Source organism: Pinus tabuliformis, chromosome J (assembly GCF_031772625.1).
Source record: "Pinus tabuliformis cultivar Carrire ecotype Pingquan chromosome J, CPIR1, whole genome shotgun sequence".
In the NCBI taxonomy this organism is placed as follows: Eukaryota; Viridiplantae; Streptophyta; class Pinopsida; order Pinales; family Pinaceae; genus Pinus; species Pinus tabuliformis.
The window spans coordinates 1,083,240,206-1,083,312,294 of NC_142295.1; the positions used below are offsets into that span (position 1 = coordinate 1,083,240,206).

The window sequence follows — 72,089 nt, forward strand, 5'->3', positions numbered from 1 at the left end:
CTAGATTTTGACTTCTGTGAAAATTGTGTATATGTGAAGCAGAATCGGGTGATTTTCCCCTCTAGTGCTAAGAGGGCGAAATAAATATTAAAGCTTGTGCACAGTGATGTTTTTGGACCTGTGTCAATTCCATCACTGGGTAAGTCTGTGTAATATGTATCATTTATAGATGACTTCTCAAGGAATACATGGATATATTTCCTCAAGAAGAAATCTGAAGTCTTTGACAGGTTTAAAGAATTTAAGGCTCTGGTGGAAAACCAGAGAGAGAAGAAGATAAAGGTGTTGAGGACAGATAACAATGGAGAGTTTTGCAAGAAGGAATTTGAAAGAAAGAATGAAGTTGCAGAAAGTATGAACATGACATTGATGGAAAAGGAAAGAAGCATGCTCAGTGGTGTTTGGTTAGGACAGGAATTCTCGGCAGAGGCGGTGGAGACTGCATGTTACCTGGTCAACAGATCACCTTCATTAGCATTGGAGGATAAGAGTCCACAAGAGGTATGGACTAGTAAGAAGCCTTCTCTTTCAAATCTGAGGGTATTTGGATGTGATGCATATGTACATGTTCCAAAGGAGAAAAGAACAAATTTGGATAGTAAATATGAAAGGTGCATTTTTATTGGATATAAGGATGGTTTAAAATGTTATAAGATTTGGAACCTAGAAACAAGGAAGGTCGTGTACAATCGAGATGTGGTGTTTAGAGAGTTGAAAGATGTTATTAAACATGAAGTCCTACCAAAGGAACCTAAGAAGATAGAGTTTGAGCTAAGGAGGAAGAATCATACTCTACAACAAAAGAGGAATCAGAAGATGAAGAGCCACAAACTCCAGCTGTGAGAAGATTAGTTCGAGAAAGAAGGCAACCATAAAGGTATAGTCCATCTGCTTTTTGTTCAAAATTTTCTTTATCTATTACTGATGATGATCCCAGAACTGTCGGGGAAGTAATAGATTCAGAGGATGGTAAACTATGGAAAGAGGTTATGGTTGATGAAATGGCATCTTTGCATGAAAATGAGGCTTGGGATCTGGTGGAGTTGTTGGCTGGAAGGAAACCCATTAGCAACAAATGGGTGTTTAAGAAGAAGATGAATGCAGAAGGCAAGGTGGAGAAATACAAAGCTCGGTTGGTAGAAAAAGTTTATTCCCAGGTGCCAGGAATTGATTTTGGTGATATTTTTTCTCTTGTTTCCAAGGTAGCTTCTACTAGATTACTTTTATCTATTGTATTTTCTTTTGATTTTGAGGTAGAACAGATGGATGTAAAGACATCATTTCTTCACGTGGATCTAGAAGAAGAGATCTACATGAAGCTACCGATGAGCCTCGATATTGCAACAAGAATGTTGCAACTCCCAAGGCTACAAACTTTAATTGTCAACCTAGGGTTCGTACAAACTTAAGAGGTATCGACACTATATGTGCAGCATACAATGTGTCATTCCTTTGTTTTCATGATGTAATGGAGTGAATGTAATAAAATCAAATCCTAAACTAATTGCAGAAAATGAAATGCTCTAAATGGAAACCTTAACCTATTGCAAGAAAGAAAATATATGGAAAGTAACATATTATAATCTCATAAAGTAAATCTCATGAATTAAATGTCAATCATTACATTTCAAAGAGTTTAGGTCCATTAACAGAGTTCATTGGATGTGGAAATCATCATTGTATTATCTATTTCATAAATTTGTCGATTAGCCCAAATCGTTGAAATGTTTTGCATGGGTAGAGAGGCAAGTCCTAAGTAGTCTTTAGTATTCCCTAATCATTTATTTAGAGCCTAGGGGTCTTGATTCAACCCTAAGGGACAATAACCAAGCTTCTTGAGCGAATCTGAGCAAGTATATACAAGTTGGAAGGCTACTACAGGAGATCTTGTAGTTACTACAGGAAACTGCAAAGTTACTACATGAAACTATAATTCACCGAATGACCAAGAAAATCAAATTCAAAGTGGATGGGACACATTTATTTATTGAATACGATGTATTAGGTCTTCATTCCAAGTGGAATCACTCAAAAATACCTTTGTTAACCAATGCTAAAAAATAACAGAAAATTACTAGTCTAAAATCTATAAATTCGAGAACTAGTGAGCTCGTAAATCTACTAAATGCCTAACCTAATCAAGTGAAAATGCAATGGGGTGATCTTTGTTATTAACTAGAATATTTTTTTTGATATAATTCAAGTGGAGTCAACTCGATTGAAGCTCATTAGCATGCTAAAAAAATAGCAGAAATTTACTGTTATTTGCCACAAGGAACTTCCAGAAATCTAAATTTGGGAATAAGAAAACTAATCCAAGTAAATCAATGATTAATATGGCCTTCCAAAGCTATTTAAATGATGAAATGATGCTTGTGATCCTGCAAAATAACTTACTTGAACCATTTAACCCAATCCTACAGCAAGAAATCATTAATACTAAATGCAGAAATAGAAAAAAGATAAGAACAAGAGATGCATGTGAATAAGAAGTGAAATGAAGAAAAGTAAATGGTACAAAAGGGCTTTGAGGCTCCTGGGATAGCTAAGTCCAAGGAAACTCGGAGTAATATTGAGGCGACCACAACTTAGAAGCTGAACATGGCACCAATATTCATTATTTCCATCAATACAATTACATCCCTGTAAGAAATGACAGTGGAGCTGCAAAAATACAAGTTCCATTAACAAGAAGACTAAGAAAAATCCACCCTTAGAGGAAAATTTGACTTGGTACTTATACAAAATGATTACGAATAATTCCCCATGAAAGGAGGAAGCTATCCCCTACCAAATCCCTTGATTAGTGGATCTTATTCCCAATACTAGGAATTTGCATTAAATGGCAGGGAACACATTCCTAGATTTTCTCAATCATTGGAGCTTTGGAATATGTGCCATAATTCCATAATATATTATTGATTTATTATTTAATATTGATCCTCCTATAGTAGGAAGCAGGTCCCTAGATTATCTCCTCCTCCAAATCTCCATAATTTGCCCAATATTCTCATAATATTCCACAAAAATAAATAATTAGGCACAAATATACAATTATCCATAAACCTTCCTAATGAACATATTAAAGTTAGAAATACATTATATAATTCAAAAAAAGAGCTTTAATGTGCTGAAGGATGGTCAAATGGGCCTTAATTTATGTCTAATTTGGAGGCCCATCAACGACCTGAAGGGTTTGCGGTGAAGGCTAAGAAAGAATTGGTATGCAAGTTAGAAAAGTATATGTATGGGTTAAAATAGTCACCAAGGATGTGGTATCGGAAATTTGATACATTTATACGGGGAATTGGCTTCACCAGAAGCAAATCAGATCACTGTGTGTATTTTAAATTAATTGGTGACCATGTTATTTATCTCGTCTTGTATGTGGATGATATATTGCTGGTTGGAAATGACAAAGAAATTATCCAATATTTGAAGACCCAATGTCCTCTAAATTCGACATGAAAGATCATGGTGCTGCAAACTATATTTTGGGCATGGAAATTAAACGATATCAGGCAAAAAGGAAGCCCTGGTTAAACCAGAGGAAGTATGTCGAGACAATACTGTAGAGGTTTAATATGTAGGATAGTAAACTGGTAAAGGTTCCTATTCTTGTAGGTGTAAATTTATCTGTTGAACAGTGTCGCAAGACACAAGAAGAGGAAGAGGACATGTCACGTGTTCCACATGCAAGTGCAGTATGTAGCCTGATGTCTGCAATGGTATGTACTAGACCAGACATTGCGCATATAATGGGAGTATTGAGTAGGTTTATTTCAAAACTAGGGAAGGAGCATTAGACAATAATGAAGCGGTTTTCAGGTATTTGCGTGGCACTAGTGATTATGGTTGTGCTACTAAGGAAGACCAAGATTGGACAAATTTTTGCACATTTGTGGCTTTTTTGATGCAAACTAGGCTAGATATTTGGATCAAAGAAGATCTACAAGTGGGTATGCATTTAACCTATTTGGAGGTGCAGTCAGTTGGATGAGTAAGAGACAGTCTGTAGTGGCACTTTCAACTATAGAGGCAAAATACATGAAAATCACTCATGCAAGCAAGGAAGCAATTTGGTTGCAGAGATTGTGTTCAAGTATGGGGTTAGTACAACGAGATATAAGGATAGACTGTGATAGCCAAAGTGCAATTTTCTTGCAAAGAATCTTGCTTATCATTCAAAGACAAAGCACATTGATGCTCAATATCACTTTGTGAGGGATATGGTTGAGGATAAAAAGGTGTTGCTGGTAAAGGTGGACACCTTGAATAATACTGTAGATCCATTGACACAGTCTGTGAGCACTGAGAAGTTCTCTTGGTATATAGAAACAATGGGCGTTGCAGGGATGGACCAATGAAAAAGCTCTCTTGTGGCCCCCTGTGGGAATAAAACAAGTGGGAAAATGTTGGGTGTGTGTTATATTCTTTCATGACTACCTATGGTTTTCTGTATGGATTTCGCACATGGTTTTGGGCATGATGGTTTTCTATCCATGGTATTTTGTAGATCCGATCAAGGGAACTGCACTTACGTTCTAATCCAGGGTTAATGGATTGGGGTTTATAGATGCTTCAACATGTATATATATGTATTGTAACGTTGAAAGGAATATAATGAAAAATCAATCTGGTAGTCCCGGTTTTGGGATCCATGGGAAAATATCTGTGTATATCTGTTTTATGTTTTATGCTCTCACCATTGTTTATTTTCTGTTTTTAAAATCCGTATACAGGTAATATATGTACAGGGTTAAAACCTACAATAATTTCAAGCAAAAATGTGATTGTTTACCACTTAAAATGCATTTTTGAATGCATAAATGGATTCAACACCTTGAAAAACCTCTAGTGCACTTAAATTCTACATATTAAACTACTTAGTCATTTCTAAGTAGTTTAAAATTTCTTCTCGATTTTGGTTAAAAAAATAAAAAAAACATGTTGTGAAAAAAAGTCATTTTGTGTGTGTGTATATATATATATATATATATATAGATAGATATTATATTCATTAATTAGTAGAAAGAGTTTAAAAAAAAATCATAATAAAAATTTTAAAATTTTAAACTATGTTATCTAACTATTCAAAGTTTTGGAGTTCTTTTGTTGAAATCAACCAAATAATTATTAGTTAGAATGTTATTTTTTGTTATTTAAATTGTGTTTTAAATGCATAAATAGATTCATTAATTTGTGATTCTAACAAATCTAACCAAATTTTGAAGTAAATTTGACCAAAAAATATACTAAAAAAAATCTTTAAAACATAAAAATAAGACTATAACATTTCAAATTATATATATATATATAAGAGATACAATATTTAAATTTAAATGAATTTTTTTTATTGTTTGAAAATTATATTAATTTTTATTTTTAAATAATGAAATATTTTTATTTTTAAATATATATTTTTAAAATCGATTAAAAGTATGTCATATCAATAAAAGGTTTAAGATTTTTATAAAATATAAATTTGAAAAATATAGATGAATATTTTATTTTATTTTAAATAATATAAATGTTGTCTAAATATGTTATGTTTTGGAGTTTTCTATTGGAATTCAGCGAAAGTTTTTTTGGTCAAATTTTGTTTTTTGTTATTTCAAATAGGTTTTTGACTAGATATATATGGATTCAATACTCTAAAAAATTCATAGAGGACTCAGATTGTGGAGAATTTACAACTCAAACTTATGATTATGAGAATTCCCTACTGAATAATGAACAAATTAAATGAAAACATATGCCAAAAAACTTTCAAAATAAACTATGACAACAATATATCATATAAATAATATAAAATAATATATTATATTTGTTCTAATTTATTATATAATTAATATAGATAAATATATGAAAACTTGTATCATTAATATGATACATTATCATGCATTTATACATTTATTAGATAAACATGATCTAAATTTTAAAACTCTGCAAAGATGATTGTAGACAAAATCTTAAAACATTCACAAATGATCAAATTAGACTGCTAAAATATAATTTTTCAATATAATTTAAATATTCTATTTCTAAAAGCAGAATATATATTAATATATGATTTTATATCAATAATATGATTTATAAGAAATTAGAGTTTTTAATTAGAATTGGCCTAAAAAAGTTTTGGTTAAAATTATGATTTTTGTTTTATTGTAAATTTATTTGAAATGTATTTTTCATTGTAGGTATCGTAGAGATTATAAATTTCAATAAATTCATATAAGATTTTGATAAAATTTTATTCTGTATTCAAGCTTCTTTGATCCACAATGAATTAAGGAATTTTTTTTTGGTAGAAATCACATAAGAGAAATTTTTGGTTGAGGCGTTTCGAACCAACAAGTGTGGTTCATCATCATAATGAACCACACTTGTTGGTTCAAAACGTATTGGTAAAAAATTTCTCTTAGGTGATTTCTACCCAAAGACTTTGCTTAAAATTTTATTTAATAATTTAATAAATTTTTAAAGAAAATGTTTTTTGAAAAATTAGAAAAAAATATATATATACTTAAAAAAACTCATAATCCCTATTATTTATTATGTCATCCATTATCTCGAAAAAACCCCTATAGCATTTTTTTACATCAATTATCTTAAAAATCTAGACATTTTCTTTTTATGAAATTACATAATTAATATCATGCATTATTTTTTAATCAAATTATATAATTAATATCATGCATTATTTTAAAAATCCAAGTATAACATAGGCATTTTACAGTTAAATATTTTATCTAACCCCATCCTAATCTAAGTCATTGCACATATGATAAAACTAGACTCAATAATTTATTGTTTAACCGAATCGTTGCAATTCCCATTCAAGAATTCCAATCAATTGAAGCAATATGAACTTTTACAGATCAATATGAATATGGACAAAATCTTAAAACACTCAAGGATCAAATTTGACCAGACCCAGTTAAAGATGTAAATTTTCATTATAATTTAAATATTATATATTTTAAAAATAAAGTGTATATTAATATATAAATTTATGTTATTAATATGATTTATAAGAAATTAGAGTTTTTGTTAAAATCGGTCTAAATAATTTTTGGTTAAAATTATGATCTTTGTTTTAGTATAAATTTATTTGAAATTCATTTTTAATTTGAAACTATGATTTAAGCATTTTAAAAGTTTACAAATTCCAACAAATTTATATAAATTATAGTAAAATTATATTTCGACAATTTGACAAAATTTTACATATTCCAACAAAGTTTAAAAGTTTACAAATTCCAGCAAATTTATATAAATTATGGTAAAATTGTATTCCGACAATTTGGCAAAAGTTTACATATTCCAACAAATCCATATAAAGTTTTGGTAAAATTTTATTCCAACAATTCTCTAAAATTTTAGAGAAAATATATTTTTTGAAAAAATTAATAAAAAGTCTTCTAAAAGTTTACAAATTCCAACAAATCCATGCCACCACAATGTCCCTATGTGAATGCATAAATTTCCGACAATTTCGTAAAAATTTACATATTCCAACAAATCCATATTAGGTTTTGGTAAAATTTTATTCCAACCATTCTGTAAAATTTTAGAAAAAATATATTTTTTGAAAAAATATATTAATGCCACCACAATGTCCCTAAATGCATAAAATTTGGACAATTTGGTAAAAGTTTACATATTCCAACAAATCCATATAAGGTTTTGGTAAAATTTTATTCCAACAATTCTGTAAAATTTTAGAGAAAATATATTTGTTGAAAAAATTAATAAAAAGTCTTCTAAAAGTTTACAAATTCCAACAAGTTTACAAATTCCAAAAAATTTAGATAAAGTTATGGTAAAATTGTATTCTGACAATTTGGTACAAGTTTACACATTCCATCAAATCCATATAAAGTTTTGGTAAAATTTTATTCCAACAATTTTGTAAAATTTTAGAGAAAATATATTTTCTGAAAAAATTAATTGAAAGTCTTTTTTTTTTTTAACTTGAAAAAAACTCATGGGCGTTTTTTTTAACATCCATTATCTTAAAAAACTAAGTGTTTTCTTTTTTAACCAAATTATATAATTAATGTCATCCATTATTTTAAAAATCCAAGTATAATCTATGCATTTTATAGTTAAATATTTGACCCAATCTAAGTCATTGCACAAATGATCAAACTCAACTCAATAATTTATTGTTGACCAAATCATTGCCATTCCCATCTGAATACTCGAAAAAATTGAAGCAATATGAAGGTTTATGGTGCGACTGAATTTTTACTGAGGGACACTCACTACATGTTACCCCTTAAGCTTCTGCATAGCCCATTTGTTCCTTTGCATCGTTGCAAATCAGATAAATGGATTTTATTTTATTTTAAACAATATAAATGTTGTTTAAACATGTTATGTTTTGGACTTTTCCATTGGAATCTTGAGAATTTTTTTTTTGCCAATTTTTTTTTTGTTATTTAAAATAAGTTTTTCACTGGATATATATGGATTCAATACTCTAAAAAATCCATAGCACTGAGATTGTGGAGAGTTTTAACTAAAACTTATGATTCTAAGAAATCCCTATGGAATAATGAAAAAATATGCCAAAAAACTTTCCAAATAAACTACGACAATAATATATTATATATTTTTTAATTTATTATATAATTATTTTTTATTTTTTTATTTTTAATTATTTTTTTCCAGAGGATAGGAGGCGGAGCGATCAGCTAGGGTTACTGATTTTTGCAAGTGTTGACCACCATGGAAGGGCGCAAAGGAGGGAGCTCCACTCCCTCCTATAAGCAGGTTGTGGCCAACACAAGCAAGAAACCATTAGAAAATGTTAGAGGTCCTTCAGAATAAGGGAAAAGGAGCATTGAAGGGGAGCAGGATTGCACAAAATCAAGGGAGAATAATAGCACAAACAAAAATGAGGAAGAAGACAAGGAACAGGGAACAAAAAAAAAAAGCACCAAAGGGACCATGCAAATCCAAAGCTATGATCACACCTAGAGTGGTTTTAAATTGTCCTGCTCTGCAAGCGCACAGGGACCACATGTGGACATATACAATCATTTGTAAATTCATGGGGTTATGGCCCACTGAAAAAGCTTTACAGACATGGATCAAATACCACTGGAAACGAAAAGGAAGCATAGACCTACATCTTGGGTCTAAGGGATTCTTCACTGTGGTCTTTACAAATATTGAAGATAAAGATAGAGTGTTTAAAGGAGGGCCATATTTTTATGCAGCAGCAGACCTCTATATGCGGCCATGGATTATGAATTTTGTCTCAGAGCGTGAGACGTTCACTTCGGTCCTGGTCTGGGTAAGGCTCTACTTTCTACCTCTTGATTATTGGTAAACGGAATCGTTATCTGTTATAGGAAATAAATTAGGGTGTTTTGTTAAAGCTTCGGAGGCCACCAGAAGGGGAAAATACACATCCTTTGCAAGAATATATGTGGAGATGGATCTCTCTGGAGCTTTACTGGATGAGGTAATCTTGGAAGTTTTTGATGAAGAATGGGTGCAAACATTAGATTATGAACATATTCCTTTTAGATGCCGCAGATGCCATGAGCACGGGCACCTTTTCAGAGATTACCCTTTCAGTAAAATAGAGACCAAGAGTAAAGCTAATACCATGAAAGATAATGAAAGCTTTCACAAAGTGGTACACAAAGGAAAAGGGGGCAAAAGGGGGCCTAAGCCACTTCAAACAGAAGGGCAAAAGGTAAATCATAACAGGTTCAAAGTACTTGAATAAGAAGAAGAGTTAGCAAAATTAGATCAGACAATGGAAGGGAGTCCAAAGGAGCAAGAAAAAGAAGAAGAACATGAACACACTCAGGGTAGTAATAAATAGAAAGAGGCCATGATGAGCGATGTAGAACTCGAAATGGATCAGGAAATGACACAAAGTGAGATGGAAATGGAGGACTAGGAACTACAGGAGATTCTTGACAAAGAACACCTAGATCTGGAAGGGTTCTTGAAACAGGGAACAATGGGAGGGGTAGATTTATTACCTTAAGAGGAATTCAATAGAGTCCAGCAACTGTTCATATGGAAAACTCAGGCTAAAGGACTGGAGAGGCAAAGAAGCAATGAAAGGCAGGCTGAAGAAGGTGTGAAAATTTTGAAAGCCACACCAGGTTTAGTGCCTAGAAAACTAGGAAAGAAAAGAGGCAGGAAAAAGCAAAACGAGCTATTGATGGAATGTGGAAAGCTAATGATTGATTCAGGTAAGATGAAAGACCTAACCAGCTACTCCTTTACAAATCTTTAATGATGAAGTTCACATCATGGAACATAAGAGGTCTAGGTAGCAAAAGAAAACAAATATTACTTTGTAATAGAATGAAACAGGCAACTCCGGACACCATTTTTATCCAGGAAACTAAATGTTCCATTCAAAAAATAAAAGAAATTCATATCAAATGGCTCAATTGATTTGAGTTTCTAGAAGTCAAAGCAGAGAATATAGCAAGAGGTATACTCACTCTATGGAACCCCCAAAATATTGACATCATAGATGCTGAGGCAACGAGGAATTATTTATCAGTGGTTATTCAGCCTGTGGGAGATAGGGAGAGCTATCTGGTCACGAATGTTTATAGGCCCCAAAGAATGGATGATAAACTCAGGTTTATAGATTCTCTTGTGGATCTCATAGATAGACGTATAGGTATACCATGGATCATGGGGGGGACTCCAACATGATCAAATCACTTTCGGAGAAAAAAGGAGGAACCATAATTCTCAGCAAAGACTCTTTATCATTTCAAACTTTTATCGATAATCTAAAGCTCGTTGACACTGATACTAGCAATGGTTTCTTCACTTGGAACAATAAAAGAGGAGGAGAGTCTCAAGTAGCCTCAAAGCTAGATAGATTCTTAATCTCAGAGGACCTTATGCTCATTGATAAGGAAATGATAGCGAGAGTTCTCCCCTTTGGAGGATCAGATCACTGGCCGGTTCAACTGGAGGTGCAGGGTATTGGTACTCCCAGGAATAGACCTTTTAGATTTGAGAATATATGGCTTTCACACCTAGATTTCAATAGAAACATTGCAAATTGGTGGTCAGAAGATTCACATATTCAGGGTACAAGAATGTTCCTTCTATACAAAAGACTAAAGCATATCAAGCTCAGGCTTAAAGAATGGAACAAGAATGAATTTGGTAATATTTTTGAAGAAAAAAAATCTGTTGAAGATAAAATGCAAGAACTCAACCAAGCCCTTATCACGGATGGTTATGATAAAGTCAAAAGTGAACAAGTCACCAAACATCAGCAAGAGTGGGAAAATTTATGTAAGCAAGAGGAAATATTATGGAAACAAAAATCTAGAGTTCAATGGCTTAAAGAAGGAGAGCAAAACACTAAATTTTGTTGAAAAGTGTGCAACAAGAAATGCTTGTTGAGAATGCAACAAGATGATGGAGCTTAGTGGAAAGGAGTCGCCTTCACTAAGTGGGCCCGCAGGCAAATTATGGCGCAAGGTCTATTTTTGGATCACAGCAGGAGTGACCATAGTAGGAGTGACCACAGCAGGAGTGATCAGAGTCTATATTTAGACTGCTAGTCAAAAATAGAAAAGTCAAATATTATTGTCTCATAATAATGTTTAGACTATAAACTTTATCTTATCCTCTTGGAGCACTTCAGTTTGAGCTACAGATGTGGCACATGCAGTTGAAAAAAGGAAATATGTTTTCTTATGTGTTAGTTGAGCTATTGCATGCGGGACATCGGTTAGAACTCATGTGGTTGAGTTCTGTGGAGTTGGATGAGCAGTTAATGGAGTTGTGTGAATTAGTTATTAATTAATTCACTAATTATTAACTCATAATGCAACCGAAGAATACATCAGTTAACTCAGTACATGTACAGTTCAGTGGAGACAGGTGTTAGAGGTTGAGATTGGTATCAGTTGTGCATGAGATTGTGCACATGCATGGGATTGAGTTATGCCAATGATCTGGGCATAGTGTGGGCCAATACCAAGTGAAATATAGCTTGTGCTCACGTGATTTACAGTGTGGGTGACTTTCACAAGGTAAAAACGAGTTTGGATCAACCATTCTCATTCATTCTCAGCGGGTATTGTGCAGTGGAGGCAAGCAAGCAGCGGAGGAGATTTGGAGATCAGATCTGAATTGTATTGTGTGTAACAGGTGGAGATAGTACTGAGTACTTGTGAGGAGTATTGTGCTATGTTTGTTACATGTTCTCAATCAATATAATATACAGATAGTTGGGGTTTTTAGCGATATGCTTTCCCCGGGAAAATATTGTGTTGATATGTGTGATTGATGCTTCTATGTGCGCATGTTATTGTTTTTGCTTCTACAAATTGATGATCAACGTAGAGGAGGTTATGTATTATGCATGTATTCCGAAATAGTGTATAATCAGGATAATCTCTGTTGAGTATGTGTTTAATATTCAAAATTTCTACATGGTATCAGAGCTGTTGATCATCAGATCTACTATTCAGGAAGTGTTTACATTTTATTTCTTCAGCCAGAGTCTGTAATCGGGGTAGGTAGCTTCTGGGTTCATTCTTCTTTTGGAAGGTGATATATCCGGTGAATTCCCATACATTCGATCTCTGTACGAGAAATACTTTGTTCTCACAAATTTTAGATCAGAAGCGGTTGAGTTTTGAGCTGGTAGAATGGCGCTCAAGGATAAACTCAGAAACATTAAGTGTGAGAATGGAGACAGTATGCCCGAGTATCCCACGAAGTTCACCCAATTTCGGGATGAGCTGGGAAGTGTGGGGGTAACTATTGAGGATGAGGATATGGTGAGTCTAGCACTCCTTGGCCTTCCTAAGAGTTGGCATAGCTACCAGGACTCGGTGAATGGAAGGGAGAAATTGTCAGGATGGGAGAGACTTTGGTCAGATCTTGTGCAAGAGGAGATTAGACGGTGCACCAGAGATAGTTCTTCATCTATGCATGATGAGGATAATTGTGCCTTAGCGAGTAAGGCGAAGAAGGGGAAGGGGAAGGTTTCTCTTTCCGAATCCAGTTCTTCCAATGATGGGAAGAAGGTTGACAAGTCGAAGGTGTGATGCTTTCGTTGTCATGAGTTGGGCCATTATGCTACTAATTGCCCAAAGAAGAAGTCCAAGAAGGGATCCAGGGAAGGATCTGAAGGTGAGGCACTTGCTTCACAGTTTGAGTTGGATTTCACACTCTTCGCATGCATGGTTTCATCCATGGTGGGAAGTGGCTGGTTTCTTGACAGTGGAGCCTCTTTCCACATGACTGGTGACAAAAGTTTGTTCAGTAATTTGGAGGGGAAAGATCTCCAGATACTCATAGCGATGGGTAATGATGAGAAGTATAGTGTCTCAGGTGTAGGCACGGTTATTTTTCAGAGGGAGCATGGAGCTCGCCTTACCTTGACCGATGTCAAGTATGTACCAGGACTGAAGAGAAACTTGGTGTCGATCACGATGCTGGAAGACAGAGGTTGTGATGTAGTCTTCAGTAAGGGAAAGGTTTTCCTTAGACACATCATCACTAGACAGGTGAAGTAGATTGGTTCATGGGTCAAGAACCTGTATGCTCTTGAGGTTAAAGATGCATGAAAATCCTTGAGCAGTGAGGCAACTGATGGAGACTTGGTGGTTGAGAGGGAGCGTATATTACCTCTCAACATGCAGAGCCAAAAGAAGTCTCAGATGATTATGGAGGAGCCACGATTGGTGCAACAACTTTAGGAGGTTGTGGAGCAGCCAAAACAAGGGAAGCTGAGAGGAGATCGAGCAGAGACATCTACTCATGCAGAGACCTCCAGTAGGGGGAAACTTCGAGCCAGGTGGGCAGAGGGATCGCATGCAGCCATACCTCTAGGTAGGAGGTGGGGTGATGTGGATTAATCATCCCAAGGAGGAGGGGCAGGATCCTTGAGGTACCCAACCTCTTGGACGAGACCTTGCTATGGGAGCCCCGATGTGGAGTAGCAGGGACTGACTGATTGGGTAGAGACAGATGCAGATGGAGCGGCAAAGAGAGCGACAGTGTAGGGAATCCCAGGACAGGGCATATCATGTAGGTTGCAGCAATGCGAGAGGCACAAGTGTTTTGCACAGTGCTAGGTGGCACAGAGAGGTGTGTAATGGTGTGAGATGCATGGAGACGTTGCAGTAGCGCAGATGTTAGAGAGGGAGCACTTGTCAGCAGCAGGTAGAGCTTCAGCATCAGAGTATGTTCCTAGCCCAACAAAGTGGTCAGTTGGGAGTGTTTTTGTTCCAAGTGTTGTTGGAGCAAAGTGGACTGGGCAGATGTGTTGCATGCAGAACATTCCAGAGTTTCAAGATCGGGTTTGAGAGGAAGCCTTTCTTGTTGAGAGGGAGTGTTGAGAGGTGTGCAACAAGAAATGCTTGTTGAGAATGCAACAAGATGATGGAGCTTAGTGGAAAGGAGTCGCCTTCACTAAGTGGGCCCGCAGGAAAATTATGGCACAAGGTCTATTTTTGGATCACAGTAGGAGTGACCACAGCAGGATTGATCACAGTAGGAGTGATCAGAGTCTATTTTTAGACTGCTAGTCAAAAATAGAAAAGTCAAATATTATTGTCTCATAATAATATTTAGACTATAAAATTTATCTTATCCTCTTGGAGAAATTCAATTTGAGCTACAGATGTGGCACATGCAGCTGACAGAAGGAAATTCATTTTCTTATGTGTTAGTTGAGCTATTGCATGCAGGACATCAGTTAGAACTCATGTGGTTGAGTTCTATGGAGCTGGATGAGCAATTAATGGAGTTGTGTTCAGTTTGACTTAGTTGAACTATTTGTATTTAGTCTAACTGATCAATAGACTAAGTGATGAGTTGTGTGAATTAGTTATTAATTAATTCACTAATTATTAACTCAAAATGCAACTTAATAATACATCAGTTAACTCAGTGCATGTACAGTTCAGTGGAGACAGGTGTTAGAGGTTGAGATTGGTATCAGTTGTGCATGAGATTGTGCACATGCATGGGATTGAGTTATGCCAATGATCTCTGCGTAGTGTGGGCCAATACCAAGTGAAATATAGCTTGTTCTCACGTGATTTACAGTGTGGGTGACTTTCACAAGGTAAAAACGAGTTTGGATCAGCCATTCTCATTCATTCTCAGCAGGTATTGTGCAGTGGAGGCAAGCAAGTAGCGAAGGAGATTTGGAGATCAGATCTGAACTGTTGTATTGTGTGTAACGAGTGGAGATAGTATTGAGTACTTGTGAGGAGTATTGTGCTATGTTTATTACATGTTCTCAATCAATATAATATACAGATAGTTGCGGTTTTTAGCGAGATGCTTTCCCCGGGAAAATACTGTGTTGATATGTGTGATTGATGCTTCTATGTGCGCATGTTATTGTTTCTGCTTCTGCAAATTGATGATCAACGTAGAGGAGGTTATGTATTATGCATGTATTCCACAATAGTGTATAATGGGGATAATATCTGTTGAATATGTGTTTATTATTCAAAATTTCTACAAATTTTTCCATAGATCCACCATGGCAAACAGAGCTCACAATAGAATCTCTTTGATCAAGGATGAGGGAGGGAATCTTTTTAATACCCATGAAGATATAGAAGTTGTGTTAGTCCAGCATTTTCAAGGTATAGCAGAGGAAACCATTTTCGATAGAGAGCACTCCATCAGGGACTTAACAAGACATATACCTAGGCTGGTGTCTAGAGAGGATAATTTCAACCTTAATAAGCCAGTGATTGAAGAGGAGGTTAGTGAAGTCCTCAAAGAAATGCAGAATGGAAAAGCGTCTGACCTTGATGGTTTCAATGTGGATTTCTTTAAAGCTTGTTGGAATATTGTTAAACATGACATTATGAATGTAGTGGAAGATTCCAGAATGAATAGAACTATTTTGAAGGTGCTAAATACCTCCTTTATAGCCCTGATACCTAAACAGGACAATGCTCAAACTCCAGATAGGTTTAGACCCATAGCTTTGTGCAATGTGGTCTACAAGATTATATCCAAGGTTGTGGCCAACAAACTCAAACCTCTTCTTCCTACACTAGTCTCTGTAGAACAATCTGGTTATGTGGAAGGTAGACAAATTCTAGATAACATCCTTCGAGCGCATGGGGTGGTGCACTCATTGACTAGCAATAGGCAGGCTGGAATGATAATGCAACTAGACCTTGCCAAAGCTTATGATAAGTTGAATTGGACATATATCAGGAAAGTTCTTATTGCATTTGGGTTTGACCATAATTGGGTCCGGTGGGTCATGGCCCTGGAAACCTCTTCCAACTTTTCAATTTTGGTTAATGGCTCTCCCTCTGAGACATTTACGCCTTCAAGAGGTCTTAGGCAGGGAGACCCACTCTCACCCTTTCTTTTCATCCTCATGATAGAAGGACTTGGTCGGTCTATCAAGCATGAAAAAGAAGTTAATAAGATTAAGGGTCTCCAACTTTCTGAGAATGGACAGGCCTTGACTCATCAACAATTTGTTGATGATACCATGCTGCAGGGAATCCCCACAGTCAAGGAAGCTCTTGTGTATAAACAAATCCTGAATGATTTTACCATGGCTACAGGTATGGATGTTAACCTCACCAAATCCAAGATTTTTTTCTTTAATACCAATATTGCTATTTAGAGGAACATTTCTAGAATTCTAGGCTTTCAAAGGGATGTCCTCCCTTCAAAATATTTGGGAATTCCTCTAACTACTAGACCTCTACTCAAAATCATTTGGGAGCTGGTGATTAATAAGTTGCAAGATAAAATTAGGAAATGGACAATCAGATCTTTAAACTTGGCTGGAAGGTTGGTGCTCACAAAGGCGGTTCTTCAATCAATCCCAGTCTTCATGCTATCAGCTCTCCCAGCACCAAAAGGAGTCGTGCAACATTTCAAAACTATCCAAAGAGATTTCCTTTGGGGCAAGGGGGAAGAAAGAAAGAAATGGGCCTTAGTAGCCTCAGAGAAAATCTGCAAACCTAAAAGCTATGGGGGTCTTGGATTGGATGATCTGGAGATTCTAAGCAAGGTTCTAGGGGAAAAATTATGGTGGCGTTGGGTAAAAGACCCAAAGGCTCAGTGGGCTATGATTTGGAAAGAAAAATATGCCAGTTCCTAGCAAATTTATGATTATATAAGGATGTCTGAAAATATAAAGGGCTCACACATCTGGAATAAGGCCTGGGAGAACAGGGGCTTAGTACAAAAAAAAAGCTTTTGGGAAATCAGAGATGGAGATTTAGCTCTATTTTGGGAGGATAAATGGCAACAAGAATCTATACTGTTAACAGAGGACCTAATGGACCTCAAGAAAGATACAGATAACAAAGGGTTATCCAAGGTAAAATATTTTTGGGACCAAACGGACGGTATAGGAAAATGGAGAACTTGGGGGAACTTGAATTACAGAGATGATACCCCCTTGAAAGCTAAAGCAGAGGCACTCATGAAAAAGTTAGAGCAAAGGAAGATTTTAGTGTCTGGGGGGCATGACCAACTGAGATGGGGATACAATAATGAAGGTAACTTTAATCTTAAGGAGGAAAAACACATACTCCTTGATCTGGATTCCCATGTTCTAGATAGGACTTGGCAGAAACTTTAGAGGCATCAAGGTTGAAAGAAGATTAAACTCTTCATGTGGCTAGTTCAGCATAAGAAAATTTTGACCTGGGTCAACATTCAAAAGAGGGGTGTTCTGGGGCCTTCTAGATGCCAGCTCTGTGAATCCCAAGAGGAAATAATGGAGCACCTTCTCAACGATTTCTTTTTCACCTCCAGGTTGTGGGATACTTTTGCCACCATTTTCCAATAGACTGACAGGGAAAAAGGGAGTATTATCAATACCCTAAACAACTGGAGAAGAAACTTTTCAGATTATGAAGTTCTTGATTCAACTTGGGCTCTTATGCCAAGCTTCATTATATGGAATGTTTGGAAAGAAAGGAACAATAGAATCTTCAAAAATGAAAAGAAGCCATCCTATCGTCGTTATGAGTAGATCCTAAAACAGCTTAAGGAGACTATTGGCACTATAGTGCGAAATCCCCCTAAGAACCCACCTTTAGAAGCTGATTTGAGGATTCTCAGTCAGCTGGGGCTGCAAGGACTTATACATCAAGGCCTAGACAGGAGGCTAATAGCTATGGATTCTGAGCAGGATTTTCGGCATCCTCCCCCTAAAGGTTTTTTTAAATACAATATTGATGGGGTTTCAAAAGGCAACCCGAGCACTACTGGTTATGGAGGGGTGTTAAGGGATGTAAATGGATGTATTCTTTTCATCTTCCATTGCCATTTAGGAAAAGCCACTAACAATATGGTGTAATTAATGGCTATGGAGCAATGCTTAGAATCCCTGAAGCAGGATAACCGCCAAAATGTGATAGTGGAAGATAATTTTGAGTTAATCATTAACTCGGTCAAGAGAATCAGTTGGGGGATGACACTGGAAAAAATTTCAAAAAACTGGAGGTTGATCCAAGTCTTTCAACGGATTCAGCTTCACCTCCAAAGCCTTAGAACAGTAAGTTTTAACCATGTGCGCAGAACTGCCAATAAATTAGCAGATATTCTGGCCAATCAAGGAGTGATCTGTGCAGAAAAGAGGGTTGCGATGGGTTGGCAAGAGTTGCCTCAGAACATATTAAAGGCGAATTGTCATGACCAGGCGGATGAAGATAGTATGGTATTTCGGAACAAAGCCATGGAGGCAAGGCCTAGATGAATTAGTTTCTTTATGATTAGCTGTTTTATTCACGGTTAGGTGTTTAGTGGGAAGCAGGCCATTTGCGGCCTTTGCAACATTCAGAAGCACATTCACAGAGGCTCCAGGGGGAAGCAGTTTGGAAGCCTATGTTTTTTGGATGGACGACTGGATGGCGGAAGCAACATCTTTCTATGGATCAGGTTCAGGTATAGAGGGGACATTGCGAGAGGCCGGATTCCGGAATATATCAACAGTCGCAAAACCGCTGGTTTTCCGTCTTGGCACGCTATACCGCATTTGGGGTGGTTGGTCGGTGATCACACGCCTTGCAAGTAGGAAGCGTTTTTCCGATTTGGGAGCGATTCCATTCAACGGGAAACACGTGGCCAAGGGGTAAGATCGAATACCGCCCTCATCGCACGCTATTGTTCAGTGATGTAGACCCACGCGATATGATCCTCATCCGTTGGATCAAGAAAGGCGGATCTACAGTCAAGAACGATCGTGTGAGTTGATGGGTCCATAAGGGTAACCACCGCGCTTCTATGCATTGCGATATCCTCCACTGCCGTTGGACCGGGTGTGGGGATCTGACGGTCGAGATTAAAGATGCAAGTCCGAACGAAGGCGGGAATCAGGGGTGCATGTTATTCTTGGCGAGAAACATGGGTGCAATTCATTCTTGGTGGGAATTGTTGATTATAATACGTTCTATAGGTCCGAGGGTTAGTGAGCCTTTCAGACACGTAATCCTTATAGATTGGTACTTTTTTTCCTCTTTGGGTCCGATTCCTTTTTCTCGACAGCCAGCTTTCGGAGGGTTGACCGTTCGGTCTTAGCTTTATATTTCTTTTAAGGGTTTAGAGATGTTGTGTGTAGGGGTCGGGGCTTTGGCCTTTGGCTCGTTGGCAATCTGAGTTTGGTTTTTTCCTTTGTCTATAGTTCCTGGTGGACTGATGTATTTTATGTAATTTATACTCGATTTAATGAAATAGAAGGCCCGACTCTTCTTCAACAAAAAAATAATAATTTATTATATAATTAATATAGATAAATATGTAAAAACTTGTATTATTAATTTTATCTGTTATCATGCATTTATGTATTTATTAGATAAACTGGCCTAAATTTTAAAACTATGCAAAGATGAATATGGATAAAATCTTAAAACATTCACAAATTATCAAATTTGTCTTCGCTAAAATATAATATTTCAATATAATTTAAATATTATATCTCTAAAAATAAAATATATATATATTAAAATATAAATTTTATATCATCATATGATTTATAAGAAATTAGGGCCATATGATCTGGGCTAGAGGCTGGAGCAGGCGAAAATGGCGGAACCCTAACCCTAGCAACGATTCTGGCTCGTTTTTCTCCATGGCGATGATCGGACTATGTGCAGGAATCACGGACCATTGACTGGCAGCTACACGACAACCTTTTCACGGGTTTCTTCGCACCTGGGTTACTTTGCGGTCCCCTTCTATCTGTCATCCCAGCGCACAGGTTTACCATACTTTCCGTCGGGCGGTCCCCTGGTCGGTTATTTGGTGCATCTCTGTTTTTGACAGGCAGTATGGGTGATGAGGACCTTGTGGACTACGAGGCAGACCCCATGCCTCACTAGGACATCTGGGCATATAATAAACTGCCTTCCATGAAACCCTGGAGTATTGAGCTAGCTTCTGAGACAACTGCCTCTTCCTTGCACCCGCATCTGTCGCACTCAGGGAAGAAGAAACACTCGGACTTTAATCTGGCCGACCTTCCGGCCCTCGAATGCCTGCCCCTTTCACCAGCAACACTCCATCTCTTGGGTTCCTGTTTGCAGACCTCGCCTTCATTTGACTCACCTCTACAGAACCCTACTCAACCCTCCCTACCGACACCCCCTCCACCTCCACCGTCCTCACACCCTCCACCCGTCTCATTAATGCCGTAGAACCCCCTGGATACATTGCGTCCCCCCCGTTCATTGCTCCCGGGCACAAGCAGTATTGGCCGTCGCTCCCCCATCCGCTCGGGCTGCTTTAACACTCCGTTGCTTCCAGTTCGTTCTGCGGGATCCGCACAGCACAGCTCATCTGATCCGTGCCGCAAACTTCTAGAGGATCTCCCATTTGGAAAGCGCTCAGAGAAACTGAAAAAAGGCAAGTGCTTTCGCGCTATAGATTCAGATATCAACATCACATTTGGCAAAGACGTTCAGATGGCGGATGCTTTGGAAACTGCCTGTAAAGTCCTGGTCGGTAGGGTAAGGGGACGTACCTACTCGGTGGAAAGACTAAAGCTATGGACGGAGGAGATATGGGGCACTCTTCTAAAAGAACTCCCTGAGATCAGGGTCCTCGTGAGGGGCTGGTTCGCATTGCACTTCCACAGGCTTGAATATACTCAATGGATACTCTCCCAATACTGGCATATTGAGCTGGCACCAGTCCTGCTAAAGCGCTGGGATCCTCTTTTCGACCCGGAGCGCGAACAATTGGGGGTTGGTCCTATCTGGGTTCGTCTTCCTGGTTTGCCCATGCAATTTTGGACCCCGCAAGTCTTCAAGAAAATTGGTGACGCTCTGGGCACTTACCTGGAGCATGACAAATCCTATGAGAAAACTGGAATCATGACCATGGCTCGCATCCTCGTTCATCTTGACACCAGGCCGGGACTGGAGGAGAAAATCACACTGCATCGCCGACATTTCTCGCGCAAGCAGCTGCTGGACTATGAAGGTGTACCATTTCGATGTCGAAGATGCCATAAAATTGGCCATCTTTACAAGGAATGCCCTCTGATTTCGGGGGTGACATCCGAGGATACCAAAGGCCCCAGACAGCAGCCTACAGTGGATCAAAATATAGGAGTAAATATTCCTATGGAAGGGGATCCGACTCAAAATGAGACTCCAACAAAGGTGGCCACTGAAGGAGCCAAGAAGAACACCAGAAGAAAGGCTACATCCACTCCTGCCCCGCCGCGCACCCGATCCAAGACAGCGGAGACTGTTTCATCTCATTCGGGGAAAGAAATACAACTCCTGACCGGCTCTCGAAAGAAGCGACGGATCGCCCTCTAGGAGATTGGCTGATCGAGGAACACAGTCCAGATGGGATGCACAGATTCTTCCATAGACCATATATTGATGGCCTCCCTCAGGGTGGCAATGCCCCCATCTAATTTTTTGCTCTTCTATGATATTTATTGTATATAGCAGTTACAGCTCAGATGTTTTTTCTTTTTTGTACCTGTATAGCGGATATACATACAGATCTGGTTTTTGTATAGAGACAATGCACTTTCTCTGCGGGATACTGAACCACCGTATGTCTGTGGGTACTTATATGTAATTTTGCTTTTTGAACAGTGGTGAAAGCACACTACAGCATATGCCAATGGCATCAACAGCATGTAATTTCTTTTAATAGAAATTATGAATTTTCTTCTTCGGAAAAAAAAAAATGATTTATAAGAAATTAGAGTTTTTAATTAGTATTGCCCAAATAAGTTTTGGTTAAAATTAGGATTTCTATTTTATTGCAAATTTATTTGAAATGTTTTTTTTTTTTTTTTTAGGTATGGTTTTAACATTTTGAAAAACATTACGTAGAGTTTATAAATTTCAATAAATTTATATAAGATTTTGATGAAATTTTATTTGTATTCAAGTTTCTGTGATCCATAATGAATTAAGCAAAGTTTTTTGGTAGAAATCACATAAGAAAAATTTTTGGCTGAGGCATTTCGAACCAACAAGTGTGGTTCATCATCAGGAACCAGATAATGAATCACACTTGTTGGTTCGAAACACAACACATAGGCCAAAAATTTCTCTTATGTGATTTCTACCAAAAAAAACTTTGCTTAAAGCTTTATTCAATAATATATATATATATATATATATATATATATATATATACAAAAAAAATCATAACCCTTTTTATTTATTATATCATCCATTATCTTGAAAAAACTCCTAGAACCTTCTTTTTAGATACATTATCTTAAAAATCTAATCATTTTCCTTTTTAATCGAATTATAAAATTAATGTCTGCATTATTTTTTAATCAAATTATATAATTAATCTCATGCATTATTTTAAAAATCCAGATGTATTTTACACTGAAATATTTTACCCAATTTAAATCATTGCACAAATAATCAAACTAGAGTCAATAATTTATTGTTTGACCAAATCGTTGCAATTCTCAATAAAGAATTCTAACAAATTGAAGCAATATGAACTTTTACAGATCAATATGAACATGGACAAAATCGTAAAACACTTACAAAAGATCAAACTACAGATCAATATGAACATGGACAAAATCTTAAAACACTTACAAAAGATCAAATTTGACCAGACTCCATTTAAGATGTAAATTTTCATTATAATTTAAATATTATATATTTTAAAAATAAAATATATATTAATATATAAATTTATGTTATTAATATGATTTATAAAAAAATAAAATTTTTGGTTAAAATCCCAAAATTTTTAGTCAAAATAATGAACTCTGTTTTATTATAAATTTATTTGAAATAAGTTTTTCATTGAAAGTATGGTTTTAGTTTTCTAAAAGTCTACAAATTCTAACAAATTCATATAAAGTTATTGTAAAATTGTATTCCAACAATTTGGTAAAAGTTTATATATTTCAACGAATCTATAGTAAAATTTTATTCTAACAATTCTGTCAATTTTACAGAAAATATATTTTTTTTAAATTAATTGAAAGTCTTTTTTTAACTAAATTATATAATTAATATCTTCCATTATCTTGAGAAAAACTCATGTAAATCCAAGCCTCCATTATTTTAAAAATCCAGATATACCATATGTATTTTACAGTTAAATATTTAACCAATATGTCATTGCACAAATAATCAAACTAGACTCAATAATCTATGGTTGACCAAATCTTTTCCATTCCCATTCGAAAACTCCAATATAAATTCAAGCAATATGAAGTTTTACGGAGCGACTGAACTCTTTTACAGAAGGACACTTACTGCGCGTTACCCCCTTAAGCTTCTGCATAGCCCATTTGTTCCTTTGCATCGTTGCAAATTAGTTAAATGGATAAGCTTGAGGATGCACCAGTGGCAACTCAAGGGTTAGAGAGGCAGAGAGAAGATTTGGATAGTCTATTGCCACCTCCTGTTGATCCATTGCGCCACACGCTGGTTCTAGACATGGACGGCACCCTTTTGGCGGGGCGCAGCCAAATGGTACCCCAAGATGAAGGGTCCGAGTATTTTGAAGTGACGCTAAAGCAGGATGGTATAGAAAAAAAGACATACGTTTATACCAGGCCTGCACTCCAACCTTTTCTGACAGAAATGTCAGATCTATATGAAGTCGGTGTGTTCACATTAAGCGGTAAAAAAAGAGCAGACCGCTTTCTGGACGAGATCGATCCAGATCGTCAGCTCATCAAGTTCAGGCTGTACAGAGATTCAGCGAAAGATGGAGTTAAAGATCTATCTTGGCTGGGAAGGGATCTGCGGAAGGTAATCATCATTGACGACAACCCGAGTTCATACCAGTTGCAGAAGAGCAACGCGATCCCAATCAAACGCTTCGACGGTCTGAAGTCGGACTCGGAGCTCACACAGCTCATCCCCCTCCTCCGGAATCTCAGCAATGAGGAGGACGTTCGCCCAAAGCTTGCTGAGAAATTTCAGGTTCATGATCCGCGTGTGAGTGATGTAGGAAATGCTCAAAATTGAAACTGTTAAGAGCAATGTGCAGCCCACGCTGAAATGTGATGATGATTTCTACTTCAATTAATGTCACTAGCTTTTGCATATCCGTTTTGAGTAATGGCAAATTTTGGTTTCGTTTAGAATTATCTAGCTTTTGAGTAATGGAAAAATGAGACGAGATGTCTATATTTTTATATGTTAGATGTTTATTTCTACTTCTATGTTTCAACTGATAAATTAAAAAAAAACAACGGTGCTTTCGAGATATCATTTTTATTTAAATGTTATTGGTTTTTAAAGTCTTTTCTCCTTTACAAAGTTCAAAGTTTAGATATTAGAATTTTATCTTCAAATCTCAACATAAATAAATCCATGTTAAATCATATTATTAAAAAAAATTACACTTTCAAATAATTTGAATTTTTGGATATTATGTATGTATATGTATTTAATTATTTATTTTCTTTAATGTGATAGGAATTTTTTTCCTATATTTATATTTAAGATATTTAATTATTTTTAATATATTTGAGATTTTCATTTATTTTTTTAATATTTTTAAATTTTAAATATTTTTTAAAATGGCTTTAAAAGTATAAGTATTCAAAAAAATTTAATGATTGAAAATAGTAATGGTACACTATATACATAAATGTGTTTGTATGTTTAAATTATTTTTTAGCTTGTTGCTTCAACTTTCTCTAAATTACCGTGTGAACTGGCACCTCAACATTAAATAGGCATTTTCAAGAATGCATTAAATTCTCTTGCAATGTTAATTGGGAAAAAAGGGTGGTTGTTGGTCCATTGTTACCCAATAGACTCCATGATGCATTTTTCACTTCTTTGAGTTATTTGAGGAGTAATTTCAAGAAAACTTGAGGAGACAATGTAGGAATCTGTTGATGTGGTGTTTGATTGGTTCCATGTAAGTTTCTAACCCTTATTTTTGTCATATTTTTTTAAATTATAAAAATAAATTAAAAACTCATTTCCCCTTATTTCAATGTAAATCACCCTAGTTAACCTAGTAAACTTAGGTCAACCTAGTAAATGTTACATGTTCGTCAACATAATATATCAACCTTAGGAAACCTAGTAAACTATGGTCAACCTACTAAACCTAGAAAATGTGACATGTTCATTATCCATAAACACCATTATTAACCATGGTCAAATCTGGTAAACCATATTAACTATGATCAAACCATGATCAATCATAGTCAACCATGTCAATCTTAGTCAAACATGGTTAACCATGGGCCCATGTTAACAATGGATGAACATGGTTTGACCAATTTGACCATGATGATCATGGTTGATCATGTTGACCATAGCTTACCATAATCAACCATGTTAACCATGCACACCATTTTTGAACATGGTTTGACCATGATGGCCATGGTTAGCCATCTTGATCATGTTGACCATGGCTTAGCATAATCAACTATTGTTGACCATGTACACCATAGCTTACCATAATCAACCGTTGTCGACCATGCACACCATTGTTGTATATGGCTTACCATAATAAACTTTGTATATTTCAAAACTTCGATATTTAATACATACGTAGGTCAATTCAAATCAAGTTTGATATGCATATCTATAGATTTCCCAGCTTTAGGTAACACATCTCCAATTTCGTGTTGTGTAACATTATGCATATCAAAGTTGAATTGACATGGGTACAAAACATGTTGAAATATTTTTAAATATACATTTATACAGCTTAACATGCCAATAACATGTTTTTAAAAAGGTCAATATATGATGTCTAATATCAAGAATACTTGGAGAAATGGTAACACTTATTTACTACGAGACTAAGTAGATATGTCTGACAAGAGGCATTTTCCTAATGAACCATTTTCCAACCCATAGGAAAAAATCTCCCACCCATGAAGATACAAGTAAACCCATTAAAGATATGAAGATACAAATAAGAACTGTTGGAAAATAGTTTTCCTATTTCATATGAGTTCAATTTGAATGCAACTTATACTAAAGTATTTCATATATGTAGAATTTTAAGCAGCAGAAGACGAGGAAGAAAGGCCCATTGCGCAAAGCTTATTCATTGTATGATAGACATAGTTTAGAATCTTAGTTTACATCAAGGTGTAATATGAATTATATCTCATGAATCACAAGGCCATCCATTCTACTATTGATTTAAGATTATGCAACCTTAATGTTGAAAATAAATAGCTAATATTAAGCAATTTCTCTAATCACCTCCATCAAAGTCACCCCATGGAAATGGTGTTAAATTTAGTGGAGGAGAAATCAATCTCATAGTAGGTGTACCCTCGTCAAAGTTTGCTTCCTTGCAATATGCCATGATGCAAACACACCTCTGCCAGATATTAGGAAAATTGTTCTCAAAGATGAATGAATTTCGGCTTTTCCAAATTGCCCACATAATGTATATAGGAAGTGGTCTAAATGTTTTATATACAATAATCCAGTCTCACATCCAATTAACCACAAAAGAGAAGTTCCAATCCTCTTGTAAATGCAACATCTTAAATACACCATTCCAAATTGATTTTGAAAAGGAGCATCAAAGAAATAGATGAGTTGGGTCTTTCATTGCCTCCATATATAGTGAACAAAAACCAGATCCACTCTATCCTACATGACACATATTGTCCCATGTCAAGGTTCTATTTTTCCAAATGAGCCAAGCAAAGACTTGTATCTTTGTTGGAATATTCCACTTCCATATTTGCATAAACCATTTGTTGGAGGAAGAAAGAATAAGTGGCGAAATGTAGCAGTATGCCTCTCTTACCTTTATTTGACCCATCACAAAATTGTCGTTCCATACATATTTATCCTCGTTTTTAGGGAGAAATATGTGCACATGTGCAAGGTCTCAGAAGTAGATATTCAATCTATCTACAAGTTCCCTATATAATCCAATGTCAGAAGCCGTGAGCCAATAGAGATTGGAAAATATGTCCTGTATAAATATTTGACTAACATAGTGTATGCCCAAATTGTGGATATTTTGTAGAAGGTCTGGCGGAAAGGTGTGATCGCCTGCAAATCCACAAATTGGATCTAAGTCAATTTCAATGTTTGTGCCTTTTCCAATTTACCACTAAATTTTCTCATAATCCATGGGTGAACCTTCATAAAGCTCCTCCAAATATAGGATATGTCTCTTGGGATGTGTGCGACAACCTTTATCCACAATATCATTGATTTATTTTGGAGGTATTTAGATTTCATGATGCTATGTCGGAGACCATCTCCATTTAGATCCCACCAAAAAAATTTCAAAATTAATGCCCAACCCATGATATGCTCGAGATCAAGGATGCCCCAACCTCCTTCCTCTTTCCTTTGAGTCAGAATTGCCATGCTGACCAAATGATATTTGTGCTTATCATAGTTACTGTTAGCACTCCAGGAAGCTCTCCTAGGTTGTAGCTCAGAGATGTGTAGGTTTTAACCTTGTACAGAAATTACTTGCATACGAATTCTGAAACACAAAAAATAAACAATGCGAGATCATAACACATAAAACACATATACACATAGATTTTCCCCTGGATCCCAAAATCAGGACTACCAGCTTGATTTTTCATTATGTTCCTTTCAATGTTACAATACATATTTATACATGCCGAAGCATCCAATACCATGGACCAAAAACCATCGCATCCAAAAAATATGTGCGAAAATCATGCACAAAACCATAGGTGGGTCAGCCCAACCTAACATAGGGTCCAAAACCTAAATTTTCTGGGGTGCTGCCCCGGACCCCATAAAGTGGGGTTATGGGTGCCCTTAAAACCCCCTGTTAACTACGTGGAAAGAATATAACACAACCTAACATTCTCCCACGTGTTGTTTTCTTTCCACAGGGGGCCACAAGAGAGATTAGTCATTTTCCCAGCCCTGAAATGCCCATTGTCTCTGTACACCAAGAGAACTCCTTAGAGCTCACAAATTTTGTCAATGCATATACAATATTCTTCAAATTCCTTACTGCAAAACTCTCCACTGTTATTTTTCCTCAGCACCTTTATCTTCTTCTCTGTCTGGTTTTCCACTAGAGCCTTAAATTCTTTAAACTTGTCAAAGACTTCAAATTTCTTCTTAAGGAAATATATCCATGTATTCCTTGAGAAGTCATCTATAAATGATACATAGTACACAGACTTACCCAGTGATGGAACTTTCACAGGTCCAAACACATCACTGTGCACAAGTTCTAATATTTGTTTCGCCCTCTTACTACCAAAGGGGAAACTCACCCGATTTTGCTTCCCATATACACAATTTTCACATAAATCAAAATCCAAAGAGATATTACTCATACCTTCTACCATACCTTTGCCATGAAGTATATAAAGGCCCTTTTCTCCAATATGTCCAAGCCTTTGATACCACAGCATGGTCTTCTCTCCAGAGACCACTATAATTTCTGCTCCACTTTTAGGAACCACAGAACTATTGCACCCATCAATAACAGTGCTACCTTGCAGCTTGTACAGAGTTCCAATCCAAACTTCCCGCATCAATACCAGTGCTCTTCGAACCATCTTGCAAGTATCCTTCTCGAACACTGTTTTTACACCTGCATCATCCAACTTGCTAACAAAAATCAGATTTCTGGCTAATGTAGGAATATGTAGAACACCTGGAAGCGTTCTAACCCTTCCACCTTGCAACTTCAACTTTACTTTTCCACCAACGATTCTAGCCTTCCTGTCATCCCACAAGAAGACATCACCACCATCATATTTCTCATTGATCCGGATTTAAACAGGAACGCAACAAATTACAGAGATAACCGTATACACAAAGGTGCAGCGGAAATAATACTTCATTTCATTAATGGAAAATACTGAAATATGCTTACAACCAGAAAATGGAAATAAACCAGCTAGGGCGATGGTAGCTTATCTCTGAGAAGAGATGTGATGGCTACATGCCTCTGAACTGTGTTACAATGAGGCTCGAAGGCCTATTTATTGTTGAGAAACAATGGAAAACCATTAACATTCCAAAACCTAGCCCTAGGAGATGAAACGCCAAACTGTGGGCCCCGTTTGGGGGTAAGTTGGTACATCAACTTCCTAGGGTCGTAACTTTGGCATATGATCTTCGTTTGACGCGTACAATAGCTCATTAGAAAGATCTATCCGAGCACTATCATTGTTGGAACGGGCAACCCATGTTGCCCCCGGATTCCCCAAAAAACGTCGTTTAGGGCCTCAAAACGGCTCCGGAAGTTCAGGACCCGAAAAACTGCTAAAAATAGTAAGTTGTGCTACAATTAAGGAAACTGAAGATGCTGAGAAGGACAATGGTGGGGGTCCAGGTGGACTTGGCAGGTGGCCACCAATATCCAACTGGATCATTCCTCCCCCCTTAGGAAGCAATGGTCCCCATTGCATTGAGCTCCTCCATGAGATGAGCAAACTTCTGCTGAACTTGTTCCCTGGTGAGCCACTTGCCCTGCTGAAGGAGTTGGCCTGCTTTGACAACTCGATACAGTTGGATATTCTGTTGGCGAGTGTTCTTGATCTGTGTGTCCATGATCCGATCAGTTGCAGCTTGTTCCATGCAATCTGGATTTAATTCTGTGGGTTTGAGCTGTTCTGCAATGTCGGATGCGTCTAGCAATGGTGGAAAGTATGGCCGAAGGCGGTCCACATTGAACACTGGGTGCAGGCCAAGGAATGGGGGAATGCTGAGCTCAAATGCATTGTCTCCCATAGCCTTAGTAATGGTGTAAGGACCATATCGGAGTGGTCTCAATTTCCGATAGGCTCCAGTAAGGCGTTCCTTTTGCAAATGCAACCAGACTTTGTCGCCCACCTGAAACTTGTGTGGCACCCGATGTTGATCATGTCGCTGCTTGTACTTGGCATTTGATTTCTCAAGAATGTCATGGACCTGCTGGCGAATATGTTGGATGCGCTCAATGAAGCTAGTGGCCTTATCTGTTTCGGACTGGACATGAGCTGAATTCATGTGAGTAGCTGCAAGTGGCATGGCCACATCAATGGGGCATAGTGGCTGGAATCCCAAACCCACCTGAAAAAGGGCTATGGCCAGTGGAGCTGTGAAGAGCTCGGTTGTAGCTGTGCTGAACATAGGGGAGGCTCTCGTCCCATGTGCGTGGATGCTTTGAGTTATACATGCACAGAATGTGCACAATCATCCTATTGACAACCTCTGTCTGGCCATCAGTTTGAGGATGGAAGGCTGTGGACTTTGTGAGTTTGGTGTCCAGCATTGACCAGAGACTGGACCAAAATGTGCTGAGAAACCGACTGTCCCGATCTGAGATGATAGACTGTGGGATCCCAAAGTGCACCCACACTCGTTCAAAGAAGAGTTTAACAGTGGCTTCTGCTGTGATATTCTTCTTGCAGGCCACCATAATGGCCATCTTCGAGAACCTGTCGACGACCACAAAAACACAGTCATTTCCATGCTTAGTGGAAGGAAGGCCTAACATGTAATCCATGGAGATGGATTCCCAAGGTCGACTAGGGGTAGGCAACGGGGTATAGAGGCCGTGCTTCTTAATGGTCGGTTTGGCAATGGCACAGGCAGTACATGATCGGATGTACTTCCCAACATCCTGTCGAAGATTCGGCCAATAGAAATAATTTTGCAGTACTGCCACTGTTTTCTCGACCCCAAAATGCCCAGCAGCCCGACTGTAGTGTGCTTCCCAAATCATCTTGGCACGCTCGCTTGAAGGAACACAAAGGTGACCGAGGTGGCATAATAGAGCATCCTGGAGGTGAAAATCTGCAACCTGCCGACCCTCCAAGAGTGTCTGGTATGTGTGGCCGAATTCTGGGTCGCTTTGGTAGAGAAGTGGCCAATCAGAAGTCTCGTGCCCACAAGAGTTGAGCACGGTGGTTAGCGCGATGATCGGTGGTCGACTGAGGCAATCTGCAAAATTATTGGTGCTGCCCTTTTTATACTTGATATTCAAGTGAAACTGTTGCAGGTATGTAGACCACTTCTGATGGCGATCATTCTGCAATTTCCCTTGGGTCTGTATGAACTGCAGAGGCCGGTGGTCTGTGTGGATGATCGTTTCCTTCCCCAAAATGTAATGCTTCCATTGTCGGCAGGCCTGTACAATGGAATACATCTCTTTATCATAAGTGGGGTACTTCCGGACTGTGTCTGAAAGTGTTTCACTGTGATATGCCACTGGATGTCCATGTTGAGTAAGGACTGCCCCAATAGCATAGTCAGAGGCATCTATCTCGACCTCAAATGGTTGTTGTAAATCTGGCAACACGAGCACTGGTGCCGTGCAGAGGCGATCCTTCAACTCCCTGAATGCCTTCTGTTGAGATTCAGACCAAAAGAATTTTGCTTTTGCCCCGCCCTTGGTGACTTGACTCAAGGGCCAAGAAATATGAGAAAACCCCAACACAAACCTGCGGTAGAAGTTGGCAAGACCTAGAAAGCTGCGGAGCTCTGTTAGAGTGGTTGGAGAGGGCCAATCCCGAATGACTTAGATCTTGGCTGGATCGACATGCACCCCCTGTTCATCAATGATGTATCCCAGATACTGAACCTGGGTCATGCCAAAAGTGCATTTCTCCAAATTGGCACACCATTTTTGAACATGGTTTGACCATGATGGCCATGGTTAGCCATCTTGATCATGTTGACCATGGCTTAGCATAATCAACTATTGTTGACCATGTACACCATAGCTTACCATAATCAACCGTTGTCGACCATGTACACCATTGTTGTATATGGCTTACCATAATAAACTTTGTATATTTCAAAACTTCGATATTTAATACATACGTAGGTCAATTCAAATCAAGTTTGATATGCATATCTATAGATTTCCCAGCTTTAGGTAACACATCTCCAATTTCGTGTTGTGTAACATTATGCATATCAAAGTTGAATTGACATGGGTACAAAACATGTTGAAATATTTTGAAATATACATTTATACAGCTTAACATGCCAATAACATGTTTTTAAAAAGGTCAATATATGATGTCTAATATCAAGAATACTTGGAGAAATGGTAACACTTATTTACTACGAGACTAAGTAGATATGTCTGACAAGAGGCATTTTCTTAATGAACCATTTTCCAACCCAGAGGAAAAAATCTCCCACCCATGAAGATACAAGTAAACCCATCAAAGATATGAAGATACAAATAAGAACTCTTGGAAAATAGTTTTCCTATTTCATATGAGTTCAATTTGAATGCAACTTATACTAAAGTATTTCATATATGTAGAATTTTAAGCAGCAGAAGACGAGGAAGAAAGGCCCATTGCGCAAAGCTTATTCATTGTATGATAGACATAGTTTAGAATCTTAGTTTACATCAAGGTGTAATATGAATTATATCTCATGAATCACAAGGCCATCCATTCTACTATTGATTTAAGATTATGCAACCTTAATGTTGAAAATAAATAGCTAATATTAAGCAATTTCTCTAATCACCTCCATCAAAGTCACCCCATGGAAATGGTGTTAAATTTAGTGGAGGAGAAATCAATCTCATAGTAGGTGTACCCTCGTCAAAGTTTGCTTCCTTGCAATATGCCATGATGCAAACACACCTCTGCCAGATATTAGGAAAATTGTTCTCAAAGATGAATGAATTTCGGCTTTTCCAAATTGCCCACATAATGTATATAGGAAGTGGTCTAAATGTTTTATATACAATAATCCAGTCTCACATCCAATTAACCACAAAAGAGAAGTTCCAATCCTCTTGTAAATGCAACATCTTAAATACACCATTCCAAATTGATTTTGAAAAGGAGCATCAAAGAAATAGATGAGTTGGGTCTTTCATTGCCTCCATATATAGTGAACAAAAACCAGATCCACTCTATCCTACATGACACATATTGTCCCATGTCAAGGTTCTATTTTTCCAAATGAGCCAAGCAAAGACTTGTATCTTTGTTGGAATATTCCACTTCCATATTTGCATAAACCATTTGTTGGAGGAAGAAAGAATAAGTGGCGAAATGTAGCAGTATGCCTCTCTTACCTTTATTTGGCCCATCACAAAATTGTCGTTCCATACATATTTATCCTCGTTTTTAGGGAGAAATATGTGCACATGTGCAAGGTCTCAGAAGAAGATATTCAATCTATCTACAAGTTCCCTATATAATCCAATGTCAGAAGCCGTGAACCAATAAAGATTGGAAAATATGTCCTGTATAAATATTTGACTAACATAGTGTATGCCCAAATTGTGGATATTTTGTAGAAGGTCTGGCGGAAAGGTGTGATCGCCTGCAAATCCACAAATTGGATCTAAGTCAATTTCAATGTTTGTGCCTTTTCCAATTTACCACTAAATTTTCTCATAATCCATGGGTGAACCTTCATAAAGCTCCTCCAAATATAGGATATGTCTCTTGGGATGTGTGCGGCAACCTTTATCCACAATATCATTGATTTATTTTGGAGGTATTTAGATTTCATGATGCTATGTCGGAGACCATCTCCATTTAGATCCCACCAAAAAAATTTCAAAATTAATGCCCAACCCATGATATGCTCGAGATCAAGGATGCCCCAACCTCCTTCCTCTTTCCTTTGAGTCAGAATTGCCATGCTGACCAAATGATATTTGTGCTTATCATAGTTACTGTTAGCACTCCAGGAAGCTCTCCTAGGTTGTAGCTCAGAGATGTGTAGGTTTTAACCTTGTACAGAAATTACTTGCATACGAATTCTGAAACACAAAAAATAAACAATGCGAGATCATAACACATAAAACACATATACACATAGATTTTCCCCTGGATCCCAAAATCAGGACTACCAGCTTGATTTTTCATTATGTTCCTTTCAATGTTACAATACATATTTATACATGCCGAAGCATCCAATACCATGGACCAAAAACCATCGCATCCAAAAAACATGTGCGAAAATCATGCACAAAACCATAGGTGGGTCAGCCCAACCTAACATAGGGTCCAAAACCTAAATTTTCTGGGGTGCTGCCCCGGACCCCATAAAGTGGGGTTATGGGTGCCCTTAAAACCCCCTGTTAACTACGTGGAAAGAATATAACACAACCTAACATTCTCCCACTTGTTGTTTTCTTTCCACAGGGGGCCACAAGAGAGATTAGTCATTTTCCCAGCCCTGAAATACCCATTGTCTCTGTACACCAAGAGAACTCCTTAGAGCTCACAAATTTTGTCAATGCATATACAATATTCTTCAAATTCCTTACTGCAAAACTCTCCACTGTTATTTTTCCTCAGCACCTTTATCTTCTTCTCTGTCTGGTTTTCCACTAGAGCCTTAAATTCTTTAAACTTGTCAAAGACTTCAAATTTCTTCTTAAGGAAATATATCCATGTATTCCTTGAGAACTCATCTATAAATGATACATAGTACACAGACTTACCCAGTGATGGAACCTTCACAGGTCCAAACACATCACTGTGCACAAGTTCTAATATTTGTTTCGCCCTCTTACTACCAAAGGGGAAACTCACCCGATTTTGCTTCCCATATACACAATTTTCACATAAATCAAAATCCAAAGAGATATTACTCATACCTTCTACCATACCTTTGCCATGAAGTATATAAAGGCCCTTTTCTCCAATATGTCCAAGCCTTTGATACCACAGCATGGTCTTCTCTCCAGAGACCACTATAATTTCTGCTCCACTTTTAGGAACCACAGAACTATTGCACCCATCAATAACAGTGCTACCTTGCAGCTTGTACAGAGTTCCAATCCAAACTTCCCGCATCAATACCAGTGCTCTTCGAACCATCTTGCAAGTATCCTTCTCGAACACTGTTTTTACACCTACATCATCCAACTTGCTAACAAAAATCAGATTTCTGGCTAATGTAGGAATATGTAGAACACCTGGAAGCGTTCTAACCCTTCCACCTTGCAACTTCAACTTTACTTTTCCACCAACGATTCTAGCCTTCCTGTCATCCCACAAGAAGACATCACCACCATCATATTTCTCATTGATCCGGATTTAAACAGGAACGCAACAAATTAAAGAGATAACCATATACACAAAGGTGCAGCGGAAATAATACTTCATTTCATTAATGGAAAATACTGAAATATGCTTACAACCAGAAAATGGAAATAAACCAGCTAGGGCGATGGTAGCTTATCTCTGAGAAGAGATGTGATGGCTACATGCCTCTGAACTGTGTTACAATGAGGCTCGAAGGCCTATTTATTGTTGAGAAACAACGGAAAACCATTAACATTCCAAAACCTAGCCCTAGGAGATGAAACGCCAAACTGTGGGCCCCGTTTGGGGGTAAGTTGGTACATCAACTTCCCGGGGTCGTAACTTTGGCATATGATCTTCGTTTGACGCGTACAATAGCTCATTAGAAAGATCTATCCGAGCACTATCATTGTTGGAACGGGCAACCCATGTTGCCCCCAGATTCCCCAAAAAACGTCGTTTAGGGCCTCAAAACGGCTCCGGAAGTTCAGGACCCGAAAAACTGCTAAAAATAGTAAGTTGTGCTACAATTAAGGAAACTGAAGATGTTGAGAAGGACAATGGTGGGGGTCTAGGTGGACTTGGCAGGTGGCCACCAATATCCAACTGGATCATTCCTCCCCCCTTAGGAAGCAATGGTCCCCATTGCATTGAGCTCCTCCATGAGATGAGGAAACTTTTGCTGAACTTGTTCCCTGGTGAGCCACTTGCCCTGCTGAAGGAGTTGGCCTGCTTTGACAACTCGATACAGTTGGATATTCTGTTGGCGAGTGTTCTTGATCTGTGTGTCCATGATCCGATCAGTTGCAGCTTGTTCCATGCAATCTGGATTTAATTCTGTGGGTTTGAGCTGTTCTGCAATGTCGGATGTGTCTAGCAATGGTGGAAAGTATGGCCGAAGGCGGTCCACATTGAACACTGGGTGCAGGCCAAGGAATGGGGGAATGCTGAGCTCAAATGCATTGTCTCCCATAGCCTTAGTAATGGTGTAAGGACCATATCGGAGTGGTCTCAATTTCCGATAGGCTCTAGTAAGGCGTTCCTTTTGCAAATGCAACCAGACTTTGTCGCCCACCTGAAACTTGTGTGGCACCCGATGTTGATCATGTCGCTGCTTGTACTTAGCATTTGATTTCTCAAGAATGTCATGGACCTGCTGGCGAATATGTTGGATGTGCTCAATGAAGCTAGTGGCCTTATCTGTTTCGGACTGGACATGAGCTGAATTCATGTGAGTAGCTGCAAGTGGCATGGCCACATCAATGGGGCATAGTGGCTGGAATCCCAAACCCACCTGAAAAGGGCTATGGCCAGTGGAGCTGTGAAGAGCTCGGTTGTAGTTGTGCTGAACATAGGGGAGGCTCTCGTCCCATGTGCGTGGATGCTTTGAGTTGTACATGCACAGAATGTGCACAATCATCCTATTGACAACCTCTGTCTGGCCATCAGTTTGAGGATGGAAGGCTGTGGACTTCGTGAGTTTGGTGTCCAGCATTGACCAGAGACTGGACCAAAATGTGCTGAGAAACCGACTGTCCCGATCTGAGATGATAGACTGTGGGATCCCAAAGTGCACCCACACTCGTTCAAAGAAGAGTTTAACAGTGGCTTCTGCTGTGATATTCTTCTTGCAGGCCACCATAATGGCCATCTTCGAGAACCTGTCGACGACCACAAAAACACAGTCATTTCCATGCTTAGTGGAAGGAAGGCCTAACATGTAATCCATGGAGATGGATTCCCAAGGTCGACTAGGGGTAGGCAACGGGGTATACAGGTCGTGCTTCTTAATGGTCGGTTTGGCAATGGCACAGGCAGTACATGATCGGATGTACTTTCCAACATCCTGTCGAAGATTCGGCCAATAGAAATAATTTTGCAGTACTGCCACTGTTTTCTCGACCCCGAAATGCCCAGCAGCCCGACTATAGTGTGCTTCCCAAATCATCTTGGCACGCTCGCTTGAAGGAACACAAAGGTGACCGAGGTGGCATAATAGAGCATCCTGGAGGTGAAAATCTGCAACCTGCCGACCCTCCAAGAGTGTCTGGTATGTGTAGCCGAATTCTGGGTCGCTTTTGTAGAGAAGTGGCCAATCAGAAGTCTCGTGCCCACAAGAGTTGAGCACGGTGGTTAGCGCGATGATCGGTGGTCGACTGAGGCAATCTGCAAAATTATTGGTGCTTCCCTTTTTATACTTGATATTCAAGTGAAACTGTTGCAGGTATGTAGACCACTTCTGATGGCGATCATTCTGCAATTTCCCTTGGGTCTGTATGAACTGCAGAGGCCGGTGGTCTGTGTGGATGACCGTTTCCTTCCCCAAAATGTAATGCTTCCATTGTCGGCAGGCCTGTACAATGGAATACATCTCTTTATCATAAGTGGGGTACTTCCGGACTGTGTCTGAAAGTGTTTCACTGTGATATGCCACTGGATGTCCATGTTGAGTAAGGACTGCCCCAATAGCATAGTCAGAGGCATCTATCTCGACCTCAAATGGTTGTTGTAAATCTGGCAACACGAGCACTGTTGCCGTGCAGAGGCGATCCTTCAACTCCCTGAATGCCTTCTGTTGAGATTCAGACCAAAAGAATTTTGCTTTTGCCCCGCCCTTGGTGACTTGACTCAAGGGCCAAGAAATATGAGAAAACCCCAACACAAACCTGCGGTAGAAGTTGGCAAGACCTAGAAAGCTGCGGAGCTCTGTTAGAGTGGTTGGAGAGGGCCAATCCCGAATGACTTGGATCTTGGCTAGATCGACATGCACCCCCTGTTCATCAATGATGTATCCCAGATACTAAACCTGGGTCATGCCAAAAGTGCATTTCTCCAAATTGGCACATAGCTTATGTTGCCGCAGTGTTTGGAGAACCTGTCGAATGTGGTGGAGGTGCTCTTCCCAACTCTAGGTGAAGATCAGAATGTCATCCAAGTATACTACTACAAAGGAGTTGGTGAATGGCCGCAAGATGTCATCCATTAGCCTCATAAAGGTTGCAGGAGCATTCGTCAATCCGAAAGGCATGACCAACCATTCGAAGAGGCCCTCCTTGGATTTGAAGGCAGTCTTCCAGACATTGGAGGGTTCAATTGGTACCTGGTGATATCCCAACTTCAGGTCGATCTTGCTGAAATATTTCGCCCCCTTTAGTTGGTCTAGGAGGTCATCAATCCGTGGGATCGGGTACCTATTACGGACAGTGATCTTGTTCAGTGCCCGATAGTCAATACAGAGTCTCCACGACCCATCCTTCTTCTGTACCAACACGATCGGGCTCCCACAGGGCGATGAACTCGGACGGATGTGACCTTTCTGCAGGAGCTCCTGAATCTGCCTCTTGATTTCATCGTTCTCCAGAACGGAGCGCCGATAAATTGGTCCATTGGGTAGCGGCGCACCTGGGGTCAGATCGATGGAGTGCTTGACTTGACAGTGCAGAGGAACCCCTACCGGGGAGGTGAAGATGTCCTCGTACTCCTCCAAAATCTTGTCCATCTGTAGTTGTCGTGCAGAGGGGCCCCGTTTGGAGGCCGCGGCCACTGTCTTCTTCTTTCCTTGAGGGCGTATCATCAGGAAAACAAATTTCCTGGTTTTGGAAATGATCTTACTGCATTGTTTTGCAGTAATCAAAGAGAGGGCGGCAGGTGGTGCTACCTCTGGTATCCTGAACAACTTATTTCCCAATGTAATAATAACAGCACGGGGCCTTGATTCATACACAGCATGTCGCTTCCACAAGTATGGTTGTCCTAGTAATACATCACAAACTTCAAGGGGAGCAATGTCACACAATACTCATCCGTGAAGGGCTTGATGTTGTATGGAAGGCGACACTGCTGGCTCACGCGAAGATCTCGTCCTTGGTGAAGCCACCCAATGGTGTATGGTTGTGGATGTGCTATGGTCGGTAGACCCAACCGCTTCACGACCTCTACCGAAATGAGGTTCTTTTGACTCCCGCTATCAACAATGAACTGTATCGGGGAGCCCTTTACCCACATCTGGGAGTGGAAGAGACGCTCCTCCTCCTCTGGATCTTCGGGTTCATTTTTCTCGATCTTTGCGGTAGCAACAGTGGCGCTGGGTTCCGCATCAATGATCTGCTTCCCTTTTTCATACCCCTTATCGGGTTCTGACTCAGAGTCAGAACATTCATCTGATTTTGAAACCTTTAGCTCGGCCACCAGTGATTGCTTGGCCCAACACTCACTTGTGTTGTGAGTGGAGCTCTTATGGAACTCGCACCATTTTCCAGTGTCCTTTCTCGGCTTCGCGGCGGTGTTCTTTGCTTGCAGCTTCGGCTGGTTGTCTTGGGCTGTCCCGCCTTGGCTTTGTCCTTTGTTCTGTGGTTTAGGGGCACCTTTCCCCTGCTTTGGATTCGCAGATCCAAAGTCTCGCTTCTTTTGTTTAAACTTCTGCTCGACCTTGACGGCATACCGGTATGTTGCGCCAAGCGAGGGGATGTTTAGGAATTGTATTTCTTCCTGGATGTACTTGTGCAGGTAGCCACGGTATTTGAGTATCAAATGTTGCTCCGAATCCTTCATACCCAACTTTGTGCGAAGGGTATGGAAAAGATTGGTGAACTCCGGCACGTCTTGGTCCCTTCCCTGCCGCAGCGTGGTCCACTTTATGTATTCATCCTCATAGCTCCCGACAGGGTAGTACTGCCCCTTGATGGCGTCCCAGAACGAATCCCAGGTGGGTGCAGCTGAAAATAGTGAGCTGGTACTTTCATCCTTCTGCTCGCAGTAGGTTTCCCACCAGTCCTTGACGTGGGGGGCTGCTTTGAGGAGAGCAAAAACAATCTTTTCCCGACTCGAAAATTCATGAACAGAAAAATAACCCTCTAGCAGATTTAACCATTTGTCTACGGCATCTGCATCTATCTGACCCTCGAATATGGGGATTTCAAAATTAACTTGTACCTTAAAGGGTGTGGCGTTTCCAGAGTAGCTGCTGGAAGTCGATGCGTTGCTTCTGGGTAGCCGCTGAAGGATATGGGCAAAGCTGTCCATCATCGCGTTCCATTGTCACTCGAGGGCTTCTTCGAGCAAGATTTTGATGGGATCTCCTGCCCCCTCGTCTTTCTTCTCGTCCGCCATGGGAGGCCGTCGGGATTTGCGAGGCTGATCTTGCAAAGGTTCAACCAGTTCAAGCCCTAACTCCTTATATCCCGACCTTGTTGGGGACATGCAAAGAAAAACAGAGAAAAAGCAGACCGCTCTGATACCACTGATCCGGATTTAAACAGGAACGCAACAAATTACAGAGATAACCATATACACAAAGGTGCAGCGGAAATAATACTTCATTTCATTAATGGAAAATACTGAAATATGCTTACAACCAGAAAATGGAAATAAACCAGCTAGGGCGATGGTAGCTTATCTCTGAGAAGAGATGTGATGGCTACATGCCTCTAAACTGTGTTACAATGAGGCTCGAAGGTGTATTTATTGTTGAGAAATAATGGAAAACTCTTAACATTCCAAAACCTAGCCCTAGGAGATGAAACGCCAAACTGTGGGCCCCGTTTGGGGGTAAGTTGGTACATCAACTTCCCGGGGTCGTAACTTTGGCATATGATCTCCGTTTGACGCGTACAATAGCTCATTAGAAAGATCTATCCGAGCACTATCATTGTTGGAATGGGCAACATCGGTCCATTCCATGGACCCATGTTGCCCCCGGATTCCCCAAAAAACGTCGTTTAGGGCCTCAAAACGGCTCTGGAAGTTCAGGACCCGAAAAACTACTAAAAATAGTAAGTTGTGCTACAATTAAGGAAACTGAAGATGCTGAGAAGGACAATGGTGGGGGTCCAGGTGGACTTGGCAGGTGGCCACCAATATCCACCTGGATCACTCATACTCGCAGAAGCACTCTCTATGGGGAGTGAAGTGAAAGGATGTACCTGAGTCAATCAACCATGCCTCATGATCTACATGTGTACTTGAAGAAGCCAAGTACACATCCCCACCTTCATCTGAGGTGGTTTTCACCTCTGCAGAAGGAGCCTCATCAGATCCCTTTCCTTTGTCAGGAGCTTTAGATTTACAGTCCCTTTTGTAGTGCCCTTCCTTTCCACATTTCCAGCACACCACCTTTATGGGTTTCCCTAGAGATTTAGATCTCCCTTTAGATTTAGATCTCCCACTCGATGAATTATTTTTATTTCTGTTCTGGGTCCGCCCTCGTACAGATAAGGCATCACCATTTTGGCTCTCCATATTTTTCCGTCTCATCTCCTCCGTTAACAAGGATGAGACTATTTCATCAAAATGCAAGCAGTTGCATTGCTACCTATTGCAATAACTAGACTATCCCACGAATCTCGTAGAGAACACAACAAACTGATGCACTTATCTTCATCTGAAAAATTAATATCAACAGATGCTAACTAACTTACCACAATATTAAATGCATTCAGATGCTTTGTCACCGAGTCTCCATCTTTCATTCTTAGGTTAAACAGATTTTTCTGCAAGAACAGTTTATTCACCAAACTTAGATTGGTACAAAGTCCCTAACTTGTCCCACAAAGCCTTCACCGTAGCTTCCCATGATAATTCAGCAATACTGAATCTGAGACACAATCTTATTGTGCTCTTTGCCTTCTGATCCAACTTCTTCCATTCTTCATCGGACACTCCTGTTGGTTCAGTACCCGGATCTACCGCGATCCACTGGTCTTTATCCACCAACAGATCCTCCATCTTGAGTTTCCACAACTCAAAACTCTGACCATTAAATTTCTCGATCTCTATCTTTCCATTGCTCGCCATCTTCTTTCACCACCAGAATCGATCTCGTAGATCTCCCACTGAACAGGGTCTACCACAGGTCTGAGCAAAAACCCCTCAACAACAAAGGCATCCCCTTGAAGCTAAAACAACTCTGATACCAAATGTAGGTTTTAACCCCGTACAGAAATTACCTGCATACGAATTCGGAAAGACAGAAAATAAACAATGCAAGATCATAACACATAAAACACATATACACAGAGATTTTCCCCTAGATCCCGAAACTGAGACTACCACCTTGATTTTTCATTATGTTCCTTTCAATGTTACAATGCATATTTATACATGCCGAAGCATCCAATACCATGGACCGAAAACCATCGCGTCCAAAGAACATGTGCGAAAATCATGCACAAAAAGTGGGGTTTCGGGTGCCCTTCAAACCCTCTGTTAACTACGTGGAAAGAATATTACACAACCCAACAATATGCCTAGAAACATATAAATCTTCAATATCGTTCTCTGAACTATTGAAATGGATTGGGGTTTGGATCAAGTTAGATGACCATTTAAACTCTATCTCACTCAAAACATGCATGAACACCCTCAACTAGACAAGGCTTTCAACCACTAATGCTCAATAGATTCAATGGATAGATGGAGAATATTGACTATGCCAACAGATGCATACGTAAACACATATGAATGGCTAGCTACAAAAAGAAAATGAAGCTTACAAATCTAATTTATCAATGCAGAGATAAGATGATAGTTATCTGGCATTCGACAAAGATGAAAACATGAATAACCCATTCAAGTGCAATCTTAGAACAGAGAGAAAGATGGAGATTGAACATATAACAGAAAAATAAGCTTTTATTACTAGAATGAAGATGAGACACTGAGAGGAGTAGAGTCTATAGAGTCTCCAAAAGTTGAACCCTTGATACTTCTAAATTTTATCCATTTATAGGCTTTTTACAATGCTCCCAAGCTCTCTGAGGCTCGAGGTGTCTTAATCTATCCCCTCTATCTTTTTAACTACTTGATGACATAACTCGACATACATGAGCTCAGAGGTCTCTTTTTCTAACAACATATTAACCAAATTCTGGTAAATTTGCCTCGCTGTCAGGTGGCTCGCTCATGCCAGCAATGCTCCATGATCACTTATGTTGTGGGCTACATCGTGCTGTGGCGTTTTCCCCTTCCGACCATCTGTCTCCCAGCCATCTATTTCATGGCCTTTGTCTCCCGGCCTCTGTTCTGTAACAGAATGGGTCTTCGGGCCTTTGAAATCCTTTGGAATACCAAAAATGACTATTTTCTGTTTTACACAGAGAAACGCTACAACACTATGAAATTCCGCCAAGATCTGTTCATTCTGGACTTCAAAGTCCTTAAATATGGTCTATTCCTCTATCAGGTCCATCCTCATCACTATCGCAAGTCGCTTCGGCCTTACTCCTTTGTATATTTAGAAATACGTTAAAAATTGTGAAAATAACGTGAAAATTGGCTCCCTCCAGACTTCAAATATTTTCCCTTCACGAACCCTTTCGGGTCCAGGTCTTATCGCATTGGCGTTGTTTCTTTGTGTTTTGTTAAATAACGAAATATGTGAAAATACATTAAAAAACGCCTTTCTGTGGATCTCAAAATCTATGCAATAATGTTTATATAGTCATCGGGTTCGGCTAATCGCATCACATACATGTATAGGTATAGGCCCAGCTCCATAATGTTTCTCTGATTGGGATATCGTGATGTGATTAGTCACAATCGCATATCGCGATAGCCCTGCACTGTTGTAAGCGCTCTGCTGTGTTGGCCGATTGCGATTTTGTCGATCAGATCTAGACCATTGATCGACCAGATTTTACGGTTGTTGTGCATTCATTGTTCAAGCCTTCGTTGCTCTGTTTTTAACTCTTTTTATGTGTTTTTAGCCTCCTAATAGTGTTTCTCCGCCATTCTAAGGCCTCTTCTCATGCGATTGTTTTGATCTTTGGCATGATTTTATGAGATTTTAAAGACTTAGAAAGCATATTTGGATCCATTTGGATCACCTGATGCAATTATAAATGTTAGAGTCATATTTTTGAAGTTCGGCTTATGGAAAAAGTGGAGAAAGAGGAGACATGGCTGTTGGAGCTAAAACAGGGGACATTTTCACTAAAAATAACAACATTACACCTCAGGGGCTAACACTGGCTCCTTCTGGGGATGAAAGCCTCCCTGTGAGGTTTCAAGAACTGCAAACTACTGCATTTCCAGTAACAACCAACACAAACTTATTTCCTAGTGTTCCATTGGGCATGGAGTTTATTTGCATCAAAAAAAAAAAAAACCTATTACAATATTAAGGCCTTAAAGCCTCATATGAAGTAAAGTTTCAAAAACCGCCCCTTGATTGGGCCATCAAAGACACCTTCCCCCTCCAAATTGTGTAGAATTAAAGTATTGTTCATCGGATCTTGAGCAATGAAAAATGGTCCTGTCCATAAGGCATCAAAGTTACCATGGTTGCCCTTCTTTTTCCTTCAATGCATCCCATTTGAGAACCCAGTCACCAACCTGAAAATTGTCCACCGTTGCCTTTTTATCAAAGGTTTCTTTGATCTTCTTCTGATGAATTCTTGACTTCTCAACTAGTTGTTCTATGATCTACTGTAATTCAACCAAGTTACTCATTCTCCTCATCATGTTCTTCTTGCAAGAATTTGGCCAGATGGAGAACCAGCTAGATAGGAAAAACAACATCAGCGCCATAAACTAGCTTAAATGGGGAATTTCCTATGGACTTCTTGTTGGTAACTCTGTCAGCCCATAGTGCAAAATTCAACTTGGATCCCAGTTCTTTTTGTTGTCCTCCAACAATTTTTTGATTATCCTTACAAGACTATTGTTATATGATTCTGCCAGGCCATTGCCTTAAGGATAATATGAGGTAGAATGCACCAATTGAATGCCCATGGATTCACACATGTCCACCAGTTTTTCTACCCTGAAAGCTACTACATTATCAGTGACTAGTTTGGTTGGGCAACCAAATCTAGTGAAAATATTCTCATTCAAGAACTTCATGATAACCTGATGATTAGCATTTTTAGTGGGTACGACCTAAATCCATTTGGTGAAATAATCATTGGCTACCAAAATCTATTTGTGATGGCCACTGAATGTGGATTGATCTCACCTATGAAGTCCAATCCCTACTGCTGGAAGGGACCATTGATGTGTACTGGCTTCAAGGGTAGAGATTTTAGTTGTTGTCTTCCTTCAAACCTATGACATTTGTCACAAGATTTCACAAAAGAAAACACATCAAAGAACAGAGTAGGCCAATAATACCCAGCTCTTAGGATCTTGTGGGCTGTGGTTTTCCAATAATGATGCCCTCCACAAATGCTAGAATGGAACTGGTGAATGACTTCCACATATTGTCCTTTGTCTAGACATCTCAAGAGGATCCCTAATGGGTCTTTCCAATAGAGCAAATTTTCATTAATGCAGAATTTGGTTGATCTGAGCTTAATGCCCCGGGCTTGACTCGAGCTAAGCCCTGGAGGGACTTATAGCTTCTGCAAAAAATGAACTACACTGGAATACCATTCACAGGTGGCTAGATTTTCAGCCAAAGACTGATTCTGCTCTTGCTCTTCTACTACTTCCTTTGTCCGCTCACCACCTGAATTTGAACCCATGCAATTGATGTCTAACAAACTGCAATTTTCCTCAGCCATAAGCTTCGCCAAGCCCTGTGCTTTGACAAGCTTGGTGGGCTTCACCTCGACGTTGAACTTTATGAATTTTGCAATCCATTTAGCTCTCTTTCCATTAATATCTGGCTGAGTTCAGATGTCTTTTACTGAGGCTGAACATACATATGAAACCACTTTGGAATGCAGAATATAAATTCTGAATACCTTTAAATATTTTATGAGAGCATAAGCTTGTTTTTCAATAAGGTCATACCTTAGTTCAACGTCCCTCAGAGTTTTGCTGAAAAAGGCCATAGGGTGTTCTACGCCTTCATCGTTTTTCTGCAATAGAACTACTGCAAGTGCATCATAAGAGGAAAAAGAGAAGATATAAAACTCCCTGGTATAATCTAGGTTGATTAGAGTGCGAGCTTCCTTGATAGCTTGTTTGAAGGCTTCAAAAGAGCTTCTTGGACCCTCTGTCCATTTTATTTCTGATCCTTTCTTTAGCATGGAAGTGATGTTCTTCACTAGCTCTGTAAAGTTTGGAATAAACCTCCTGAAAAAGTTAATCTTACCCAGGAAAGATTAAATGTCCCTTTTTGACCTTGGGATAGACAATATCTAAATTGCTTGAACTCTTGCTGGATCGATCTTCACACCTTCAGCAGAAACAATATGTCCCAACAATTTTCCTTCTTCTAGAGAAAACTGTGACTTCTTTGGGTTTATAGAAATTCCAAAACGTCTGCACTTTAGAAACACCTTCTTCAAATGCTGCAAAAGGTCCTTGTGACTGCTAGAAAATACTGTTATGTCTTCAAGGTAAATAAGGACAAACTTTTCCTTCTCTCCCACAAAGGCTATGTCCATGGCCCTCTGAAAAGTAGCCCCAACATTCATTAGTCCAAAAGGCATCTTGGATTACATGAAAGTGCCCCAAGGCATAGTGAAGGCTGTCTTTTCCTGATCTTTTGGATGTACAACAATCTGATTGTAACCTGAAAATCCATCTAGGAAAGACATGACTCTAGCCCCTGAAACTTTTTGCAGCAAGTGTACCATCTTAGGTAGGGGGTAGTTGTCTCTTTTAGAGCATTTGTTCATATTCCTGAAGTCAACACAAAGCCTGATTTCTCCATTCTTATTTCTTACTACCACAAGGTTAGCTATCCACTTTGAATACCTTAAGGGAACTATGATCTTGACATCCAACAACTTTGATTTCCTTTTCAATCAAAGGCAATAAGAGAGGGCTGATAGATCTTAATTTCTGCTTAAAAGGGATGGTCTTTTTCTCCAGTTGAATCTCATGCTGAAGGATGTTGGTGTCATAGGTCTTAAGCTCACTGTACTCCCAAGAAAAAATATCAACAAATTGTTTCATCAGGGTGTAATACTTGGAACTCTGGGCAGAAGACAAGTGAGTGGACAGATTTATGTACTTTGGATGGGCTCGACTCCCTACATTATGTTTATGAACAACAGACTCATTTTATTTTCTGGCAGGCTTATAAGGTACATCATTATGATCAAACAACTTCTCTAGGGCCACCAATCCTTTGGGTATATGGTTACTAGGCAGCTGAACAATGTTGTCCTGACCAATCTCGTCCTTTAGCTTGGACTGGTTGCATTATTCAATGGTTTCATTTTCTATTGGAAATAAATTTTGATTACATTACATATCATCATATTCCTAGATGCATGAATACATTGACAGATGCATTAGCTAATTATGTGTTGGATAGACATTTGGGAAACATGTGAAAATCTAAAGCAAATCATTTATACCATAGTAAGTAAGAAAATACGACACACACACACACACACACACATATATATATATATATATATATATATATATATATATATATGGTGATAATGTTTGATACATCAAAACCCCAAAAAATAATATGTGTGTTCAAATAACATCGGCGGCTCGTAGGCCTCCTATATTCGTGGCACGCATGCCTAAAAAAAGTGAATGCTGGACCTAGGAACTAATCAACATGGTGATTGTGGTAACATGAAACTGCTTGTGCTGACTCAGCGTATCCAAACCGATACCCCCTCCATATGCCTCTAGTACTGGAGATACCACGATTCAACCCCTCAAGGTTCCTCGTTGTCACTCCCCTCCTGAAAAGGAGTGACATCAGACTAGCGAGTGATGTGCCTGGCTATCGGGGACATCCCGACAGGATACTCTAGTCCAACATCTGCATTCATAAAACAAAATATTATAAACACATATATATTAAAAAAATTAAAAAATCAAAAAATTAAAAGTTGATTTTTTACCTTCATCATCTAAATCCTCCCCATCTAGCAGTGGCATGTCCGGATCCCCATCAAAGTCGATACCGTTATATGGCCAATCCTGCACTACGATCAACTGTCATCGTAGCCATGAAAAGAAGGCGGACCTGTAGGACATATGTTGGCCCCTAGTGATCCTAGGCATCAAACGACTCCAATAGACCATTCATGGTTCTCGTGGCATCTACGGACCTACCTCAATTAGTTGGTACTGGAACAGCGGAACTCATTCCAAGAAAAAGGTCACTAGTACATATCTGAAGCAAAATTACTTCAGATTCCCTGCCTTAACTTTTGTTGGCTGGTGTTTCATGTTGATCTTCATGGCATCCGCCCAATTGAAGATCATCGGTGTTGTATAGTTTATAACATATAGAAATTTCGACTTGTTAGTCTCGTGCTCTACTTGGGACCCATCCACTCTGTTGATAGTCAACAATAGCACTCTCAGTGTCAGATCTCACACAGTGGCAATCTCAATCTTGCCACTCTTGGATTTGAGGGCTTCTGGGAAATGTTCGGCAATTAGCATGGATATGCTTGCCCCAATCGGTTGTGACCCATATAGGTTGATTGGATCCCCTCTCCGAGACAGTCCTGTGATAAAATAGATGTTTGAAGTTTCTAACTCTAGCTCCTAGTCACCAATGATGAATATTTCCTTATTTATGTCCCAGATAATAATTAGGTGCTGAAGTAGCTCAAGTTGAGCCCGCATCCCTGGTGTGAGAAATAACTTGAGGAGCCCACAATTGCTTAAGGCGTTCAAGAAATTTGGATCATTCATTGCTTGAGTGTCCACATCTTCATGCTCACGTTTTTTTCTAGTCTACCATTTTCGATGATTCTTTCCTGCAAAAACCATGTATTCAAGTCAATAATCATTTCGTACAAGTAAAATTTGGATTCAAATAGTGGATTTGAGAGGAAAATGATTTTTTCCTTGTTCATGGTGCCGATGCACCTGTTTTAAACATTATTGCGCTGATGGCGCAGTTGGGTGTTTTAAAAACCCTCAGTCGGCACGATTCCGTTCCTGGAAATCGCGCCGACCGAAGGCAATTTGTTTTGCCAAAAACTCCCTCATAAATCCAAAAAATGGATGAAAATAGGAATAAACAGTATGGAAATGGAGCTTAGGGACTTGGCTCTTACCAGCAATTGGCAGCTCAGCAAATGACCTCCTAGATCTCCTGCAATCTGCTCCAGAAAAAATAGGACAAAAGTGGGTGAAAAGCATTTCACAACAAGGTAAAATGGTAAATGGTAAAAAATATTTACTTTTCCCTCCTTTTATTCAATTTTTCTTGAAATATTAGGGTTTTTAAGTATTTTTGACCTATTTTGTCTCAAGAATTGGTTAATTCACTTTCCCTTTTTTGTGAAGCAACTTGTGATGGATGTTCGACGATGGTACTGAGTCATGTTTCAGCTCTTTTCTTGACTCGTAAAACTCAAATGAAAAGATTGAAGTATTTTTCCCTTTTGGCTCGTAAAAGAGAATCAAATGGTGGTTCTGCTTTCAAGCTCTTTTCTGGCCTTTTAAACACGAAACAATAGTCGAGCCCTTGTCGTTTCGAACTCATTAACGGATACGAAACGTTGTGCGCCCAGTGTACGTTTACCCCTTTTTTGGGCTAGGATGCACTATTTATGAAAAAGGTACTCCTTGACTGAAATGGTCAAGCGGTTCTCTCCAGTATTCTTTTCTACCTTTTTGGACTCGAGAGACAGAAATGTACGAAAAGGGACCTTGTGGAATTTTCTTTTCCATGTCTTTTTCAAACTCTCTAAACATGAAAAAGATACTGAGTTTCACCTTTGTCGGACTCATTAAAGTCTTGAATGACATCGGATTCATCACCGTGACGAACATGACCTTCTCCTTCCTAGGGCTCGTTAAACTTACTAGGTCGGATTCGTTCGAAGGATGAACAGTGCAAGCATATGCTATCCCCTTCAATCTTGTGATTAAAAAATAATTGGGGTACCTGCCAAAAATGGTGGGGGGAAATTTGGAAACCTAATCAGTTGTGTCGGTAGCTCACTCTTGAAGATGACACTTTCTACTTCGTGTCGGGTTGGGATATCCCCTCTTCATCATTTACCTTCCTGGGTTGGGCCGTTTATTTTTTCCTTCCATTTGATCTATGCCACGTCATCATGACTACCAATCCTATGGATCCAAAAGCTGCCAAACTTCTAGTCATGTCACCAATATGTTCAAGGGTTGTCCTTTTGCAATTACACTTACCTCTGATTCTCTGTATCATCCAAAATCATTTTGCATTCCTTTGTCTCATGTCAATGATGGGGGATACATTATGACCCTCCTTCAACATGGTCTCTTCCTGTTGACTTTAGCTCATTATCCGAGAAGTTGATGACGAGACTCCCTTCCAGTACCTTAGAGATTGCATGCCCTAATGGCAAGTTCTTCGCACTCGACAACAAGTTCACATCATTGGCTTTCGATCGGGTGATTTCACAGTTGTTTGACTACAGTTCCTTTATTCACATTCTGTGAATTGTTCTGATAGTACCTTGAGGACCATTTTCATTATTGGTGGTTTCTCTCGTGCTTGTTAACAATTTACATCATCGGCTGGTAATCAAGTGATTTTCTATCATGTTCGACATCAACACATCTATTCACATTTTAGAATTTGTACTTTGATCGGGTACTGTTGGAGTGCAAGACCCTGGGCTCAGATTACAAAACTCCAGGTTGCAAGGCAATGTGACATGATTATGTTGATATACATGTCTCTCTCAGATGGATGGCTGTGACCATACCATGAGTGTCATATGTGATCCTTCTCATTATTGAATGGTTGTGACCATACCTTGGTTTCAACATGATCCTATTTATCAGATGGCTGCACCCATGCCTCGATCCATTTACATGATCATTCTCTAGATGGCTGTGTCCATACCATGATTCATGTATCATTTTACAAAGTTTTCAGTTATTTATATGTATATGTACTTTCTTGCAGGTTTTCCAATGACAAACTCCAGTTCCCCGCACTGATTCATAAAGCATTTCATCCCTCACTCTAGTTTGGCCTTCACGCTTTAGTGGGCATCTATTACACAAAATTTTGTCACTGTCCCTATACTCCCTATTCCATGATCCTGGAGGACCTCTACAATGAACCCTATGTGCTTACCCTTCATGAAGAAACTCCCTTTGTGTCCCTCTTCATGAGAAGAACAATTCCCTTTTGCATCATTTCTCACAAATATTCTATTTTTCCCAGTTTACAAGACCAGTGCTAATGGCCAGTGTCCTTCTCGTACCAATATGCAGAGATTAAAACTATCCCTAGAGCCGACCGGAGTGATTGAGCCTTGTTCCAGTTGCACCAATCCTCTTTTGGAAAGTTTTTTAAATAAGGAGCCAAGCTTCTAGCTCTAGATGCTTCGTAACGAAAGTCTGGTAAATGGTTGGGCTAGATGGAGTCAAGGATGTCAGTTTGGGCTCCTTTCCCCTACAAGGGTGGAACTACCTCAAGAGATAATACCTTCTCCCATGAGAAGAGGAACCATATCCCATCCATTCTTGCTATATAAACCTCCCTTTTCCCAAGAACAAGCTAGTGTTAATGGTGGTGTGCTTGTGCTAATTAAGTTTGGGGTAATCAACACGTTATTCATAGTTGTAGCTCTCTAGTTCTGTGTGAGAGATAAGTGTGAATTTGGTTTAGTGTAAATACTAAAGGTAAGAGCCTTAAAAATATCATTATTAAGGCCATCATGAATTCTAATGAAGTGTATGGGAACCCAGATTTGTTGGACAAAAACAACAACGTCAAGACAATGGTTGTAATCTATTCTTAATTTAATATATATGAAACTATCAACTGATTTCCTACATCTCACATGTTTATGGCTTAATTCTTCTTAACTTGTTAAGTAGGTTGAATTACAATTTGTCTATTATCACTGTTGTTGTTTGCTATTGTTTACTTGTTTCAGGTGTTCGAAGAAGGGAACATGAGATAGCTGGAGTGAGAAAGCAAGGCCATCACCAAATGGGATAAGAGTACTAAGAGATAGGCCCTCTTAATCATTTCTAACCTAAGGAAATATTCCATAGAATTTCTTGTTTGTGGCTAGACCCACTATCGGGCTAGAGGAATTGTTTGTGTCTGCACTTAGAATTTTACTTCACCACAAGAAGTTACAGAACAACTGTTAGGGTATTTGGACGAACTTTTGAAGTAAATGGCAATTATCCGTTGCATTTTTTCCAGCAACTTGACAAATAGAGCACCATAGCACAACCCCCACACTCAGTTTGTTGGGGCTTCTGGCTTCAGGGGAATTGGTCCCCCTCCTGTAATATAGTTCGAGTACATAGGATAATGTTCTTTATCGTGTCCCTGGCTCTTTCACTTCGGATTGCACCTTTGGTTTAGTCTCCTTGTCTTTCTTCAAGCTCTGCAATTCTAAGTGTAAGATATGTAACCAAGAGTGGATTTGTTGTACCCCCAAGGTCACATCTTGAATAGGCGTTGCATGCAACCTCGTCACGATTTCCAAAGCTTCTACCTAGGTTCCTATCTTCTGTTGTGATAGAGCAATTATTAGGTGGGGTAGAAGCGAAGCTATAAACCATTCACGATGCTGACTATCTGTGAGTTGCATGTTAGCTTCTTGAATCTGACACTTCAGCCTTTGATCCAATTCCTAAGGCATCTCATTGACCCTCATCATGATTTCCTTGAATCCAATTACTGACTGTGAGTCAGAATTGAGCTTACTAAACTCCTTGTTCAAAGCCACCTTAGTCTTTGCTAGCAATGCAAGAGGATTATCAGAACAATAATTAATATACCAAGTTAATGCACGATCCTACATAGTGATAACCAATTGTGACTTCTTTACATTGTCATCAGTAATCTGATGTGCAGTCCAAACAACATTTGCAACAAACCAGAACTGCTTTGTATCTTCACTCTTGATGCCCTTGAAAATCGGCAGCTTCATTGTGTTCGCCATGTTGAATGGTGGTGGTGGAGGTGGAGGTGTGGATGAAGGTTTATGTGGTGGAGGTGGAGGTGGAGGCGGAGTGAATGGATGATGTGTTCGTGGAAAACCCTGCGTTATTAGCTCAACAACACTTCGTGGTGAATCCTACACTGCTCCTTCGTCATCGCTTGAAGGAGGTCTGATTAACGGACTATATTCAGGACCTGATCTATCTCAATCTCTAAAGAGTCTTACACTTCGCGTAGCTCCGAACATCAAGATAATGGCATCACCAATTTTTCACATAACAACATTTTAATCCAAGTATTCAGTGGTCTTAAATACTTACCTCACAGTCCTTTGGAAAATCGCCCCTCTATTTCGCTATAGCTAACTAAGGTATTGACTACAAATTCTGTAACAAATCCTCCCAGAATTTGATCGAGCCAATGATCAACAACCCGTGTGATCTTGTTTTTAGAGGCTTCTAATCATCACACTAATTCAAGAGTCCATACTATAGGAATATCAAGCTTCCACCTTCCTTGACTGTCTGTTAATTTAGCCAACCATTCATATAGCTCAATGGGGAAGGTGAAGAAGAAGATCTTGTGTATCTCTGTATACAAATACCTATTGAACCACTCTTCTTTTAACAGGCATGGATTCCTATTTTCTTTCATCGTGAACTCGTGAATATTTCGATCCAATCACTTTTTAATTTCCTTCTTGGTCGGATTCCAATGATGCGACATCACACATCTCTTCCAAGCAGATCTCGGTCCTGGAAATGAAACCATTTGTTGGCTTAGGGGTCCCTGACCAAGGTTCAGAGTTAGTTACGCTAACCAATATATCCCTACACTACTGGCCCTTTTGGGAACAACTCGCATAGCGCAGGCTACAGTCTCACCTGAAGCAGTATGGGGGGATGCAAGAACCAAGTTTCTGCATCCAGAGACTAGTGTGATGTCTTCCAGCACTTCATATATGCCTTCACATAGATTGATACACTCCTAGGTCACATTGTTGCAACTCTGTCAAAATGGCCTTCAGACCTTTGCGAAGGTCAACGATCAATCTTTGCGGACCTTCAACAGTCAACCTATCTACTTACGCGCATCAAAGCGCAGTCCTAAATAGGCTTCACGCATATTTAGTTAAGTTATTTGTAGACATCAGAACATTCATAAGAATCTTCATGAAATTACTTAAACATGCATTGCGTACATCATTAAAATTATTCAAGAGAATTGCACAACATTTAACCAATATTCCATAAAACACATTATTCATAGACTACATATATCATAAACAGAAGTGAATAGGAATACACAATAATTATTTGGAAAATGTCTTTATTGATCTTCAATTTAGGATTACAAATTCAAAACTACCCTGTGCACTCAGCTGCAGGCGACCACGCACTCAACTGCAGACACTACCTAGGCCTCTGCGCACTCAGCTGTAGAGCCTCTCTTCTCCTATCTAACCCACTTCTCTTCGCTATCACTTATCTTCTATCTACCCATTGCTTATCAATCTATTTCCTTGGATTGTCTAAGGCACACTTATTTATAACCTTTTTCATACAATGCCATGGTTCGCAGACCATGGGTGGATCTCAAAATCGACTCAAACTTTAAATAAAACAAGGGGCTAAACCGCTTTGACTCCTATTCATCTACGTGATCTGCATCCAAAAATTGCGGAGACTTTACATTAATTACAAAAATGTATCAAAACTTGGGTTATCTTAACCCTAAAATTGATCTAGTTGCATGCTTTCAATGGACCCTACTACACGAAAAATGAGAAATACGTGAAAAATGTGATTGCAATTACATTTTTTCATGTATTTCTCAATTTCCGTGTAGCTGGGTCCATCGAAAGTATGCAACATGGGTACTCTTTGGATGAGGAATTAAATTTTGCATCCAATGAGTAATCTCACTTGAAATTTGAGTAAAACATTAGGGAGATAAGTTGGAAATACGAGTTGAAAAAATAGTTTTATTATTTTGTTATTTTTTAGTCTCTTTACTTTTTTACTCCAAAAATGGTGAATCATCCCCAGTGTTTGACATCATCATCTTTAATCCTATTGGTTCTTATAAAGTTTATTTTCGTTGTACATTTTTCTTAGGAGGCCCATTTTAGACCTCAAAATTCCTCTAATTATGGGCTTTAATTTTCACACCATGCGCCATCAATGATCTCAAAATGTGTTAGGATCTCTATGTTTAGCGATTCGTGGGTAAATATTATAGAGAATATCTTGAGTATAATGGGTCTTGGCTTGGTCGTGGAGCTTATTTTCTGATTTTGGGCATTGAAAAATATAACTGTAGGGGGAATAGTGTATCTAGGTGAAGGAAGGCTTACTAGTCAAGACATTCCCTTCTCTTGGCTTGAATAAAATTAATGTGTGTTATGTGTGGGGGAAGAATGGTGTAGTGTTGACTCTGTTGGTAACATAGATCACCATTTGGGACCCCAAGATGCATTTGGTTGTTGTGATTAGGGGTAATTTAGCGTCCCTTTGGTGCAAAAGTGGATTAAGTATTTGAGTTTCTCCTCTACCTAGGTCTCAATACAACAACATGAGCTTTTGAGAATTTTATTCTATCGTGTCCCTCCATTGTTGTTTGAGTGATTAGTATGTTGTGTTTGGGTTTGGCCCTATTGTAGGCTTTATTTTGGGTGTGGTTTTCTTCATGGCCCGTGGAAAGTGTGCTACAATGTTCAATAGGATGTTTAAGGGGAGCTTGTTTTGGAGACCTTTGTTAAGTGGTTGAACAAGTCCCTTGGTTATGTTGGTCTCAGTATCTTGTTTCTCTATTTTTGCAATTTGGATTTTGATTTTTAGTGTTCATGGAGTGGTGTGTGGGGTGCCCTAAGGTCAGGCCATGCTGACCAATTGGAATATTAAAAACTCCAGGGTAGTGTGTAATTTGCCCTATGGTGGATTCCTGTCTTTGGTGGGTCCAAGTGGAAAAGGTTAGGTGAAAAATGGCTTAATTCCCCCTATGGTTGTAGTTGGAAACAATCAACAATGCTAGGGAACTTATGCGCATGCTGGAGGGTGGTGGTTTTGTTGGTGGGTTGACCTTGCAGTGAGGTGATGGTAGTTGGCCGCCTATGGGACATTGTTCAGTATACATTGTGGTGTTAGGGAATGTATTTATAGTGGGTCTCTTGTGTGGTGCGACAATGCGCTAGTGGCTAGGGGATTTTAGACATGGTGGCGGTTCATCTGTCCTGACAAGTAGGGCATAGGCTGGAAAGTGTAATGTGGGCTGAGCAAGGTTTTCATCAAGGGGATCTTGCATCATTAGCGAGGCCAAGCCCGTAGAGGGTTAGGTCCCCATGGCCAGGGTGTGGTGCATCATGTGGACCAACAAGACAGTGGGGAGGAGTTGGAGTAGCAGAACGTCATCTCCCCCGGGATTGTAGACCTTCCTCTACCTTTTCACTTGCTTGAAGCACAAATTTGTCTAATGACAACAAGAGTAGAACAACTTGATAGGGATCATCATGATGAACATAATGGGATCATTGGATTTATGAATTATCTCTAGAATAACGGGTGGAATATGCTAGATCAATTAGTATCCTTTCATAGAGGTTAGAAGCTGCTCCAAGAGTGGCTGGAGAACTTTGAGACACATGTAAATGAATTATTTTTCCAAGCAAGGGGTGATGGCTGTGATGACCCGACTCCAAGATATATGGACACTTAATAATGACTATGGGACGTGTTTTGATTTTGGAACAATTTTGGTATACTTTGGGAAATCAGTCCTTGGTCCTCTAGTTTTCTCTTGTTAATGTCTGTGTCTTTTTGTCTTTACCAATTGGCCAACAAATCTGGCAGGAGTGAGGTCAATGGTGTTTTGAAGCTATGCTCCTAAGGATGTAAATTTTCCTTGAATTAAATGAAATTTTTGACTAATAAAAAATAGAATATGATATTTAGGATAAACATTAATTTTTTTTATGGCATATGATTAATTGAAGTTGTTATAATAATAATAATTGAATTTTAAAGCTATGAACATGCTAGACACTAGATTGATGTATGATACCTCTTTGTTTATGGGAAAAGCGACCCTTTTTTGCATTGTAATGTGGCTACTAAACAAGATAGAAGTGTGCATACTCTATCATTCTCAATATGTTACTTGCAATAAATTTAACAAGGGAGAAAATTACAACATTCCAAACCGTCCAAACTAAATCCAGTTCACGATTTTCATATATATATATATATATGCATTGTCTAAATTATAGATGAAGTAGTTTTTTCACCAGAATTTGGTGATATAATTTCAAGAAAGAATGTGAATTTTTATCACTTAAAATGCATAAATGGATTCAACACCTTGAAAGCCCATAATGCACTCGAATTCTACATTTTAAACTACTTAAACTCAAGTTTTTAAAAATCTCTACCAAATTTTGGCTAAAATTAACAAAAAAAAAGTCATGAAAAAAGGTCATTTTTCCTATAAGTTAGACTACGTGTGTGTGTTTGTGTGTGTGTGTATATATATATATATATATTCAATTCATTAATTAGTGTGAGCTCCTAGAGCTTTAGATTCCTCGATGGAGTTCTGAAGGCATGAACACGATACGACACACCGACCTCTCATGTTCCCAGATCCTAGAGGCAAGCCTGCAATCAAGCTAAAACCCAAACCAACCGAGCACAGACATCCACACCACTGCTCAACTCAACCAAGGTCGTGACCCTAGTGAGTCGCCATGGAACCCAATGAGCGCACCTCTATTCCCTTGTCTACCAAAATCCATCGCCCAAATAACCAAACTGAAGAACCATACTTGACTTCCCATGTATTTAACTACGAAGTGTGTGAGCAGTCTCACACTCACCTAAAATGAATGTGGGGTCGACACATGATCTCGAATTGAATGTGCACGTGGAGGCGAGAGGAGCCCCAATGAACTCTCATATGACAAGCCCCCCCACCCCACACACACATGTTCTATTTGTAAAAGATATAATATTTAAATTTAAATTATGTTTAAATTTAAATATTTTATTATGATATATATATATATATATATATATATATATATATATATATTCAATTCATTAATTAGTGTGAGCTCCTAGAGCTTTAGATTCCTTGATGGAGTTCTGAAGGCATGAACACGATACGACACACCGACCTCTCGTGCTCCCGGATCCTAGAGGCAAGCCTACAATCAAGCTCAAACCCAAACCAACCTAGCACAAACATCCACACCACTGCTCAACCAAGGTCGTGACCCTAGTGAGTCACCATGGAACCCAATGAGCGCACCTCTGTTCTCTTGTCTACCAAAATCCATCGCCCAAATAACCAAACTGAAGAACCATACTTGACTTCCCATGTATTTAACTACGAAGTGTGTGAGCAGTCCCACACTCACCTAAAATGAATGTGGGGTCGACACATGATATCGAATTGAATGTGCATGTGGAGGCGAGAGGAGCCCCAATGAACTCTCATATGTCAAGCCCCCCCACCCCCCCATACACACATGTTCTATTTTTAAAAGATATAATATTTAAATTTAAATTATGTTTAATATTTTTTAAAAATATATATTATTTTTTTGTTTTTAAATAATGAAATATATATTTTTTAAATATATAAAATATATATTTTAAAAATCGATTAAAAATATGTTATATCAATAAAAAGTTTAATACTTTTTATAAAATATAAATTTGAAAAATATAGATGTATATTTTATTTTATTTTATTTTGAATAATATAAACGCTCAATGTCGGGTTTGGTTCTTCATCTTGTCTTGAAGATGAACTACACTAGATGGTTCGAAACACATTGACTTAAATTTTCTGTATGTTATTTTTACTAAAAGATTTCTCAACAATATAAAAATTGTTTAAACATGCTATGTTTTGGAGTTTTCTATTGGAATTTGGCGAAAGTTTTTTTTGACCAAATTTTATTTTTGTTATTTAAAATGAGTTTTTGACTAGATATATATGGATTCAACATTTTCATTTAAGTGTTATTTGTTTTTAAAGTCTTATCTCGTTTTCAAAAGATCAAATTTTAGATGTTAGAATTTTATCTTTCAATCTCAAAATAAATAAATCCATGTTAAACTAGTTTATTTTAAAAAAATTACACTTGAATTTTTGGATATTATGCATGCACATGTATTTAATTATTTATTATTTAATGTGATATGAAAAATTATTTTCTATATTAATATTTGAGATATTTATTATTTTTTTAATGTAATTGTGATTTTCATTTATTTATTTGTTTAATTTTGGATATTTTTTTAAAATAATTTAAAATAAACTTTAAAAGTATAAGTGATCCCAAAACGTTAATGGTTGAAAATAATAATGGGTGTACAACAACACAAATGTATTTATATGCTTAAAAATACATATGTATTTGTGAGCTTGTAACCTTGACTTTTTCTAAACTACCATGTGAATTGCCACCTCAACCCCAAATAAGCATTCTACACAAATATATTTATATGCTTAAAAACACATATGTATTTGTGAGCTTGCAACCTCTACTTTTTCGAAACTACCATGTGAATTGCTGCGTCAACACCATATAAGCATTTTCAAGAATGAGATCTGCATGAAAAGTGGGTAAATTGTCTTGTAGTTTTAATTGGGAAAAAAGGGTTGTGGCTAGTCCATTGTTACCCAATAGACTACATGATGCATTTTTCTCTTCTTTGAGATATTTGAAGAGTAATTCAAAAGAAATTAAGGAGGAATTGTAGGACTTTGTTAATGTGGCATTTTATTGTTTCATGTAAGTTTCTAACCCTTATTGTTTTTTTATTTCATAATTTTTTAAAATAATAAAAAATAAATAAATTCAAGTTTCCCCTTATTTCATTCTAGGTCAACGCAGTTGTAACACCCTCCTCCCACACTTATCCAAGTTCATCGTTCACAGGGGTAAATATGCGAAGAAGAGTTGCTATGATATGAATCGACCTCCTAGGTACAATTAAGGAAGTGGAATTGACAAACCAAAACTTTATTGACCTTCCTCAGGAGCTACAGGACCCCCAAGAGCTAAAACACTCCTCCAGGTGCCCAAACCTTGAGGTAAATTTCTTTTTCAGTGATCTAGACTTCTAGCCGCAGGCATAACATTGCTTAAATTTTACTATAGGACTCTAGTTACATGCATAAGCCTGCAGGGTAGCGACTGCAGTCCCATTTTCCTAGTTATGTGCCTACAACCGTGAAATTTGAGCCACTTTTTTAGGGCTAGTCCCCATATCACTGCTCACAACTTGATGAGACTTTATAGAACATTAAATTACATTACAAAACCTCTAACACAAAAATTTGATCAAGGACTTGGCCTAACCAAGTCTAACCATGACATACATGTTATCAAACACATTGAGAACATGTAATATACAGGTCATGAATACACATTTAAACATAGGGGTTTGATACTTTCTGAGAATCATCAAGAAGGTCTAATTCCCTCTCATAATAGTTTCAATAACATCTATTAGGTCATGCATTCAACCATCAATCATTTACCAATCAAAACATGATAAGAGCCATAACTAGAATCTGTTATAAAACCATGCTTATAGCCAACATATAATGAGAATAATAACAATGATAGAACAATCATTAAAGCCACATAATAACCAGTATAATTACTCATGAAATACAAGAGGAAAAGATCTCTTATTAACATATGCAAAAGTCAACCAAATCAGGGACTTCCACATACCACCCAACCATAGATTGGGATGAATCAAATCTTTCTTTTAGCCAATCACCCTCGTGCCATATTCCAAGCATGGATGTGGGACTCACAAAAAAACAACTAGGCTTCCTCATGCTTTACCGCATATCTCGCCATTACTGATCAAGGTATTTCTAGGTTTGAAGCAAGAACCTACATAATTAGGCTTTACCATAATCCCGCCATTATTGGTCAAGGGATCCTTAAGCCCACACAAACAACCATGCACTACCAAGATTTATCTCAATCCCACCAAAACTGATCAAGGGATCACTAGGCCCTAAACAAGAAGGGATGCCTTCAAATTTCTTCACCAATACCATGAGGAGTTTACTGGTCTCCACCCTCATGTTTTACTGCGTATCCCCGCCATTACTGGTCAAAGGATTTCTAGGCCCTTGGGAATTTTCTTGAGATCACCTCACCCAGTTCTAAAACCATCTGAAAATTCAAGCTTAACCAAAGAGAGAACCCCATCACACCATGGCTATTCGGAAATGGAAAGGAAAATATGAAACCATTCTCACACCTGGCAAAACGCGTGCCAATGAAAACAAGAGAACCAAATACACACATGCATGCCAAAACTAGCAAGGAAATCATGCATGCAACTCAATACCTGCAAGTAATCTCACTATAGTTGCTTGATCCTTGCTTTCCTTTGCTTTATTGTCCTTCCTTTTCCTTCCTTTCTCTAATTCTAGAGTGCTCCAAGAATGTTATAAGTGTGCTAGAGTATGAGAGAGAGAATAGAGAGAGAGCTCTAAGCTACAACTGATAAAAGGCTAACCAAAAAAAGTTGTGAATTGATCCTCATAAGCCCTTTTATCATTGAGGCCTCTATTTTCTTCAATTTCCTTTCTTTTTCCTTCAATATTTTCTCACATGCAACCTGTGACCTTACACCTTCCTTTCCTCCTATTTTCCTTTATTTTCATAAATAAAATGTGAGTTAATTCCTCTTTTCCTTTCCAAATATTTTTCCAATGCCTTTGTCAATTTCCTTAGCCATAATAATCTGAAAGGAACACCCATTAGGATGTTTTTCCCAACATTTAGCTTGGAATACGGATCCCATGAACTTGGTCTTATTTCGGCTTTATTAACTTTATTACATGAACTTTTAACTTGGGTTTGTTACGCAAGTTAATCTACTAAACTTAGTTCAACCTAGTAAACCTAGTAAATGTTACATGTTCATAAACATAACACATAAACCTTAGGAAACCTAGTAAACTATGGTCAACATAGTAAACCGATTAAACCTAGTAATGTGGCATGTTCATCAACTTGATATATCAATCTTAGTCACTGTTTGGTCAACTTAGAGTGTCCTAAATTGCTATATTAATTGTCAATCTGGGAGTCATAAACTATTGAAGTGTGGTGCACTATATGTGCAAGATAACCTATTTCTTACTTTTTGTCGTTTTGGATTTGTTATTTTGTTTTGGGGGTTTTTATCTTCGTTTATCTCCTAATGTGAATGGAAATTCTATACCTGAGTTTTAAGATTACTCTAAAAGGCAAGTATGGATATAAATTTTCAAGGCAATTATGTCCTTTAAAATGGTTTCCAAAACTTCAAACATCAGAGGGTCTTAGAACATACTAATGATGAAATTAATTCCTGAAAGAAAATGAAAATGTGCCACTATTCTAATCAAACAAACAGTGAACTATTGATCATGAAACCATTACCCCTGCTGCTGTCTAAATACAAAAGAAATGAATTAAGATACTGCACTCAAAGAAATCCAAAAATTGCAAGTAAAGTAAAACTAAAATCAAATTACATCAATTCATATTCTGACCCCTCACCAGTTAGTCTAGCTATGGCTTTCGGAGGTAATCATCAACAACTTGAGCAATCTGATATCTAATTTGCAGAAAAGTAAAACTAAAATCAAATCACATCAATTCATAGGCTGACCCCTCGCCAGTTAGTCCAGCTATGGCTTTCGGAGGTAATCATCAACAACTTGAGCAATCTGATATCTAATTTGCAGAAAAGTAAAACTAAAATCAAATCACATCAATTCATAGTCTGACCCCTCGCCAGTTAGTCCAGCTATGGCTTTCGGAGGTAATCATCAACAACTTGAGCAATCTGATATCTAATTTGCAGAAAAGTAAAACTAAAATCAAATCACATCAATTCATAGTTTGACCCCTCGCTAGTTAGTCCAGTTATGGCTTTCGGAGGTAATCATCAACAACTTGAGCAATCTGATATCTAATTTGAAGAAAAGTAAAACTAAAATAAAATTACACATTCATACTTCAATCCCTCGCTAGTAGTCCAGCTATGGCTTTCGAAGGTAACTGACAATGATATGAGCAAGTTGATTTCCAAACTAACTACTAAAGCCAATGAACAAGACTGAAATAAACAAAACAGAGCTGGAATTAAAAGCTAAGAAAAGCAAGTCAGCAGAAAGACTGATTCCATGTCACTAGTTTTTGCAAAAGGGAATGTATGAAGACGCTCGGGCCTACTATAATCTGGAACATACACACTGATCAGCGTTAACAACAATTTACAAAGCATGTAAAATTATGAACAAGAATGAAGCGTTAGTACCATAGTAAATGAAATATACATAAGTGAATAGCTATGGCATATTTGCAATAAACATAAAGAAACACAGCATGAAACTATATAGCAATAAGAAACAAAACCTCGGTGTGTGCAGGGGCCCTCTGCATAACCTCGAGCAATAGCTATCAATCAAGAATTACGTTCACACAATCATATAGAAACAAAGTCTTCTCATATATTTCAAAACGCAGTCACAACAATGAAACTAGTGTCACGGCACAGTGGGCTTTTTTTTAACAGCAAAATTATATTCAAAAGACTAACTACTATGTGTATAGAAATGCATTATTTATAACAAAAGGTTACATAACTATTTTCTTGTAAACTACGCTGACAGAGGACACATAAACGACAGCGTCCATGGATTTAGCATCATGCTGCCGAGATTATGCAATCTATTGAAAACAGCTTGTTGGATTCACATCGTGGGCAGCCTACAAGTGTCAGCGTGCCTCTATAGATCTTAGAAATGGCCACGAAAATCTTTCACGTGCTTGGAAACAGAGTCATGTTCTCGTAGGACTCTTCTGTTTGACCACTGTTAACCACGGCTTCCCCTGATGAATCCAACTGAGCCAATAGGAATCGGTCCATGTCCAAGTCATTTCCAACTTGCCCATGTGGCTCGATTTTCCTGATGACAACTGCAATGTAGACTTTAACAAAAAAAGTTGCGGAAAGTGACAGGATTCCACAGCTCAATGAGAAAAAATCTAGTTCAAACAACAGACACAAAACATAGTTAAAAAACCACTTTAAGTGCTCTTTTATGATTAATATGCAATGATGTTGATAGATTAGGAGATCCAGGTGAATGGAAAGAGTCCAGGAAAGTGTATAGGAAGGATGCAAGTTCAGGGCTAAAAAGTCACCCATAAACATCATGGTAAATCATGGTCAAATGTGGTAAACCATATTAACCATGGTCAAACCATATTCAATCATAGACAACCATGTCAATCTTAGTCAAACATAGTTAACCAAGGGACCATGTTAACAATGGGTGAACATGTTTTGGCTAATTTGATCGTGATGATCATGGTTGGTAATCTTGATCATGTTGACCATGGCGTATCATAATTAAACCATGTTAACTATGTACACGATTGTTAAACATAGTTTGACCATTATGACCATGGTTGGTCATCCTAATCATGTTGACTATGGCTTACCATAATCAACCAAGGGACAATCATATTTGACTTAGTTGAACATGGTTAACCATGGTTAACAATGGTTTTATTTATCTCATTGTGACTCCGTTGGTGATGCAGCTTGTCCTCCGCCTAGGTCTCAGTACAACACCATGCACTTTTGAGAACTTTTGTGTGGTGTTCTTCACGACTTGTGGAAAGTGTGCTACAGTGTTCAGTGGGTAGTTTAGAGGGAGCTTGTCTTGGAGGCCTTTTTTAAGTGACTGAATAATTCCCTTGGTGGTGTTGGTCTAAGTATCTTGTTTCTATATTTTTCTAATTTGGATTTTGACTTTTAGTGTTTCTGGAGTGGTGTTTAGGGTGTCCTAAGGTCAAGCTAGGGTGACCAATTGGAATATTAAAAATACTACAGTGGTGTGTGATTTGTCCCGTGGTGGATCCCTGTATTTAGTGGGTCGAAGTGGCGAAGGGTTGGCGACAAATAGATTAATTCCCATTGTGGTTGTATTTGGAAGCGATTGACAATGCTAGCGAGCTTGTAGGCATGCGAGAGGGTAGTGGTTTTGTTGGTGGGTCGACCTTGCAATGAGGTGTTTGAAGTTGGCCGCTTATGGGACATTGTTCAGTAGAAATTATGGTGCTAAGGAATGTATTGACAATGGGTCACTTGAATGGTGTGAGGGCATGCCACTGGCTAGGGTATTATAGGCATTGTGGTGGTTCATCTATCTTGGCAACTAAGGCATGGGATAGGAACTGTACTGTGAGCCAAGCAAGGTTTTCATCGAAGGGATCTTGCATCATTAGCGAGGCTGAGCCCATAGAGGGGAAAGTCCCCATGGCCAGGGGAAAGTGCATCATTTGGACCAGGAGGTCGATAAGGAGGAGTTCGAGTAGTAAAACATCATCTCCCTAGACCTTGTAGACTTGCCTCCACATTTTGACTTGCTTGAAGCACGAATTTGTCTAGTGACAATAAAAAGTAGAACACCTTGCCAGGGATCATCACGATGACTAGAATGGGATCATTGGATTTATGAATGATCTCCAACATAACAAGTGGCATATGCTATATCGATTAGTCACCCTTCATATAGTTCAGAAGAGGATCCAAGAGAAGTTGGAAAACTTTGATGCACATGTACATGAAGTATTTTTCCAACCAAGGGGCGATGGCCCTTATGAACAGACTCTAGGAAATATGGGTACTCAATAATGACTGTGGGATGTGTTTTGATTTTGGGACAATTTTGGCCTACTTTGGGCAATCAATCTTTGGTCCTCTAGTTTTCTCTTGTTAATGTATGTCTTTTTGTCTTTACCAATTGGCCAACAAATCTGGTAGGAGTGAGGCCATTGGTGTTTTGAGGCTATGCTCCTCATGATGTACATGATGTAAATTTCCTTGAATTAATTGAAATTGTTGACTTACAAAAAATAAAAGATGATATCTAGGATAATATTAAAAAAAATTATGGTGTAGGAATAATTGAAGTTGTGATAATAATAATAATTTAATTTTAAAGTTATGACCATGCTAGACACTAAATTGGTGTATGAGACGTCTTGTTTATGGGAAAAGAGACCCTTTTTGGAAATGTAATGTGGCTACTAAACAAGATAGAAGTGTGCTACTCTATCACCATCAATATGTTACATGCAATAAATTAAACAAGGGAGAAAATTACAACATTCCTCCAAACCTACCAAACTAAATCCAATTATATATATATATATATATATATATATATATATATATATATATATATATATATATATATATATATATATATATACGAAATAGTCATTTTCAGTAGAATTTGCGAATAAAATTTCAAGCAAGAATGTGATTTTTTATCGCTTAAAATTCGTTTCAGAATGCATAAATAGATTCAACACCTTGAAAAACCTCTAGTGCACTCGAATTCTACATATTAAACTACTTAAAGTCAAGTTTTGAAATATATTTGCCGGATTTTTGGTTAAAATTAACAAAACTAATATCGTGAAAAAGGACCATTTCGTCTATAAGTTAGACTATGCATGTAGAAAGAGTTTTCAAAATATTTCATAATAAAGGTTTTAAAATTTTCAACTATGTCATCTAACAATTCAAAGTTTTGGAGTTCTTTTGCCAAAATCAACAAAAATATTTTTTATTTAAATTGTCTTTTAAAAGAATAGATAGATTCATTGTCTTAAAAACACTTTGTTGAGAGTTCACAACTAAAATTTGTGATCAAGACAAAACTTTTAAGTAAATTTGACGAGGAAAAAAACTTTAAAACATAAAAAAATTAAGCTAAAGCATTTCGAAAATTATATATATATATATATTTTAAAAGATATAATATTTAAATTTAAATCATATTTAATATTTCTTTAAAATTATATTTTTATATATAGATAGATAGATAGATAGATAGATATAGATATAATAAAATATTTTGTTTTTAAATCTATAAAATACATATTTTAAAAACCGAATAAAAATAGGTCATATCAATAAAAAGTTTAATATTTTTTATAAAATATAAAATTTGAAAAATATAGATGTATATTTTATTTTATTTTAAACAATATAAGCGTTGTCTAAACGTGTTATGTTTTGGACTTTTCCATTGGAATCCGGAGAAAGTTTTCTTTGGTCAAATTTTATTTTTTGTTATTTAAAATAAGGTTTTTGACTAGATATATATGGAATTGGTACTCTAAAAAAATCCATAAAGCACTAAGATTGTGGCGAGTTTACAACTAAAACATATGATTCTAAGAAATCCCTACAAGATAATGAACAAATTAAATGAAAAGTATGGCAAAAAACTTTTCCAAATAAACTATGATAATAATATATCATATAAATAATATATTATATTTGTTTTAATATATTATATAGGCCAAAAAATTTTCTTATGTGATTTTTACTAAAAAACTTTGCTTAAAATTTTATTCAATAATTTAGTAAAATTTAAAAAAATATATATACTCAAAAAAAATCATAGCCCTTTTTATTTATTATATCATCCATTATCTTGAAAAAACTCCTAGACCCTTTTTTTTACATACATTATCTTAAAAATCCAATCATTTTCCTTTTTAATCAAATTATAAAATTAATGTCTGCATTATTTTTTAATGAAATTATATAATTAATCTCATGCATTATTTTAAAAATCCAGATATAACATATGTATTTTACAGTTAAATATTTTACCCAACCTAAGTCATTGCACAAATAATCAAACTAGAGTCAACAATTTATTGTTTGACCAAATCGTTGCAATTCCCAATTGAGTATTCTAATAAATTGAATCAATATGAACTTTTACAAATCAATATGAACATGAACAAAATCTTAAAACACTTACAAAAGATCAAATTTGACCAGACTCCATTTAAGATGTAAATTTTTATTATAATTTAAATATTATATATTTTAAAAATAAATTATATATTAATATATAAATTTATGTTATTAATATGATTTATAAAGAAAGTAAATTTTTTTATTAAAATCCAAAAAAAAAATTTAGTCAAAATTATGAACTCTGTTTTATTATAAATTTATTTGAAATACGTTTTTCATTCAAAGTATGGTTTTAAAAGTCTACAAATTCCAACAAATTCATATAAAGTTATTGTAAAATTGTATTCCAACAATTTGGTAAAAGTTTATATATTTCAACAAATCTATATTAAAATTTTATTCTAACAATTCTGTAAATTTTACAGAAAATATATTTTTTTTTAAATTAATCGAAAGTATTTTTTTAACTAAATTATATAATTAATATCTTCCATTATCTTGAGAAAAACTCATGTAAATCCAAGCGTTTTGTATCATCCATTATTTTAAAAATCCAGATATACCATATGCATTTTGTAGTTAAATATTTGACCCAATCTGTCATTGCACAAATAATCAAACTAGACTCAATAATCTATGGTTGACCAAATCTTTTCCATTCCCATTCGAAAACTCCAATATAAATTGAAGCAATATGAAGTTTTACGGAGCGACAGAGGGACACTTACTGCGCGTTACCCCTTAAGCTTCTGCATAGCCCATTTGTTCCTTTGCATCGTTGCAAATTTTATTTTTTGTTATTTAAAATAAGGTTTTTGACTAGATATATATTGAATTGGTACTCTAAAAAAATCCATAAAGCACTAAGATTGTGGCGAGTTTACAACTAAAACATATGATTCTAAGAAATCCCTACAAGATAATGAACAAATTAAATGAAAAGTATGGCAAAAAACTTTTCCAAATAAACTATGATAATAATATATCATATAAATAATATATTATATTTGTTTTAATATATTATATAGGCCGAAAAATTTTCTTATGTGATTTTTACTAAAAAAAACTTTGCTTAAAATTTTATTCAATAATTTAGTCAAATTTAAAAAAATATATATACTCAAAAAAAATCATAGCCTTTTTTATTTATTATATCATCCATTATCTTGAAAAAACTCCTAGACCCTTTTTTTTTACATACATTATCTTAAAAATCCAATCATTTTCCTTTTTAATCAAATTATAAAATTAATGTCTGCATTATTTTTTAATGAAATTATATAATTAATCTCATGCATTATTTTAAAAAATCCAGATATAACATATGTATTTTACAGTTAAATATTTTACCCAATTTAAGTCATTGCACAAATAATCAAACTAGAGTCAATAATTTATTGTTTGACCAAATCGTTGCAATTCCCAATTGAGAATTCTAATAAATTGAAGCAATATGAACTTTTACAGATCAATATGAACATGAACAAAATCTTAAAACACTTACAAAAGATCAAATTTGACCAGACTCTATTTAAGATGTAAATTTTCATTATAATTTAAATATTATATATTTTAAAAATAAAGTGTATATTAATATATAAATTTATGTTATTAATATGATTTATAAAAAAGTAAAATTTTTTATTAAAATTCAAAAAAAATATTTTTAGTCGAAATTATGAACTCTATTTTATTATAAATTTATTTGAAATACGTTTTTCATTGAAAGTATGGTTTTAGTTTTCTAAAAGTCTACAAATTCCAACAAATTCATATAAAGTTATTGTATTCCAACAATTTGGTAAAAGTTTATATATTTCAACAAATTTATAGTAAAATTTTATTCTAACAATTCTGTCAATTTTACAGAAAATATATTTTTTTAAAATTAATCGAAAATCTTTTTTTAACTAAATTATATAATTAATATCTTCCATTATCTTGAAAAAAACTCATGTAAATCCAAGCGTTTTGTATATCCATTATTTTAAAAATCCAGATATACCATATGTATTTGACAGTTAAATATTTGACCCAATCTGTCATTGCACAAATAATCAAACTAGACTCAATAATCTATGGTTGACCAAATCTTTTCCATTCCCATTCGAAAACTCCAATATAAATTGAAGCAATATGAAGTTTTACGGAGCGACAGAGGGACACTTACTGCGCGTTACCCCTTAAGCTTCTGCATAGCCCATTTGTTCCTTTGCATCGTTGCAAATTAGTTAAATGGATAAGCTTGAGGATGCACCAGTGGCAACTCGAGTGTTAAAGAGGCAGAGAGAAGATTTGGATAGTCTATTGCCACCTCCTGTCGATCCATTGCGCCACACGCTGGTTCTAGACATGGACGGCACCCTTTTGGCGGGGCGCAGCCAAATGGTACCCCAAGATGAAGGGTCCGAGTATTTTGAAGTGACGCGAAAGCAGGATGGTATAGAACAAAAGGCATACGTTTATACCAGGCCGGGCCTCCAACCTTTTCTGACAGAAATGTCAGAGCTGTATGAGGTGGTTGTGTTCACATTAAGCCGTAAAAAAAGAGCAGACCGCTTTCTGGACGAGATCGATCCAGATCGTCAGCTCATCAAGTTCAGGCTGTACAGAGATTCAGCGAAACATGGAGTTAAAGATCTATCTTGGCTGGGAAGGGATCTGGGGAAGGTAATCATCATTGACGACAAGCCGAGGTCATACCAGTTGCAGAAGAGCAACGCGATCCCAATCAAACGCTTCGACGGTCTGAAGTCGGACTCGGAGCTCACACAGCTCATCCCCCTCCTCCGGAATCTCAGCAATGAGGAGGACGTTCGCCCAAAGCTTGCTGAGAAATTTCAGTTTCATGATCCGCGTGTGAGTGATGTAGGAAATGCTCAAAATTGAAACTGTTAAGAGCAATGTGCAGCCCACGCTGAAATGTGATGATGATTTCTACTTCAATTAATGTCACTAGCTTTTGCATATCCGTTTTGAGTAATGGCAAATTTTGGTTTCGTTTCGAATCATCTAGCTTTTGAGTAATGCAAAAATGAGACGAGATGTCTATTTTCATATGTTCTGCTTCTATGTTTCAACTGATAAATTAAAAAAAAACAACGGTGCTTTCGAGATATCAATTTACAAATATAAATGGTAAGAAAAACGCCCAGCTTGATTTTCATTTTTATTTAAATGTTACTGGGTTTTAAAGTCTTTTCTCCTTTGCAAAAGGGCGGAGTTTAGATGTTAGAATTTTATCTTCAAATCTCAACATAAATAAATCCATGTTAAATCATATTTTAAAAAAAAAATTACACTTTCAAATAATTTGAATTTTTGGATATTATGTATGTATACGTATTTAATTATTTATTTTATTTAATGGGATATGAATTTTTTTCATATATTAATATTTAAGATATTTAATTATTTTTAATATATTTGAGATTTTCATTTTTTTTTAATATTTTTAAATTTTAGATATTTTTTTAAATGGCTTTAAAGGTATAAGTATTCAAAAAAAAAATTAATGGTTGAAAATAGTAATGGTATACCATACACATAAATGTGTTTATATGTTTAAATTATTTTTTAGCTTGTTGCTTCAACTTTCTCTAAATTACTATGTGAACGGTCACCTCAACATTAAATAGGCATTTTCAAGAATGCATGTATATATACAAGTAGGTAAATTCTCTTGCAATGTTAATTGGGAAAAAAGGGGTGGTTGTTGGTCCATTGTTACCCAATAGACTCCATGATGCATTTTTCACTTCTTTGAGCTATTTGAGGAGTAATTTCAAGAAAACTTGAGGAGACAATGTAGGAATCTATTGATAGGAATTATTTATTTTATTTAATGTGATAGGAATTTTTTTCCTATATTAATATTTAAGATATTTAATTATCTTTAGTCACCCCATGGAAATGGTGTTAAATTTAGTGGAGGAGAAATCAATCTCATAGTAGGTGTACCCTCGTCAAAGTTTGCTTCCTTGCAATATGCCATGATGCAAACACACCTCTGCCAGATATTAGGAAAATTGTTCTC

At 37.5% G+C, this 72,089-nt stretch overlaps 3 protein-coding genes across 3 annotated transcripts; all 3 read left to right on the forward strand.

The window, feature by feature from the left end:
* The first annotated feature begins 20,933 nt into the window (after positions 1 to 20,933).
* On the forward strand, positions 20,934 to 21,797 carry LOC149230748 (uncharacterized). Its single transcript, XM_089381406.1, has one exon. It carries the CDS (start codon positions 20,934 to 20,936, stop codon positions 21,795 to 21,797), a length of 864 nt encoding a protein of 287 aa, XP_089237532.1.
* Positions 21,798 to 23,801: 2,004 nt separating this feature from the next.
* Positions 23,802 to 24,455, forward strand: LOC149230749 (uncharacterized). The gene has a single exon (XM_089381407.1). The coding sequence runs from the start codon at positions 23,802 to 23,804 to the stop codon at positions 24,453 to 24,455; it is 654 nt and encodes a 217-aa protein (XP_089237533.1).
* A 45,833-nt stretch (positions 24,456 to 70,288) lies between these two features.
* On the forward strand, positions 70,289 to 70,942 carry LOC149230750 (uncharacterized). Its single transcript, XM_089381408.1, has one exon. The coding sequence runs from the start codon at positions 70,289 to 70,291 to the stop codon at positions 70,940 to 70,942; it is 654 nt and encodes a 217-aa protein (XP_089237534.1).
* Positions 70,943 to 72,089: the final 1,147 nt, after the last annotated feature.

Excerpts from the sequence above, each read along its gene's own strand:
- LOC149230750 (XM_089381408.1), top strand. The coding sequence starts at position 70,289 with ATGGATAAGCTTGAGGATGCACCAGTGGCAACTCGAGTGTTAAAGAGG.
- LOC149230748 (XM_089381406.1), top strand. The coding sequence starts at position 20,934 with ATGGCGGATGCTTTGGAAACTGCCTGTAAAGTCCTGGTCGGTAGGGTA.
- LOC149230749 (XM_089381407.1), top strand. The coding sequence starts at position 23,802 with ATGGATAAGCTTGAGGATGCACCAGTGGCAACTCAAGGGTTAGAGAGG.